Genomic DNA, 53,286 nt, shown 5'->3' with positions numbered 1-53,286 from the left:
AAAGACGATAACAGCCTTTCCCAGTGGAGAGGGCTACTAAGGGCCCCTATAGTATCCAAAAAAGAGAGAGACAGAAGTATTTGATAAATTAAATTACATGGGAAGCACTGCCAAATAAGAAATGATGTTTAACCTTATTTGAGATATTGTTTGTGAATACGTCATTAATATATGCTCCAAAATTGTATGGGGTTCCTAAAATTCTGATACATCTGGGTATATGCTGTCACTCATAATTACAGTTATGTTAAGCTATTGTAGGCCACAGAAATAACCAAAATTCCTTGTCAATTCTTCTTTAACCATGACCATTTTATGTCATTTCCATAGTTAATTGCTTTTTTCTGACGTTTCTGAAAACTCTTCACAAGCACACACAATCCTACAATATTGATTCTTCCAGGAGGTTCGTGAAAGGAGAGAAAGGACCCAGATAGGCACTCTTGAATAGGCTTCTGATAATTTTAGTGTAATGTCATTTGGACTGGGTAAAAATTCCTGGAACTCTAATGAAAAGATTGACTGGTTTATCAAATTGCTAACCTGGGCAGGACAAAAATTAACTGAATACCAAGAAAACACTTTACCAGCTTTTCGTGCTAAATCAGCCAGTACTGATATTGTTTAGATACCCAATTTGAATAAAATCCATAGTCCAAGTCAAATTACCTATGATAACCCTTCTAATAAACAGTGCTATGCACCTGAACTGGAGAAACAAAATTGATATTTAAGAAGATAAGTCCAGCATCAAGCATGGACACATGGACAGCCTAGATGGTCACCTGATCCTTCCTGTGTCCTTAAAGCTTCCACTATTAAATGCTCTGCATTCCGTGATTCATCATGGAAGAGACAAAATAATCCAAATTTTACATATATATATATATAATATACATATATATATTTGACATGGTGACTATTGTAAGTTGTTAAAATGGTTTACGACCAATGTTTGGTCTGCCAAACCCATAATCCTGGGAGGACAATCAAAACTTCCATTACACTTCTGCTACTTGATGGGCCATTTAAACATTGCTGGAGGGATTTCCTTCAATTGTCATTTTCAATGCGTGTTTTCTGGTTATATAGAAGCTTTCCCAGGCAAGAGCACTGATGTTATAGCAATAGCTAAAAGATTATTAGAAAATTGTTTTTCTCATAGGACGTTCCTTGAGAAATCTCCAGTGATAGACGTACTTGTTTCACTGCTCAAGGGGTAAAACTGTTAATAAGTTGTTACAGATACAGTAATATTAAGCAAGGGAACTGAATGAACTGGGCTGCCTTGGTCAAGGGTGTTGCAGGTGGATGGCCATCAGGTCCATTTCCAGTGGAAAACATAAGTTGGCGCCTTACGAAATAGTCCCTGAAAGGCCTAAATAGAACCTCATGTATCTCCCACTCCTCAACTTCGATATGACTAAAGCCTCCTAGGCCTTAATGCATTATGCCTAAGTATATTTTCACCAGGTACAGAAAGCTTTTCATGGTCCACTGAGGAACCTATCAAACGCTTCACAATCTAGAACCCAGACATTTGGTTTTCTGAGAATATCACAGAAAGACTGCCCTTGCCACCCACACTGCAGTGAAATTTTAGGACTTTGAACCCCGGGTTCATTATCTCACAGCTCAAGAGGGCACTGCCAGACTCTAGGAACTGCAGCCCCATTGGAGATTTTAAGGTAAAGCTAATCAGGGAAGTTTCTCCCCAGAAGCATCCCAGATACGGACAACTTTTTCCCAAGAACTTATCTTGAGACTCTTACGCCTCTGAACAATAGAACTAAAAAGGGATCTCTTATGTGCACTCGTGGGGTATACTTTTATTTGTGGAGGATTTTGCAGCCAATCCTATACGTGGACAACCTTTTGCCTTGACAGTTGGAAGATGAAGGGCCAATGTAGGTGAAAAAAAAAAAATCAGCTCACTCCAAGTCTCACTCCGTTGCCCAAGCTGGAATGCACTGGTGTGATCTCAGCTCACGGCAACCTTTGCCTCCCGGGTTCAAGTGATTCTCCTGCCTCAGCCTCCCAAGTAGCTGGGATTACAGGCACCTACCACCACACCCAGCTAATTTTTGTATTTTTAGTAGAGACAGGGTTTCACCATGTTGACCAGGCTGGTCTCGAACTCCTGACCTCAAGTGTCCACCTTGGCCTCCCAAAGTGTTGAGATTACAGGCGTGAGCCCCTGTGCCCGGTCTGGGTGAAAAATGTTGAGGGTGCCTTTGTTCCTAATCAATCACAAACATTGGTCCACTCCTCTACATCACAGCTTAAAGAGAACTCTGGCAGGAGCTTCACTCTTCTAGATGGGCATTGTTTGTGAGGCCTCTTTTTCCATGGTTTGGAGTAAATGAGGCAAAGATTTAAAATGTATCCCTCTGCTGGGCGTGGTGGCTCATGCCTGTAATCCCAGCACTTTGGGAGGCCGAGGCGGGCGGATCACAATGTCAAGAGATCAAGACCATCCTGGCCAACATGGCAAAATCCTATCTCTACTAAAAATATTAAAAATAAGCTGGGTGTGATGGCAGGTGCCTGTAATCTCAACTAATCGGGAGGCTGAAGCAGGAGAATCACTTGAACCCAGGTGGTGGAGGTTGCAGTGAGCCAAGGTGGCTGGTGCCACTGCATTCCAGCCGATGGAGAGAGACTCCATCTCAAAAAAAAAAAAAAAAAAAAACAAGTATCCCTCGTAATTGGCTCTAGAACAGATTCTACTCCAAAGGCTATGGTTACACAACAGTCTTTAAATTCTCTTGCTAAAGGTGTGTGAGATGATGGACTTGCTCTGGATTCCTTGCTAGCTAAACAGAGGAGTGTCTGTGCCATTGCCGACACTTCTTGTGGCACATGGAGGAATGTATCAGGTATTAGAAAGGTTCGGTTGTAGGGGATTAACAAACAGGCTGCTTGTTTGAAATGAGTAGACTCTTTATCTAGCTCGCTCTCTGATCTATTTGATTTTCGTTGGTTTGGTTCATGGGACCCTGCCTAAGGAGCATGCTTCAAATTCTTGGTATTAAATATGATCTTCCTGATGGTCATAATACTCGTCTCCCTGTTGCTCTGCATTCTCTCAGAAGTTTTAAATGTTTGCATGCAGCCATCTGTAGGATGTTAAATGGTGTCTCTTTGACTGCAGCAACAAGAACTCAAAGAAACACAAGGCCATGAGGACGTCATAACCTAGGTACGAATGACATTCTGTGACCGGAAACCCAAAGTGGTGGTGACTGAGGGTGGTGCCAAGGCCCTAAGGCTTGGCTACACTTTCCACTAAATGAGAACCTGACCAAAGCCAGGGAATTTTTAAACAAAATTATAAGAGGCCATTGTTTTGGACTGGGCTCCTGCAAGAGGCCCCAACAGACCAGACCAAACCCAGATGGAGTCACGCAAGCTAAACGCAACACCGTCAAACTGAAGCTTTACGGAAGCAGATAGATCCTAAGGCAGACCAGGGTTTGTTTTTCTGAGCACACGAAATTCCAGCACAAGGAGGTTCCTCTCTATGCCTTACAAAAAAATATAACCCGAGGTCCTCGTTCCCACTTACGAAACCCATTGTTCTGCTATTTCCCAGTGGGGCTTGGGACCAAATAAGTACATTTACAGTGGCGACAGGGACATCAACGTCTAAAGGGGGAAATCGTTAAATTAAGCTTGGCGTAAAGCTGCCCCCTGACATATTTTATGTTCTGCCTTCTCCATCCACCGTGAACTGAAACCTAACTGGAGATGTAAACAGACTGAAACCTTCCCTTGTGCCACTCACCGGGTTTCCGCTCATCAAGGGTGCCACCATTCAAACCGTGTTCAGATAAGGCAAGCGTGGAGCTGCAGCCCCTCTGGCGGCTTCTGTGCTTTGCTTCCATTTTCTGTACCTCCTTTCCTTTTTCTGTCCACCAATCTTCAGCCACACAGCAGCACCAGAGCCTCTCTGAACCTATTTTGGTTTGGGGGCTGCCCCGTTAGCGAGTGGTTCTTTGCTTAACTAAACTCTGTTAAATTTAATTTGTCTAAGGTTTTTAACAGTACAGAAAAAGCATTTGAAAAATCCAACATAGGTTCCTGATTTGTTTAAAAAACATCACTCAGTAAATTAGGCATAGAGGGAACTTCCCTAACCTAATACAGGATATCTATGAAAACCCCACAACCAATGGCAAAAGACTGAACATTTTCTCACTAAGAACAGAAAGGAGGCTGGGATGTCTGCCCTCATCACCTCCGTCCAACATTGACCTGGAGGTTCCTGCTCGTGCAATTAGGCCCCCAAAAAGAAATAAAAGCCATACAGACGAGAAAGGAAAAAGAAAACAATCTTATCTACAGATAACGTGACCATCTAACCCGATGGAATCAACAACAAAAGAAAAAGCTACAAGAACTACTAAGTGAGATTAACAAGGTTGTGGAATAACAAGACTGATATACAAAGTCCATTGTGTTTCTGTAAAATGGTAATCAACTATCAGATATTGACATTAAAAATACCACTTCCTAACTGTATACAAATAGACAATACTTAGAGGTCAATCTGACAAAAGATGTAAAAGACCTCCAAATTGAAAGAGTAAAAAATGCTTGAAAGAAGTTGAAGAAGATCTGAATAAATAGGGACATCCAAGGTTCGTGGATTAGTAAGTTCAATACTGTTAAGACGTCAATTCTCCCTACATTTATAGAAATTAACAGGTCCATTCTAAAATGCATATGGAAAAGCAGAGGAGGTAGAAGAGCTAAAACAATCCTGAAAATGAACACAATTGAAGAGCTAACATTCTAAGAATTCATATAAGACAAGCGTAATCAAAACTTGAGTGATGCTGGTGTAAAAATATTCAAGTAGATCCAAGAGAAAATGGTCCAGAAAGAAGCTTACACACACAGACTGATGACTTTTTTTCAGGCAGGGTCTCACTCTGTTGCCTAGGCTGGAGTGCAATGGTGCAATCTCTGCTCGCTGCAGCCTCAAATTCCCAGGCTCTAGGGATCCTCCCACCTCAGCCTCCCAAGTAGCTGGGACCACAGGCACCCACCACCATGCACAGTTCAGACTTTTGACAAAGGTGCAAGGGCGACTCGGTGCCCAACTGTAGCTTCTTCAAGAAACCATGCTGCAGCAATTTCATATTCTGGAACAACTGGATCTCCATATGCAAAAAGAAAAAGAAGAATAATTTGCATTCATACCTCACACTATACACAAACATTAACTCAAAAAGGATCATAGGTCTAAATGTAAAGCTGGAGCCATAAGAACACAGGAGAAAATCTTTATGACTCTGGATAAGGCAAAGATTTCTCAGACATGATACCAGAAGCACAATTCCTAAAAGAACAAATTGACAAACTGAAATTCATCAAAAATGTTTAAAATTTGCTTTTCAGATGGTTAATGGTGAGAAGACAAGCCACCAACCAGGAGAAAAATCTTTGCAAATCTATTTCATCAAGGACCGATTCAGAATATATATAAAGAACTCTCATGGTGGCTCACGCCTGTAATCCCAGCACTTTGGGAGGCCAAGGCAGGCAGATCACTTGAGGTCAAGAATTCGAGACCAGCTTGACCAACATGGTGAAACCCTGTCTCTACTAAAAATACAAAAATTAGCCCAGCGTGGTGGCAAATGCCTGTAGTCCCAGCTACTCGGGAGGCTGAGGCAGGAGAATCGCTTGAACCCAGGAGACCGAGGTTGCAGTGAGCCAAGATGGCGCCATTGCACACCAGCCTGGGCAACAAGAGCAAAATTCTGTCTCAAAAAAAAAAAGAAAGAACTCTCAAACTCAACAATAGGAAAACAAATAACCCAATTTTACAGCAACGGGCAAAAGATCTGAACAGATGCTTCCCCCAACAAGATGTATCAGTGGTGAAGTAGCACGTGCAAAGCTGCACAGTACCATTGGTCCCGGGAGACACGCAAGCCAAAATCACAGACCGCACCCTACACGTCTAGGAAGGGCCAAAGTCAGCGAGATGAATGATTCCAACTGCAACATGAAATGAGAGCTAGGCCGTTTCTGAACAAGTTTCACACACACCTCCCACGGTATTTAGTCGTTTTATTTCTAGGTCTCTCCCCAAGAGCAAGGGAAATGTATGTCCTTCTGAAAACCTGCGTGTGAATGTAAATGGCCACATTACTTTCCATCATTCAAAACTGGAAACTGCCCTGATGTCCACCAAGAGACCAACAGATGAGCGGGTTGGGGTGTACCCGTGCTGTGGCAATAAAAATGAGTGTTTACAACAGACACAGCAGCAAGCATGGATCTCAGAATAGTTACGCTACGTGACAGAAGTCAGACAAGGAGTACGTGCGTGCTGCAGGATGTCATTTTTGTAGCACTGTAAAAAAGCACAAACCCTTGGGTGCAGGGCTCATGCCTGTAATCCCAGCACTCTGGGAGGTGGAGGCACGAGGGTCGCTTGAGCCCAAGAGTTTGAAGCCAGCCTGGGCAACATAGCAAGACCTCGTCTCTACAAAAAAAATCAAAAACTTAGCCAGGTGTGGTGGTGTGCACCTGCGGTCCCAGCTACTCGGGAGGCCGAGGCAGGAGGATCCGTTGAGCCCAGGAGGTTGAGGCTGCAAGGAGCTCTCATTGTGCCACTGCACTCCCAGCCTGGGAAACAGAGTGAGGCTCTGTCTCTCTCTCACACACACACATACACGCACACACACACTCCCACACTTCCAGCCTGGGAAACAGAGACCCTGTCTCACACACACACACTCCCACACTCCAGCCTGGGAAACAGAGTGAGGCCCTGTCTCTCTCTCTCTCACACACACACACACACACTCACACACACACACTCCCACACTCCAGCCTGGGAAACAAAGTGAGGCCCTGTCTCTCTCTCACACACACACACACACTCACACACACACATACTCCCACACTCCAGCCTGGGAAACAGAGTGAGGCCCTGTCTCTCTCTCTCACACACACACACACACACACTCACACACACACACAGACTCCCACACTCCAGCCTGGGAAACAGAGTGAGGCCCTGTCTCTCTCTCACACACACACACACTCACACACACACAGACTCCCACACTCCAGCCTGGGAAACAGAGTTAGGCCCTGTCTCACACACACACACACACACACACACAGACTCCCACACTCCAGCCTGGGAAACAGAGTGAGGCCCTGTCTCTCACACACACACACACAACACACACACACACACACTCGCACACTCCAGCCTGGGAAACAGAGTGAGGCCCTGTCTCTCACACACACACACACACACACATACATGCCCACATTCCAGCCTGGGAAACAGAGACCCTGTCTCAAACACACACACACACACACACACACACACACACACACACACAGTCTCCCACACTCCAGCCTGGGAAAAAGAGTGAGGTCCTGTCTCAAACACACACACACAGAAACTAACCAGAGTGAGACCATCTCAAACACATACACACACACACACACACACGCAGAAACTAACCAGAGAGACACGCTGTCTCAAACACACACACACACACACACGTAGAAACCAACCAGAGTGAGACCCTGTCTCTCTCTCACACACACACACACACAAAAGCAGAAACCAACCAGGACATTGGTTGCTTGGGACTGGGAGGTCCAGGGTGGGATGGGGAGCCACACAGGGCATGAGGACAATTTGGGGGCAATGAGTGTGTTTGTCTCCTGATGGGGCTGGCTTCATGGCTGTCTATGTAGATTAAGACGGATGGAAACGTACAGTTTAAACATGGCAATGGCTGCGTGTCAATGACACCCCCAACGAAGGTGTTTTTAAAAAGTAAAAGGCAAATGACAAAACTGGGAAAATATTTTGAATCAAGTATGACAGAGAAGGAGTAATGTCATTCATACATTAAAGGCACTTGGAAAAACACGTAAGGAGAACATTCCTGCCCCAAGTAATTTGTTCAGGCTGCCATAACAAAGCACCAAGTCTGGGTGGCTTGAATGACAGACATTTATTCTCTCACAGTCCTGGAGGCTGGAGTCCAAGATCAAGGTGCTGCAGAGCTGGTTCCTCTTGAGGCCTCTCTCCTGGGCTTGCAGATGCCACCATCTCCCTGTGTCCCCAACAGGGCTATCCCTCTGTGCTTTCCTGTGTCCTCATCTCCTCTTCTTATAAGGACACCAGTCCTATTGGATTAAGACCCACCCATATGACTCCATTTTAATTTAATTATGTCTTTAAAGACTCCATCTGCAAAAACAGTCACATTCTGAAGTATTAGCGACTAAGGCTTCAACATATAATTTTTTTTTTTGAGATGGATGTCACTCTGTCGCCCAGGCTGGAGTGCAGTGGCACGATTTCGGCTCCCTACAACCTCCACCTCCCAAGTTCAAGTGATTCTCCTGCCTCAGCCTCCCTCATAGCTGGGACTACAGGTACGCACCACCACACCTGGCTAATTTTTGTATTTTTAGTAGACACAGGGTTTCACCCTGTTGGCCAGGCTGATCAACTCCTAACCTCAGGTGATCCGCCCGCCTCGGCCTCTCAAAGTGCTGGGATTACAGGCGTGAGCCACCGCGCCCAGCCGCAAGGTAAGAATTTTAAGGGGGACACAATTCAGCCTGTAGAAAAAATGAGCAACAGACAGAAGCAGCCAAGCCCTGGAATCAGAAATATGAGCAACCGATACGCGCATGCCACTACACCTGGCTCACTTGTCTATTTTTTGTAGAGACAGGGTCTCACCACATTGCCCAGGCTGGACTTAAACTCCTGGGCTCAATGATCCATCTGCCTCAGCCTCCCAAAGTGTTGGGATTACAGGTGTGAGCCGCCGTGCCTGGCCGAGGCTGCAGTTTTCAATGAGGTAGGTGAATGAGGCCTCCGTGGGAAGAGGGCGTGGCAAGTGTGCGGGATCAGCACATGCCCAGGCCCTGCGGCCCGGGAAGCCCACGTGCTACAGGGGCACAAGAAGGCCCACATGGACGCTCAGAGGCCCCCGACCACGCCATGTGAGAGGCTGACTACCTCTGCCACCCCCTCTTTGTGGCACCCGAGAGCAGGATTCCTAGGAGGGCGAGAATGGTGGGGGGAACTGGGATTAAGATGGGACTCCTAGAATGGAGGCACTGTTGAGCCCTGGGCCACCAGGAGCAGGTGCTGGGAGGGGCTCTGCTGCTGCAGCAAAGGGGCTAGGTTGGCTGGGAAGGTGGGAGGGAGGGGGGGAGGAAGGTGGGAAAGAGAGGGGAGGGACCAGGAGGGGCTGACGGGAAGACAAGAAGTCTCTAATGGCAGCTGATTCTGAAGGGTTTCGTCAGAGCAGCACCAACACACCCCTGCCTGCTGTCCTGGTCCTGTCCAAACGCAGCCTCCCATGTGGGTGGGGGGCCTTCTCTTCTGGTTGGGAGAAACGCCAGGTGGCCACGTGTGTGGCTGGTGATCACAGGCTGGTGCTGCAAGGAGCTTTGAGGCTTCAAGGAGCTCTTGCTGTGCCACTGCACTTCCACACTCCAGCCTGGGAAACAGAGGGAGACCCTGTCTCAAAACACACACACACACACACACACACACACACAAAAGCAGAAACCGACCAGGACATTGCTTGCTCGGGACTGGGAGGTCCAGGTTGGGATGGGGAGCCACACAGGGCACGAGAACAATTTTGGGGCAATTGGTGTGTCTATCACAGTTCTGGGGAGGGCCGCAGGCTGTTTGGAGCGGGGGTGTCTTCTGGGTTCTATCCTGGTGTAATGCACAATGGCTTTGTGGATGTGAGCAAGTCACATTCCCAGAGCCACGGTCACCCAGCTGGTACACAGGGTCTGAGGATGCTGGACGCAGGCGAGGAGGGGTTGTGGTCCACGCTGTGGCCTGCAGGATGGGCAAGGGCTGGCAACAACCCTTCTGAGCTGCCTGTGCCTCTCCTGTGAGTCCTGCCTGCTCTGCCCCAGGGCTCCTGGTGCCTGGGTCTGGCCTCCCCGGGGCTCCCTGGTTCCTGGATGGTGAGAGCCGGTGATCTGCAGCCAGGGCCTGGCACAAGTAGGTGCTGGGTAAAACAAGGGGGTTGCCATTTCTTCCTAACCTTTGAAAACCTGCATTTGAACATGGTGGCTCATTGGTTTGCGCTTACAGTGATTTCGCTACAAGTGTTTGCACCTTTTTGTGCGTTTATTGGTGGGATGAATGAATGAGTCTATGAATGAATGAGTGAGTGTATGTGTGAATGGCCCCTCCCCTCCCATGATCTGCTTCTCATCTGCAGGCTGAAAGTGCTTTCCCAGCTGAACTCATACCTTCCTTTAAAACCCTTCAGGGACCCCACTGTAAAAATGCCCCAGCTCCCCCAGCCTGAATTGCAAAGTTCAGTCTAGGGGCTGCCCTTGCAGCGGGGCTCCTGGCTCAGGTCTAGCAGGTGGAAACAGAAGAGCATGTCCCGACACACCTATGAGAAGTTGGTGAGGACGTGGGGCAGGAGGAAGCACCAACATTGCAGTGGGAACGCCAAACACTGCGGCCACTTTGGAAGACTGCGGGGCAGTTTCTTACAAAACCAAACGTCCTCCTACCATACAACCAGCAACGGCCCTCCTGGGTGTTTCTGCAAATGAATTGAAAACTTGTGTCCACCCTAAAACCTGCACACACGTTTACAGAGGCTTTATTCATTACTGCCGAGACTTGGAAGTAAACAAGAAGTCCTTCCATAGGCAAACGGATAAACCGAGGTGCGTCCAGACAATGGAACAGTATCCGGCCTGAAAAGAATATACTATGAAACCACAAAAAACCCAGAGGAGCCCTAGCTGCATCTCACTCACAGAAAGAAGCCAATCTCGAAAGGCTACGTGCTGTATAATTCCAACGATGCCACAGCCTGGTATGGGCAAAGCCAAGGCGGCAGTGGAAAGAGCCAGAGCTGCCAGGGGCTGGGGGAGGAAGGAATGCACAGGCAGGGCAGAGGCAGTTTTTCAGGCAGTGACGCTTCTGTTTGACACCATAATGGTGGCTAAAGGACATTTTGCAAGGATGAACCCTGGGGGTAAACTCTGGACTTAATAGTAACGCATCAATATTGGTTTATCAATTGGAACAGATGGCACCACATGATGCAAGATGTTAATAATGGAGGGGGACTCAGGGAGAGGGGATCTGCGGGAACTCTGTATACTCCCTGAGCAATTTTTCTGTAAGCCCAAAGTTGCTCTAAAAGATAAGGTCTACTTAAAAAGGACCAATTATTGGGCCAGGTGCAGTGGCTCATCCCTGTAATCCCAGCACTCTGGGAGGCCGAGGCAGGCAGATCACCTGCAGTCAGGAGTTCGAGAACATCCTGGCCAACATGGTGAAACCCCATCCTTATTAAAAATACAAAATCAGTTGGGCGTGGGGGCCCGCACCTGTAATCCCAGCTACTCGGGAGGCCGAGTCAGGGGAATTGCTTGAACCTGGGAGGTGGAGGCTGCAGTGAGCCGAGACTCTGCCATTGCAGTCCAGCCTGGGCTACACAGTGACTCTGTCTGAAAAAAATAAAAAATAAAATACAATAAAATAAAATAAGGGCCAGGCACAGTGGCTCACGCCTAGAATCCCATCACTTTAGAGGGCCGAAGTGGGCGGATCACGAGGTCAGGAGATCAAGACCATCCTGGCTAACATGGTGAAACCCCGTCTCTATTAAAAATACAAAAATCAGCCGGGTGTGGTGGTGCACGCCTGTAATCCCAGCTACTCAGGAGGCTGAGGCAGGAGAATTGCTTGAACCCAAGAGGCAGAGATTGCAGTGAGCTGAGATCGCACCACTGCACTCCAGCCTGGCGACAGAGTGAGAGTGAGACTCTGTCTCAAATAAATAAACAAATAAAAATAAAATGACAATTTATTAGTTGTTTATCTGAACTTCAGATTTAACTGGGCCTGTATTTATCTGGCAGCCTCAACCCCGTGCAGACCATTGATCTCAGGAGGGGCAGGCAGAGGGGAAGCCGCACTGGCATTTGTGTTCAATGGCAGGTGGGAAGGAGGAAGAGGAGGTCCCCACTGGCTCCCCAGGCATCTCAGAGATCCCCCATACTTAGCATGCCTTCCAGAGGATCCCATTAGCAGATTATCAGAAAAGCAGGGATGGAAGGAGTGGTGAGGGGTCTGCTCCATTGACACCCCATCCCTGCCTCACCCTGAGGAAGGACCTCAGCTCCCAGCTCAACCCCCGCCCTCCAGCAGCCCCAGTGATCTGAGCAGCACCCACCCCTGACACACAGCTTGGCCTCTAATCACCCTCCTCTCCACATCAGCCACCCACAACTTTGAACCCAACTTCGAGCAGCCACATATCTCTAAGCACACTGCACAATGTGGCTGCCGAAAGAGGCAGCATTGCATGAACATAAGAGGAAGCCTGAGGACCCCCGGCCCCAGGACCCCCCTTCTCCAGCTCCATCCCTGTCCTGCGGTCTGCTCCTTGGGCCTGGCCAAGGGCACCTGCTGCTGGGCAAAGGCCTGTCTGGTCACCAGCCTCCTGGGACCCTGCCACTGGCAGCCTGGAGCTTCTCCACCCCACGCAAGCCTGGACAACAGTGGGGACAGCTGCCACCACCTTCCCTGCCCACTCTGTCCCACTTCTCACTCCATCCTGCTTCAATGCCTTCATGCTAGATAGACCCGCTGGAGTCATTTCCACTCAAACCCACTCATCAGGAGGAACTCCAGCCCTACTTGGCCCAGGCCCTTGGAGGGGCACAGTGCCCTCTCCTCCTCCTGAATTTCCATCAACCCCAGTGCCCTCCCGCAGCCCTGTTCCCACTTGCAGGCCTGGGCCCCCTGCCCCCAGCAGCAACCAGGACCCATGGCCCTGCTTCTTGCTCTGAAGCATGACACCCCTGCCTCTTGCTCTGAAGAACACTTAAGGTGCTGTTGGGTGCGGGAACAAGCCAGGCTTGGGGGTAGGGGGGCACGGGCAGTTAAAGAGATAGACTGAGAAGTGGCCTGAATCCAGCCATCAGGCAGAGGAAACCAGGGGAGGAGGGAGAGGCCTGGGGACAAGGGAGGGACGCTGCCGCCCTCTACTCCCGAAAGGTCCCAGCAGCCCTCCTGGCCAGCACTACCCAAGGAAAGGAGACAGGACTGGGCCTTGGACGGGGGTCCCTGTAGAGAGGGCCTTGCCAGAGGCTGGAGGGGGCTGGCCAGAAGGGTGGAGAGGGGGTGAGCAAACAGCAAGGCCTGGAGAAGCCAGTGGCCCTCTTGGAGGAGGCGTGGTGGGAGCACCGGGGATGGAGAGCGTGGCCGGTGTGGCCAGTGTGGGGGGCTGCCAACCGGGCTGGCCAGAAGGGCGAGGGGAGGGGCCCTGGGGTTCCGGGCTCCGGGGGGAAAACAGCCAGATGGAGAGAAGGGCTTCAGACCCCAGACCCGGGGACCCGCCCTCCCCAGCACTACAGCCCCGGGTCTCCACTTCCAGCTCCCAGCAGCTGCAAGCGTAGCGGTGCGGGGCCAGGCTGTGGCCTGGAGCTGCCAAAGGGCAAGGGCACGGGTGTAGAGGGTCGTGCAGGCCGGGGTCCTGGGAGGCAGGACAGACAGGCCCGAAAGAGTGCGACGGCGGTGGGAGGCCTCTGGGGCTGGGAGGGGTGAGGGCGTGGGCGGGGCGCGAGCAGCAGGGGCTCGGGCCCGGGCTTCAGGCTGTGGGGCCGGGAGTGCGGGGCGGGACTGCTGTGGCCCCGCGTCCTGTGGAGTCTGCGGCGCGGGGAGTGGGGGTCGGGGTGGGGAGGAACGTGGGGTGCGGGACAGGCGGGGGGCAGGGAGGGAGGAGAAGGCGGCGCGGGGCGGGCGCGGGGCTGGGGACTGCACGGGCGGGCAGCGCGGGCGCGTGCGGGGCGGGCGGCGCGGCCTCCGGAAGCGAGGGGGCGCTGTGCCAGGCGGCGGCCGTGCGGGGCGGGCGCGCTGCTCCTTCCGCCTCGCGGGCCCCGGAAGCGCGCGTGGCCGCCATGGCGCGGAATGTGGTGTGAGTAGGGGTCGTCAGCCCCCCCGCCGCGGGGCGCCCCTTAGTGTCACAAGCAGACGGACCCCACAGGGCGTGTAGACTCCGGGGAGCGGGGTGGGCGTCCCTGGGCCCCCTCCTGGCCCGGGCAAAGCAGGGTTCTCCGGGACCTCCTGTCATGGCTTGGGACACGCGAGGCGGGTGGCAGAGGAGCCCCCGCCAAGTTTAGGGCAACCCCAGGGGGCGGGCGGGGCCAGGCTAGGGACAGAGGGTCCGAGCCAAACCCATGGAGGCCACGGTGCCCCCGCGTGGGGACTAGGAGGGCGACCTGGGGTCGGTCCCGGGGCTGGTCCCGCAGTCAGGGCCGAGGGCGCCGTTTGGAGACGTTTCTGGTCGTCACGGGGCGGGGGCCACGTCGGCTGTTGGGTCCAGGCAGGGAGGCCCTGGCGGCCCCCGCCGCAGCTCGGGCGCGGCCTGAGGCAGAGAAGCTGGGAATCCAGATTGGGTTTGAGTGGGAAAGGGCAGCTGACCGTAGCCCTCAGGGCTTTGGGGCGGGCAGGGCCGGAGGCCCGGTTCTGCTCAGCTGAGACCCCCCACGCCCACTCTGCATGTTCTCTGGATTCCCAGGGGGCCATTGGGGCGCTGTCCTGCACCACTTCGCCCTCCCCAAATTGAAGCAGGAAGCCCTGCATATTTCTTGGTGAACGAATGATTCAGGCGTAATCAGTAGATGTGGGCTCCCGGGTGGGTTTTGGAGAACAGTAATCAGTGTTTCTGGAGAGGGACGGTCAAGGGGCCAGGGTGTGGCTTTGGAGGTCCCTGCACATAGCTGGGGAGAGAGGGGAGGGTGGCAGGTGGGACCCCCAGTGGAGGGGGCTTCGTTCAGCAGACATCTGGGACCGGTGCTGCACGTGGCCCTGACCTTGGGGAGCACCCAGCACCAAGGAAGAAAGGGTCTTAGTAAGGCCAACACTGCCCTGAGCCTCACGTGAATTCCACGCTGGCCCTTCGCCTGTGCTTGGAGAATGAGGAGGAAGTGAGGGTCAGAGGACCCGGGTGGGGTGTTCCTGAAGGGCCAAGGGTGGTGGGTCGCTGGAAATGGATCAGGTATGGTTGCCTTGGAGGCAGCGGGCCCGCTCACCCAGCAGTGCACACACTCCTGTTGCCAGGGAGCCTTTGCAGGGAGCGCTGACTGGACTTGCTGTGGACTGGATGCAGCTGGGGCGGGGGTGCCGAGAGGGTGGGATCCTGGGTGAGTCACTCGTGGGGCTGTGGGGAGGCAGGCTGGTGGCAGTGAGCCAGGTTTTTGTGTTTTGAGGAAGAAGTTAGTGCAGAGTCTTACTTGAGATAGGTTATGGTGGAGGTGCTTGTGAAGTACCATGCGGAGTGCTTGGGGTGCTCCCAGGAGAGAGTGGGACTGAGGGAACTGAGGGCTGGTGGGCCCACAAGGGTTCAAGTCCAACAGAGAGGCCTTAGAGCCCTGTCCTGGGGCCCTGGGTGTCGACAGTGCAGATTGTTCCAGATCTGCAGGCTCCATGCACAGACAGCCTGCGCTCCAGCCTGGAGAGGCTCTGCCTGTGGGAACAAGGACAGTGAATAGTCCTGGCCCAACCCCTGCCAGCCTCTCACCTCAAGCCCACACATGGCCCTTCAAACCCTTAGCAAAGTGTGCCCTTCAGGCCCCAAGCCTGGAGACTCGAAAATTAATGGCCTGGGAGCTGTTGAACCCTCTTTTCGACTGTTTACTGGGAGTCCCCAAACTTTGTCTCTCCTCCTGCAGTCCCACAGCTGGTCACCAGAGGGAATGTGTGAGCCCCTCGGGTGGCCATGGCTAGCCTGAACCTGTGGGTAAAACAAGTCAGGCCCCTCCACCTCCAGAGCCCACCCTTTCTTCTCGGCCTCTCACTTGGGCCCATCCCTGAAGGCTGCACTCTGAGGCTTGGAAAGGCCAAGGCCGTGCCCAAGAGGAGGCTCTGCTGGGGTTGGGTGAGTGAAGACTCAGCCCCACTGGCCCTGCCACCAGGCTGCCATGTGTCAGTGTGGTCATCAGGAGGCCTGGGGTGGACATTATTAGTGATTGGGCTTTGTTACAGGCGCCTTGCCTCTGAGAGCTCCCGGCAGCTCCGGGCCCCTGCCAGGCCCTCAGGCCCAGAGGCTCAGCCCTGCCCACCACTGTTGGCCCTTCAGGAACACCCCACCCAAGGCCTCTGGCCCTCACTTCCTCCTCATCTTCCCTAGTCAGGCAGAGGCCAGCATGAAATTCATGTGAAGCTTGGGGTAGCGTTGGCCTCATGGAGCCCCTCTTAACTTGGTGCTGGGTGTTCCCCAAGGTCAGGGCCGTGTGCAGTACCTCAGATAGGACACCAGAGACCTCTAAAGAGCCCCTGTGCTCCCCCTCCACCAAGACCTGCACCTGGGCTCTCAGATCCCACATCCCCCGAGACCCAGCAGACCTGTTTCTCCTGTGCTCCTCCTCCCCCCATCTGAGGCCCAGATAGAGCCAGGGTGTGCCAGCAGTGGCAGGGGACAGGAACGGGGGTGGGGGCGGGTAGGACAGTGCTGCCTGTCCACCCAGCTGAACATGGGAGAATGCACGAAACCAACTGGCTAGAGATTCTGCACAATTGTCACCTGGCCCACCAGCCCAGGCAGAGTGCCGGTCTAGTTTGCGGTGGCCACTTGGCACCTCTCCAACTGCCTCTGCTGGCTTTTAGCGGGGTGCTGGGGTGTGGTGCAGTCAACTCATATTTAGTGTACTGAATCAGAGTCTGTTGGCAGCACCATCTTCTAGGAGCCTAAGCCTGGTTAGCCTGCGTTCTCCATACCGAGGAGCTAGGCCCTGCAGCCACCGGGAGAGTGTGGAGCTGGCCTTTCTGTCCCATGGTGTGTGGTCCTCTGCAGCTCCACTTCACCTGAGCAGCAGGAGAGTGGGCCAGCCGCGTGGGGTCTGCTCTCCCAGGGGTATCAGTGCCCCAACACACGTCTTTGAGCCTTGCCATCAGCTTATTGGGGGAATGCTGTTTGCGGGGTTCTGATTTTTGTCTATTGGCCCTTTCTAAAGTCTGACCTTGGGGGTCAACAGCCCATGCTCCTTAAGTCGATGCTAGGGACTGGCTGTCCACCTTGGCAGGCCCATGTGAGAACGGGGCTGTGGGGACCTCTGTGTCCTTGGGTGGTGACCTGCTGATAGCTACCCTCTTTCCTGCCCACCCGTGTTGTGAGTGGACACTCAGGGGTCCGCAGTGTTAGCTACCCCCTTTTCTACCCACCCTGTTGTGAGTGGACACTTGGAGGTCTGCAGGGTTGGCGTGTCGGGCTGCCTTGGCCTAAGTGTGTGGCGTGGACCCAATCTCTTCTGTACAGGTACCCCCTGTACCAGTTGGGTGGCCCACAACTTCGGGTGTTCCGAACCAACTTCTTCATTCAGCTGGTGCGGCCTGGTGTGACCCAGCCCGAGGACACTGTGCAGTTCCGGATCCCCATGGAGTGAGTCTGGGAGGATTCCGGCTGGGGTGGGGTAGCACCCTCGGGAGGATCCCCATGGAGTGAGCCCGGAAGTTTTCCCGCTGGGTTGGGAGAGTGCCCTCGGGGGGCCTGGGTCCTGAGTTAAACAACTCAGCTCATGTGCTAGCCTCTTCCTGCTGGGAAGGCACCTCAGGTGGCCCTGCCTGTCAAGTATTGATGGAGTGCCCGTAGGTGTGGAGCCCGGCAGGCATGCTGCACGCCGCCCTCCACCTGGGGAGGGCTTCACTGGAAGCCTTAAAATTTGGACCTCTGTGCTCGTGTCTTCTGTTGAGTTCTTGCAACTTCTTTTTAGGAGCGGCGCCCTGGGAGGCTGGGTTGGGAGCAGGCGGTGAAGTGCAGAACCGCTCAGAAGAGCCTCCTTGACCTTCAGAGAAATGCATAATCCCTGCGAGCAAAACTGGGTTGCTGCTCTGCAGTGTTTAAGTTTACAGTTCCCCAGCTCAGGGTTGACGCGAGCCAGGTGGGGCAGCAGCGTGAGCTCCCCTGGGGGCGGAGGTCAGGTCTGTGCAGCCTGCAGGGGCCCAGAAGCTGAGTTGACAGTGACCGTGAGGTTCTACAGTGGAGGGAACTTGCAGTTAATGCACCGAATGCCAGGCAGGCCTTTCCAGAAGGTACTTCCTAGAACCGCAGAGCACCATCAGCCGCAGAGCAGGCCTAACCCTGATGCTGCCACTGGGCCCCAGGGTAGACGAGGTGGGGCACCTGCCAGCCAGGAGTGTGCAGAGACTGTAACCTCCTCTCACAGGCACTTGCCTGGAGCAGGGAGCCATGTGGGGCTGTGGAGCAGGCCAGGGTTTGGTTGGGCAGTGCTCTCACTCCCTGGGGTCTATGCCACTGCCACCCCATGCTGGTGTGCCCAGAGTAGGGAGCCTTGCAGCCAGCAGCACTGGTGTTGCTGGGGCTGCCTGGCCCCACTAGTGCCGCTGATGTACCCAGCCCTCCTCCCTGCCGCCTGTGAGTCTTGGTCTGTTGGCCTCTCAGTCTTGGGTGCTTGTGTGTCTGGGACAGTGTTTTTGGCTTTTAGCCTGGTTAAGATGCCGTTTTCTTTCTCCTTCGCCTCCAGAATGACAAGGGTGGACCTCAGGAATTACCTCGAGAGCATCTATAATGTCCCTGTGGCTGCCGTGCGGACACGGGTGCAGCATGGTGAGTGCCCACGGGAGGTTCTCCTGTTGATGTCGTGCCCATCTGTGCCACATGCCCACCTCACCGAGCCACAGCCTCAGCTACTGCATGGGGGTCTTGGTCTGACTTGGCTCATGGGAAACTGAGGCACAGGGTGACTTGTCAGGGTCACACGGTGCTTACGTGCCAGAGCAGGGATGGAATTCAACTGGGCTGGCCTGAGGTCCATTCTGAGCCCTGACTCCTGCCGTCAGCCCCTGAGGTGGGACTGCAGTGGCTGAGGCTGGGCAGCAAAGTGCTCTCTATTCCGTAAGCCCCTGTCATGTGCCCTGGCTGGTGCCGTGTCTGCTCCTTTGTTGAGAACCTGCTGGCCTCTGTTCGGAGATGGGAGGAGCCTGCGAGCCTGCTGTGCTGGCTCATTTGATTACAGTGCCCATTTCCCTGAGAAATTGCCTTTTTGAGTTTTTAAAAACATATTTGCATTTTTAAGAGAGCAGAGATCGGTTTTAGTGGCATTGACCTCTGAGGATGTAATTTTTTAAAGTTCTGAGTTTTTAAAGTTCTGATTTTTTTTTTCACTCCTTTCCGGCAGGCTCTAACAAGAAAAGAGATCACAGAAACGTGAGGATCAAGAAGCCGGACTACAAGGTCGCCTACGTGCAGCTGGTGCGTGTGAGCTGGCTAGCCCCAGCGGGGCCTCCGAGGGGCTCCTCGCAACTGTGTCCTTGGGGATGTTTGTGCCGGAGACGTTGCGCTGGGGCCCAGGGAGCCCCCGTGAGGCCGGATCTCAGGGCCTCAGTGCAGAGGCAGGTTCCACATAAGGTCACGCTCCGTCACGGCCTTGGGGGTGTCAGTGGTGGCACTGGGAGCACGTGAGCACTGGGGCACATGGGGCATGTCTCAGTGTCCAGCCATTTTGTGATTTTGAAGTTTGAATTCTCTGTGGGCAAAGGCAGCCATCACAGGCCTAGTGGGTTTCAGCTCCAACACACACCAGGGTGTCTGAGCATGGGAGGCCCCGGCCTCTGGAGAGCCTTTCCTTGGCCGGGTTTCAGACTCGGAAGCAGAGTCTGAGGCCCCTGAGGGCAAAGGTCTTCGGTGCCCAGGCAGGTCTGGCTGGCCGGGGTGTTGGCTGAGGCCCATGCCCTGCATTGCAGGGTAGCAGGTCCCATGTACTTGTTAGGGCTCAGCAGGCTGGTTCTGAGCAGGTGCTTTCTTATGTATTCTGGGGGGGCTCTGGGGAAGAAGAACCCTCACCCCACATTGCCTGGGCCTTCAGTTTCTGAAACCCAGACTTGTCAGTAGTGAGACCCACAGTTTCAAAGCCTTTCTTCGGGCTCTTCATTTTGAGTCCCAGGCAAACCCAGAGGCACTTTCTCTCTGGGCCAAGATGTCTACAGCCCGCCCCGGCCGCGTCCTGGGCCTCCCCACTCTGCCCCTGGGGCTGGCCTACTGGGTGGGGATGGGGCTGTCTTCCGGTGTAAACGGTCCCTGGAGGCCGAGCCAGCGGCCCCTGCCACTAGATGGCAGTAACACTATTGTGAAAACCGCCTCCTGGGCCAGCCGGCATATTTTGGGGCTAAGGAGGCAATTTGTTAAAAAGGCCAAGTTAGCATGGCAGCTTTTCTGAAAATCAGTCACATTTGTTGTTCTAAACAGGGGCCCCCGGAATAATTTGGCCTAATATTTGCTGTGCATGAAATCAGCCAATCCAGGTGGGGAGAGCAGCCGTTGGCCTCATAAAGGCCTCTGTGTGCTCAGTGTCAGTCGGGCCCATCTGTCTTTGTCATGGCATGTGGGTGGACATCCCGTGTGCCGGCACTGCCACGGGCACTTCAGAGGCAGCTACGGTTACAAGTGGCATTCGAGTCATCCGAACCCTTGCGTTTTTCCTCTGGGCCCCACCTCCCATGAAAACTGAACCCAGCAGCTCTGGGATCCGGTGTCTGCAGCTGCTGCCCGCGTGTCGTTCTCCCTCTGTGAAGTCCAGGCAGCCAGAGACAGGGCAGGGCAACTGGGAGCCTGAAGGGTCCCTGTTGGGCATGGCTCCTCCTGTTCCAGAATTAAAATTGGTAATGGGTCCTCACCCCCCTTCCTGAACTCCAGCAGATCTTTGCACAGCCTAGAAATGGGCCGTGGCCGTTGGTCCCTGTCCCCCCGCAAAGGGGACTGTCAAGGCCCTTTCCTGTCTCGTGTCTGCTGAGACCTTGCTCAGCGTGTCCCCCTGGGCCCTGCGCCAGGGCTTAGAATCACTGCTAATTGCAAAGCCCAGGGAGGGAGCATTAGAAAGATAAAATTATCCACTTTATTTGGATTTGGCCGCTGTGGAAAGGCCCTGTCCCACATGGTGGGAGTCCCACATTTTTTTCCCCGACAACCTGATAAGCATCTCCTTGGCCCAAAGTCCTGGGAGCTGTAACCAGCGCCTCAGTGACCCACACAACAAAAAGACCATTGACCGCCCGCTGCCCCGAGGCTTGTGTGGACGCTGAGCGGCGCAGGAATGAAGGGCGCACGACATGAGAGGCAACTCCAGAACAAGCCGCTGCCGCCAGCTGGGCCGAGCTCTGTGCTCGGGGCTCCGGCCTCCAGGTCCAGGCAGGCAGCAGCCCCCAGGGCGCCCTGGGATTCCTGAAGGCAGGGCTGCCTTGTTTACTTGTCATTAGGACATTTTTCTCCATTCCTGTCCTTTACCCCGATCAGCTGTCTCTCTCCTTTTTGGAAGGATCAAGGGCTTTTTTTTTAGGTACAAGGTGAACTCTTCTAGAAAGGGGAACCCCCTGAGAAACCATGCTTGGCATCCCCAAACGGTGTTTGTCTCTCACCACCTTTCCCCATTTCTTCCCGAAGCTATGACAAATGGCCATGTTTGTGTTTTAAACTGTCATTTTGGGTTCCCCTTGCCTCAGAAAACTAGCAGAGTCACCTCCACATGGTAAAGGTAAATCTACCATTCTGGGCAGTCAGCCTCACATGTGAACGATTGCCCCTTGGTATTTTAAAAGACGCAAAGTTTAGAGCTGTATAAGCCAATCCTCCTGCAGGCTGGCTACGGCGCACGCAGTGCCACTCTCCCCACCAGCCCCTGCGCTCTGCACCAGGGATCAGGGTGCATACACCTCCCTCGCAGGGTGGAATCCGGGCCTGTTTCAGATCATACTTGGCTGCCTGCCCACATCCAAATTTATTTACACAACAAGGGTCTGCAAGAGCCAAGTGTACTTGACTGATTTTACTGACTAAAGGTTTCCAGATTCGGGTGCCATCCTCACTCCTCCTCCACCTGTCTGGAAACAGAAGGGCGGCTGCTCCCCGACATGTGCCGGCCCACTCCTCCCTCTTCCCTTCCCTTCCCTCTCCTCTGGTCTGCTCTTTCTGCCTCTCACCCCTTAGCTTTGGAGCTACTTAGTAATCATTAGCAAGTTAAAATGGCTCCTCATATTTGCTTAGGTCCCCAAGGAGCAGTATCCCCTCCTTCTCGTGAACCCGAGCCACATGCTGTGGCCTGGGCTGGGGCTTGGCTGACACGGACATATTCTGAACTCAGCAGAAGATGTAAGACCAGTTAATTGACAGAGCCGGTCCTGATCTATCAGCTGCCGCACGTGCATGTTTCTTCGTACGTGATGTTCATTTTAATTGCCAGGCTCTGGGCTGGGAGGACGAGGAGCTTTAATGTGAGTAGAGCCTGAGGCATTTTGGATGGACAGGTTCAGCGTGGTACCAGACGTGATTTGTGTCATGTTTTTCCATGCCTTGTTCCTGCCCCCCCCCCTCCGCCAACCAGGTGGCCCCGTGCTAGTAAATGGGTGCACCCAGGGCGGGGGCAGACATCAGGCCCTAAAGAGACAATGGTGGGGAAAGCGGCCTTGTCCTAGAGCTGTGACCTCTGCTGCAGCATGACAGCCAGGGGCCGATGGCTGTGGGGGTGCTTACATTCCAGGCAGGGACGCTGCCCCAGGAGGCCCAGGGAGGTACCTCTGAGCAGTTGAATCCGGCGCCCGCAGAAAGGGGCTGCCAGAAAGCATGAGGCTCCCCCATGGACCCCTCTGCCGAGGAGTCTTTGCAGCTCTGGCTGGAGCCTTTGTTCTCCGCCTTAGGCCCATGGACAGACCTTCACGTTCCCAGATTTGTTTCCCGAGAAAGACGAGAGCCCTGAAGGCAGCGCTGCCGACGACCTCTACAGCATGCTGGAGGAGGAGAGGCAGCAGAGGCAGAGCAGCGACCCGAGGCGGGGCGGCATCCCTAGCTGGTTCGGGCTGTGACGGGGCGGCCAGTAGGGGCACGCCCCAGGTGGGCAACTGTGGCAGAGCAGTCCTGACACCTAAATAAAAGTCCTGCTGCAGGAGAAAGAGCCGGAAGCTCTGTTTCCTTCTTCTCTTGGGTCTCTGGGTGCCAGACACGCAGCAGCCACCCCCCAGCTCTGAGCACCACGTGGCCTGGCTCTGCTTTCCCAGGGTCTGGGCAGTGGGTGCGGCCGGGGTCTGGTCTCTGAGTTGACGGGGAACTGAGGGTGGGCAGACTTGAGACGTGGTGGCCCCATGCTGGGGAGGCGGGTTGGCCAGAGAGAGGGCCACACACAGGCTCGGAGCTGCATGCCAGGTGGGGAATGAGATACGCAGGTGAAAAGACCCAAAAGATAATTCTGAGCGCCTGCATTCAAAGCCTGAGCCCAGAGGCGTCGGGAGGAATAGAGGGGTCAGCATGAGCACGGGGCGACGCCGGGTGAGGGAACGGCCTGGCCTGGACAGAAGTTCTGGGGAGGGGCTGCCAGGTCAGCAGCCTTCAGGGGGCCTGGTGAGGGAACTCCGGCCCGCCTGTGGGTTTTGGTTTGGCACTGTTGGCAGCAAGAACCCGAGAAGGGCCGGGAAGGGATCCGAGGGCAGCAGTGTCTCAGGAGAGCCATGGCGGAGAGGTGCTGTCGGGCACGGGCCCGGGGCTGGGCCTAGGGGACAGGGAGGACCCAGCCTGGAAGGGTGGTTAGGGCAGGGTGCAAGGTGTGGCCAGCAACCACTGCAAAATAGTTCTGTGGGCTTCTCAGCCCTGGAGGTGGACAGGTCGAGAGAGGAGAGGGTGGGCTTGAGCGTCCTGTTGGAGGTGCCCAGTGGCCTCGCAGTGTCTGGGTGGATGCCTGGGTCTAGACCCTTCTTCTGTCGGCCCAGGGCAGGTCAGCTCGCACGGCCCCTGCCTCTGATTCTTGTCTAAAGGGTTCTGCGTGGAAGCCTGTGGCCCTGCCAGAGGCTCTGTGCTGCCTTTCCTAGCCTGGCCTGGCCTGTGGGAGCAAAAGAGGGTTGCCCGGCCGCCGTTTTGGGGGCCTGAACCTGGCAGACTGGCCTGGGTTCCCGTTCCAGCAAAGCTGGACAGGCCGGCCGGGGCAGCCTCCAGGGGGCCCTGAGCTGGATACAGAATTGATTTTTGGTTTTAATGATGTCTTATTCAGAACCTTCCAAGGAGCCCGGAAGGTTTCCAGCCCCTCTTCCCAGAACCCCTGCATCTGGTGAGGCCCAGGGCCTCCAGAGCCCCTTCTGGCCCCATCTCCATGTGGCAGCTGGTGCGTCCTCAGGACGGGTTGCAGAGGCCCGGGGGCTCCTCTGTTTTTCTTAGCCTGTCCTTGGTTCCAGTGCTTCCCTAGAAAACCCAACATGGAGGCCAGAGCAAGGCCCCCTCCCTGCTGTGTGCAGGCGGCTCCGGCTTTGGGGTTGGGAATCAAAACCAGGGCCCACGTGTATGTTGGGAGCCGTCTGTGCTCCACCCTGACCAGGACGGAGCCGCACTCGGGTGTCTGGGGGAAAGCCCACGGCGTGGCCTTCTTGCCCAAAGTTGGGTTTGCTGTGTAAGCCTCCCCATCTGAATGCTCAGAAGAACACAGGTGTCACATGGCCTCGGGACCAACCCTGATCTGCAGCGTGGGCCTGTTGTGGTCTGAGTGAGGGTCCTGGCTTTTCCTTCTGCTTGGGCAGCCTCCGAGGGTCTTGCAAGAGGAGATGGCGTGGCAGCTGGCTCAGCCTCCCCTCCCCCAGCCCAGAGTGCAGGCAGGAGGGGATGCGGCGGGGGAAGCGCTCCACTAGGGGGTGAAGGCCCGGGCAAGCTCACCCTTCAGTGTTGATTTAAAGGGATGGGGAAGGTCAGGAAGTGGAGCCGGAGAAATGGAGTCAACTGTGTTTTCCTTAGAGAAATAATTCATGGGGCCTAGAGCTCTGAGGACCCTAATTCACAGCAGGGGAAGAGGAATCCCATCCTTCATCCACAGCACGTCCAGCCCCGCACACGGGGGCCGTTAGCAGCCCTGCTGGCGGCCAGCGCACCAGGCACACTCCATCACGGCTGCCACCCCCAGACGCAGCCCTGACTCCGGCTCCAGCCACCCCGGCCTCCAGATCCTCCTCCCGCCCTGTCTCACCCTGGCCTGTGCTGTCCTGTCGCAGCCTCCATGTCTCCCACAGGCCTCCCTGCCAGGGAGGAGAAAGGGGCTGGGGAGCTACTGCACCCCCATCTCCACAGCACACCGGGGGCTCCCTCACTCCCCAGTCGCCACTGGGCATCCTTCTGCGTGGCAGCCTGCTGACCCCGGAAAGGGGCTGGCTGAGGGCAGAGTCTTAGGGGAGATAATAGCCTCAGGGGCCTGCCAAGGGCATGGCCTGGGCCCAGTCCCAGGGAGTACCCAGATGGAGGCAAGACCAAAATGCGGGGATGAGCGCGGGGTGAGGCTGGGCGCATTTCCTGAAGAATGGAGGATAGGGACGGGTGTGTGGCTGTCCAGTGTGAGAAACAGGGCTGCCAGTCCTCGGCGGGGGTGGATGATTCACACAAGACCCCACTTTCTGGGTTGTTCACTTGACCGATGGTTTCTGGTCTGAGCCGGGTGTCAGAACTGAAGCCCCCAGGTATCTGTCCCAGCTGCGTGTGGCATGACCTAGCCATGTCACTGGATAGTGTCCCCAAAGCACCCACACCCACCTCACATGCCTGCTGCAGAGGAGCGCGGAACAGGCCGGGGTAGGCAGGCGGCCCCACTCAGGGTCTGGAAGGCTCGGCCTCTCTCCAAGAGCCCTGCGTGCCGCACCTGTGGAGCTGAGCTTGGGGTAGCCAACCAGGGCCGTGTGGGGAGGGCTCACAGGAAGGGCCCTGGGTGGAGTGGGATGCTTAGGGGTTCAGCCGGGGGTCTGCTCCCACCACCCCAGGCACACGCACAGCCCAGAGAAGGGGCTGGCTGGACGCGCCAGCTCCCATGACCCACTCCTGCCTGGAGGCTCAGGGAGGGAGGGACCAGCACCTGGGCAGGTCTGTCTTCTCCCCAGTACAAGGGCCCCACTGTAGTGGCTCATGTGCTAACACAGGCTCTTTCATGCATGGGGACCAGAGAGGGTCTCACAGGGCCCCTCTGGCCTGGGTGTCAACCTCACCACCCCCACACCTGGGCAAGACCCCCGTCCAACCCAAACAGGCTGTTCCTGCAGAAGGGACTCGCCCGGAAAGATTAATCTCCCGAGGCTGACAAGACCACTCCCACCTGTGTCTGGACATCCTCAGCATGGCAGAAGTGGGAGAGGGACCCTGACCCAAGAGATAGCAAGTGGGCCCGCGGCCTTGCCTCGGTCGCCCCCAACATGACAGCCCTTCCCCTCGTGGACATCGCCAGCTGGGAGCAGGGTCGGAGGCAGCCAGAGACAAAGGCAACAGGACGAGGGAGAGAGCCGACAGCACTGCTCCGTGTCCCCATTTATGTTCATTTATTGCCATGCAGGGGTGATGCAAGGCCCAGGCAGTGCCACACTGCATGCATGGGAAGGGGTGGAGGGGCCCTCGGGACTGCACGGGGCTGTGCTCAGAGCTGGATGGCCCCACTTCTCCGTGCTGATGAGTTATAGCCATGATGGGCCCAGCTCTACGGCCCACAGGAGCCCATGCCCTGGTAGCTCCAGGTAAGAGCCAAGCTGCCGGAATGGAGCAGAAACCCCTCTGGCCACCCTCCCTCCTGTGGGCATCTGGGGCATCTGGTTCTCCTCTTCGGGAGCTGCTGGTGTTCCTGGGGCAGCTTGATGGTGTCCCATCTCGAAATGGCATCACTTCCGTACCTGGCGGCAGATGAGCAGCCAGGTGCTGGGGCAGGAGATGAGCAGCCAGGTGCTGGGGCAGGAGTGGGCTCTTCTTGTCCCTGGCTCCCGGGGCTCCTCCTCTGCCCCGTCCTGCCCCCACCCACCTCCTTGGGCCCCTCTGCCTCAAGCTAGCCAACACACGCCTCTGCAGTCTGGAGCCTGAAGTCACATTCGCGGTCGCCTGTCTGCACTGGGGGTTCCCACCTTCTGGCCTCCAGCAGGGGACGAAGGCCAGGGACACAGCGGTTCCTCCTGGTCCACCCCAGGGCTTAAAGTGAGGACAGGCTGGAGAAGGCCAGCCCCTTGAAGGTAGCTGTAGTGGCTGCCATCTTGGGGCTGCCCTCCCACCTCCCACCTTTCCTGCAACCGTCAGCCGTATTAGCTGAGTGAACGAGTGAGTGAGTGACTGCCCGATTCAGGAAGTCAGCTTGGCCAGGTGGGAAAGCCGGGCTGCCATCCTGTTCCTCGGGCTTTGGTGGGTGCTCCTAGCCAGGGCCTGGCTGAGTGGGCAGGTGGCGTGAGCCGAGCACCGCCTGGCATCCCTGCCTGGGCACGGTGGGTCCCCCAGAGCAGGAGGCCTGTGGCTGCAGTGATCGGAGAGAGCACTGGCCTTGGGATGCTCTTTTCTATTTTTAAAAAACAGCTTTATTGAGATGAAGTTCACATACCCTACAATCCACCCACTCAATGGCTTCTAGTATATTCTCAGAGTTGTGTAGCCTACTAGGACATTTTCATCACCCAGAAAGCAACGTGCACCCCTTAGCTGGAGCTCCCAGCTCCCTGCTCCCTTCTGCCCCTGGCTACAACTGGTCTGCTTTGGATTGGCCTGTTCTGGATGTTTCATGAGTGAACCACTCAGGGTCTGTGTGGCTTTTCGTGTCTGGCTTATTTCACTTGGTGTGGCATCTTCAGGGCGCACCCATGTCGCAGCCTGCGCCAGGATCTCCTTCCCTCTGTGGCTGAGTCATGCTCCACTGGGTGAACGGTCCTCGTGTTCCTCCGCCGTCCCTCAACAGACACGTGGCGGCTTCCGCCTTTTGGCTCTCGTGAGCAAGGCTGTGGTGCACACGCGTGTGCACATTTTTACATGGATGTGAGCTTGCCATTCCTCTTGGAGGGATCGGGCACTTTCTGCCTGGGGTGTGCATGTGAGGCTGCTGTAGCCTCACCGAGGAAGTGACTGTCCCAGGCTGTAGAGGTGCCTGAGGGTGGCCGAGGGATGGGGCCGGCTCCACAGACGTCCCCACTGTGGAGCTCCAGATGGGGTGCTCATGAAGGCGACATCTTCCTGGGCTGCTTCTCACGGGGGCGCAGGTGGGCTCCCGAGTGGCCTGGAAGCTGGGGAGAGGCGTGGATGCGGATGGCGTCTTTGCTCTTGGGCTGGCCCCCAGGTGGTTCCTGCAGGGCCCTGGGAGCTTGGCCTGGGCTGGGGCTCGGGTTGGGGCTCAGGGGTTGGACCGAGGTGCCCAGCCCCAGGGTCTGGCCGCCTTGTACATGCTCCCTTCCCTGTCATTCTCTGCCATCTTCATGTCTCTGTCCTCCTCCTCCCCAGGTGCCACACCCTCGGTCCCCTCCTCTCTATCTCCAGCAACGCTCACAGCTCTGCACCCCTGGAATTCCCTGCATTGTCACCTCTGCGTCTTGGGGCCCTGGGAGCAAGCATGATGCCTGCAGTGCCCTGTGCGTGGTGGCCAGGGCCTGGGCTGCAGTGTACGTGAGTGCCCGTCTCATCTCCGTAGCCGGCTAAGAGTCCTTTCAGGGCCAAGAATTCTTCTCTTTGACCATATTTCCACCCCTCTGCCTGCCCTAGGACGATCTCCATAGTGGATGCTGCTCTTTGCCATGGCATGCCAGGTGGACAGGACTGCTGGGGCCCCCGTGTTCCAGCCTCTCCTGCTCCTCCAGATATAGCTGCTTCCTGGGTCTGGGTGTCTGAGGGGACGTCCCTCAAGGTTCCCACCCAGCTCAGCCTGGCAGGAGCCGCACCCTGCGAGGCCTCAGACCACACCATGCCGGGTGGGGACACGCAGGCCCTGAGTGACCTGTTGGGCGTCTGCCTTCACCACCCCACCCTGTCTGAGATCATCCCCAGCACCAGTCCCCCCAAATCGCTTCATTATTTCTTTGTAAATAGGGCTTTTTCTAGTCAAAATAGTCAGCTTTTCTTGTTTCTCCGACATCTGGCTTTGATTGGCCCTGGCCTCCGTGGACGCTGGGGCCCTGACGCTGTGTCCAATGGGGAGGGCCGGCCAGGCCTGCATTCTCCCTGCACAAGGCCAGCTCTGCAAGAGGGTGGGAGACCCCCCACTGTCCTCCCCCTTACATCTGCACTCCTTGCCTTGGCCTGGGCCCAGCTCTGCAAAGCTGAGACCCTAGGGGGCTCACCCCATGGCTAGAGTGACCCCTGCTCTGGGGCGCCCATGGCGGGAGGCTGGGGGCGCTGGCCTTCAGAGACGTCCCTCGGGCCCAGGACAGAGCCGCTACCCCATCCTTCCCTCTGACCTTCTTTTCCATCCTCCCTCACTGAGAGACATGAGACAGAAGATTCCAGAAATCCCATGGAATTCTACGTGGAATTCATAGAAGCTCAGATGTGCAGGGTCCGCAGCCTGTCCCAGGAGCGTGCAGCCCTGGGGCCTGCAGCAAACACTTCCCGCAGAGACAGGGGTCCACAGGTCCAGGCCCTGTCACCCCAGGGAAGTTGGGGGCTGGAAAGGGATGGGCCCGTCGGGTCCAACAGTAACGCCCCTTCTTGCTTCTCCACTCCTTCCTGCCTGGCATCCGCACCGCAGAGGCCCTCCACGCAGCGTCAGGGACTCAAAGCCCACCTTTGCACAGTCCTCTGAGTTCCCCTGAGGGCACCCCTGAGGCAGAGGCCTGGTTCAGGGCACTCAGTGGGTGGAGAGGCCAGGCAATGAGTGAGCAGCCTCCCCTCCAGATTGGGGAGCCCATGGCCCTGCTCTGCAGAGCCCCCTTAGCCGGGCCAGCCCCGGTCATGCGATGCTGCTCGCCTTCTTCCCACAGGTTCACTGGGAGGGCTTCGTGTCTGTGTGTCCGTATTCTCAGCCTGGTTGCTCAGCACTCTGTGTGATGACAGTGTCATGGGTTTTAGCACTGATCACAGAAGGAAGGGTGCCATTGTCTGTCAGTATGAGACGACACTGGTATTTGGATAATTATGGCAGTGCTCAAATATCCCATGGTAGAAACCTGGGCGCATCCCTGAGGTTGATGGATTGGCGTGTGCCTCCCCCTGCACCCTCCTCGCCAATGGGTACCCATGAGCAGCTTCCTGGGGTGTGCCTGGGGTGCCCTGGGCCACACACATGGCCGTCCCTCCTCCAGCAGTGGTGACATTGGGCACATCTGCGCTCCCCGCCTTGGCCTGGGCCCACTGAAGGGAAGTAGCAGGGAAGTAGCCGGTGGACAGCCTGAGCCTGTGACCTGGCCCAGTTAGCAGCAGGCTCGGCTGGCGGAACTGAGCAGTCACAGATGCCGAGTGAGGCCCATTCCAGGCTGGGACACCGCTGCGCTCCCAGCGTGTGGGCACTGGGCATGGTGCCGGCCTTCGGGAGTTTGCTGCAGACCCCAGGAGGAGTGAGCTGGGCCCAGGATGGAGCACAGGAGACCACCAGGAGCGGCTCGGGCCCCGTGTCTGGGGTTGACAGCAGGACCCTGGGCAGTGCTTCGGGGTTGGGAGAAGATGCTAGTGGGGCCAACCCTTCAACTCACTCCCTCTCAGCTTTTCAGCCTGGAGCCAGGGCCGCCCAGGCAGGCCCCAGCTTTCACAGCTGCAGGCGGCCCCCTCCTCCTGGCCTGGGGGAGGTGTTCCCGGCAGCCCTCGCGCGGCCCAGGGCAGGGGTGAAGCAGCCTGTTAAACAGAACAAGGTGCTCGCGGCTCATACCTTAGCTTTACGAAGTGTTTGGAATTCCGACGGCCCCAGCAGCTGGGTGCGCCCTGCCCCATTCTCCCTGGGACTTTACCGGCGGCCAGGGCCTTAAATAATTCTTACAAAAACCATGTCAGCCCCAAACTGTGTGATATCTGATTTGTAGCACTCATAAAACCCCATGCCTGCTGCCAGAGAGGGGGAGGGCCGAGCCCAGCCTCGCAGGTCTCATTTCCCGTCTGCGCGTGCGTGGGCGCGGGTGAGGGGTGCCCTGGGGGAAGGGTGGCCCCAAAGAGCTGGACCCCTGCAGTCCCCCCTGGGGCTCCCGCCTTGCCCTGCGGCCCTCGCCTCCCCATCAGCAGGGACAGTGTGGGTCCCCCCATCGCCACATTGGAGACACAGCCTGTTGCGCCCCCCGCTTTGTTAACTACGGGAGGAGAGCTGGCGTTGGTAGTCAGGGTGTCCACAATGGCGGGAACAGCAGCAGCGGTCTCCTCAGGGCCAGCGGAGGGCACGGCTCCTGCTGCAGGACAGTACGGATGGCACACCCGCCGGACACTGCAGACCGAGTGTTGGGGCTTGGAGACCCCATGGGGAGAGGGCCCTGGCCCACCCAGGATGGAGCTCGGGAGGAGGGCCCCCAAGCAGAGTGGGGGACCGACTGTGTGAAGCGCAGGCTGCTCCCATGCCCTGAGTCAGAGTTGAGGCCATGTCTTGTCTTCTCTCCATGTTCCGAGCAGACCCCCTGGTGCCCGAAGGTGGGAGCCAGCACTGCTCGGCCACTCCCTCCCCCATCATGGGCCAGGAGGTGCCCAGATGACCCCGGGGCAGCTGGGCCTGGCCGTGGGCATTGAGGCATTGAGGAGGAGCTAGGCTCGTCCCACCTGGAATGCCACCGGGAACATCCTGGTGACCCCGGGCGGGAGCGGGAGCCCTCAGCCTCAGGGCTGCCGGTCAGGGGGCCTGGATAAGCCCGGCTTTGGTTGTGCACACACTGGGGAGGGGCGGGCCCATTGATCGGTGGCTCCTCGGTAGGGGATGGTCATTAAAGTCCCAGATCAAAGGGCTCTGGAAACACACGCTCATTAGGAAGGCCAGCGAGCCAGGAGGCCAGGGGCGTAGACAGGGGTCTGCTGTTCATTCACCACCACCGGGGTCAGAAAACCCAGCCCCCCAACCCCCCACCCCGAGCCACAGGCTGGAGCCACAGAACACCCATGGGCCTGGGCCATGGTGGGTGAGATTTTCCGGTGGCCCCCAGGGCCCCCACCATTCTGGCCTTCAGTGTCCATCCTGCGGTTAGTGAGAGGACCGATGGCCGGCCACTGGGACCTGGGACTCGAGGGCCCTGCCCACGGGTATAGGGGGGACACACGGGCTGCCCAGGGGCTGGGGCATGGCACTTCCCCCAGCTGGTTCCTAATGGCTGGCAGACAATGGCCACTGCCTGGACCAGGAGCACAGGAAGCTGGGGCCCAGGAGTGGGCCTAGTGGCGGCTTCTGGGAGGGAGGCCTGGCTGTTGGTGTGCGGCCTGGGTGAGGGGCCAGGAGTCCGGGTTTCCACTTTGAGCTGCTGCCTTGCAACCCTGAGGCCCTTGGCTGCCACCTTGTCTTGATGTGTCTAAAATGTGGAGATGAGGCCAGACGCAGTGGCTCATGCCTGTCATCCCAGCACTTTGGGAGGCTGAGGTGGGTGGATCACTTGAGTCCAAGAGTTCGAGACCAGCCTGGCCAACATGGAGAAACCCCATCTCTACTAAAAATACAAAAATTAGCCAGGTGTGGTGGCGGGCGCCTGTAATCCCAGCTACTCGGGAGGCTGAGGTAGGAGAATCACTTGAACCTGGAAGGTGGAGGTTGCACCACTGCACCACTGCACTCCACCCTGGGTGACAGAGCAAGACTCTGTCTCAATAAATAAATAAATAATAATATAATAAAATAAAATGTGGAGATGATAATGCTTGCCCAGGAGACATGGGCCTCCAGAAGAAGCCCGCCTCACATCGAGCTTCGCCCCGAGGGTCCCTGCCGCTGATACCCAGCCCCTCCTCCCCCGGTGCCTGCTGGCGCGTGGCAAACCCGCCACCTCCCTGCCAGGTGGGGCTCTGTCCTGCGCTGTCTGTCCCTCGTGCGGCCACGGTGTGGCAGAGCATGCCAGGCAAGGGCACCGGAGGCTCAGGCCTCATGGCATGGGCCGTTTTTCAGAGGTGGCATTGCCACTGCTGGCCTGGGATGGGACCTCCCTCTGTGCTGCCCCTAGACAGCCAGCCATGCACCGATTGGAGCCAGCTCAGCTCCTCCATGGCCCCCACCCTGGTCAGGACCTAGCTCTGCCCCCCAGGGGTGTCTTACTCCCTTAAGGAGCATTCCAGGTCCTAGCGTTCCTCGGGACTATGTCCCCAACCCCCAGGGCTGCCTCCTGCCGCCAGGCTGGTCCCCAGTGAGGAGGTGCTGGGGGGCTGTAGGGCCGCCGGGTCGTGTGTCCTGGTCACACTCTGTCGGGGTGCCTGACCCTGCTCCCCAGAGGGCTGGCTGGGGCTCCTCTGTGGTTTTGGGGCCCTGCCCAGGCACCCTGCCTGGCTTCAGGAGGTCAGCTGCCCCGGGGCTCTGTGCTGCTGCTGCTGTTTTTCTTTCGGTTTAACAAAACAAACCCCACCAGCCGGCAATGGACTGCTCCTAATTCGCATCCCTCCTCACCCTCCAGAGGCCCCGCTGCTGGGCACAGAGGTCTTCAGAGCCTGGGATCATGGACCCTCTCCTCCCAACAGCTCTTCAGGGCAGCCCATGGGGTGCTTGTGGCTTGAGTGAATGGTTGGTTCCCGTCCTGCTGGAGGAGGGGGCGCCCGCCAGGCCCGGGCCTCAGCTCTGAAGTCTGGGAAAAGCCCTCTGGCATCCTGCTAGGGTGCAGGTGTGGCTGAGAACACTGCGGGGCAAACATGCTCAGAGCATCAGCCCCCAAGGGTTCCTGGGAACCCAGAGTCCCGGAGCTGGACAGCTGGCTGAAGGATCCCCTAGGTCCTGGGCGACCCCATGCGTGCCCGCGGGATGAGGCAGCTTACGCTCTAGAAGGTGCCTCCCAAAATAAAACCCAGGCTCGGGGCCCTGAGGGGGCCCTGTGGGGCTTAGGACCAGCTGCTCTTCCCATCTCAGCCATGTCCTCCCTACCAGAACATCCCCTGCTCGCCTGGGCCCCTGGGCCTCACCCCAGCTAAATCCACCCGGGGCCTCTCAGCTGGTACATAACAGGGAAACTATGTGTTCCGAGCCCCCCTCGGGGCTCAGGGAGGACGTGGCCACTTGTGCAGGGTGAGGGGCCAGCAGCTGCCTGGGGAGCGTGATGAAGGCCTCCAGGAATGCCCTTTATCTGAGGGTATCTGGTTGCCCGCCGGGATGCCGGGAAGCCAGAGTTCCAGCCCTCCCCTGACTCCTGCGAAAACAGAAATAGCTCAGGGAGATGGGACACAGTTGTCCACATCAGTCAAGAGGACCCAGCCAGCACGGCTGTTTCTGAACTCTTCTGACCTCAGACTTTTCCAAGAGTCGCCGCCCAGAGGCCCCTCAGCCCCCAGCCAGGGAAGCTGCTAGGCCCTCTGGACCCCCCAGGAAGGGGCTGAGAAGGGGCTGCACTGGTCGTGCGGAGACCATTTCTGCCACCCCCAAGTTGTTGAGGTCCGAGCCTCTCCTGGCAGCATGGCGCGGGGGCACGCGGGCAGCAGCTTCTGCAGGGGCCACCTTCTCCCCAGGCTGCCTCATATTTGCCTGGGGTCCCCCGCCGCAGGCTCAGCCGCAGGCAGCAGATAGGACCCTGGTTGGCTGGGGGACCCTGGGGCATGGAGGGGCTGTGTGGGGCTGTGAGTGCAGGAAGAAAAGCGCTCCTCGTCAGGGTGCAGGGACACAGCAGAAACTCAGGGCGCTTCTCACACCCGGCAGCCTGGACCTGAGACGGCTGGGGGGCCCCCGAGGACAAACAGGGTGGCCGGGCGGGGTGCTGTGGGGATGCAGGGGCAGGCGCCGGAGCAGCGGGCTGGGCCTCACACGCTGGACCTCGTGCCTGTCCATCAGGCTCATGGAACATTCTCGACAAGGCCTGGGGGCCGGGGGCCAGGGCGTGGGCATCCTGAGGGGGTGCCGTCTGTGGTGGACACGCAGGACTCTTGGTCCACCTGAGGTATGACCCCTCCCAGCCATGACTGGTGTCATCACCACGGCAACACCGGGAGAGGCAGGCAAACACAGGACAACAGACCAGTCTGGCTCCCCATGTCCCCTGGAGGGGGCAGGACGGCTGGGGAGAAACCCTCTCGGCAGCCTCAAGCCAGCCCTGCCCTGCCCGCCGGGCTCGGACCACGCAAAGCACATGTGGGGGCCGGTAGGGGGCTTGGGCAGACATGGCCAAGTCCCCAGGCCCGGGTTCAGGGTCACCCAGGATCTTGGGTTTTGGGGAGAAAGCAGTTTGGCCTCTCCCACACCCACATTCTGGAAGCTTCCAGGCGATTAGCGCCTTGGGCAAGCGTTCGGCCCCTTTAGGAGGCCTCTGTCTCCTTCCGCTACAAAGGAGCCCCCTGCCTCTCAGGACACGGGGGTCTCAGGCTCATTCAGGAGTGCTGGGCTGGGCCACCACGTCCCGGTCTCCAGGGACACCGGCCTCGGCCTGCCTGGTGGGGGCAGCAGAGCAGTGCGGTCGGTCGGACGGACGCCTCCCTCTCCCCGCTTGGGGGGCCTCCTGCCCCCAGCCCAGCCGGTTTGCTCCACATGGCGCCTTCCCACCACCCCCTCCCCCGGAATGCAGTCCCAGAACACAGGTCTGGAGCGCACACCCAGCCCCCGGGCAGCCCCACCCTCCTTCCGGGCAGCCTGCCCTCCCGGCCCTGGGCAGGGGGGGCTCGGGGCGTTGTCTGATGTCTGAGGTGGAGGCCGTCTTCAGGGTGGGGGCTGTTGGAAACAGCTTGGAGAAGTTATGTCTGTCACCCACAGAGAAATCGAGTCAAGAGCCGGGTGTGTGGCAGCTCTGTTCCCCTCTCCCTGAGGCCAGGACCTGGCGGGCCTGGCAGCTCAGAGTCCAAGACCCCCACACCCAGGCTTGTCCTCAGGAACTCTGTGTGTGCAGGACACCCCCACCACCCAACCCAGGGCAGCGCTGCCGGTCAGAAAGGCCGTGGGCGGTGGTGGCCACGTTGTCCTTCCCCAGCTTAGCTGTCCACAACCTGAGCCCTCTGCGAGGCCTAAATTAGGGTCTGAGTGAGAGGGCCAGGGGCCTCAGGCGTCATGGAAACCCGAGCCTTGGCAGCAGCGGCGCCCACTCCAAGTTCCGGGGAGCGGGGTGCACGCGGGACAGCGGCAGGATGTGCTTCCCAAAGGCCCGAAGCCTGCAGGCTGCACTAGGACGGCCCCTCCTGCCGGACCCCTCGCCCCAGCCATGCAGCTCCATCCCTGCAGGGCCTCTCTCAGCCACCCCCTCCCAGCCCCGGGTGGGAGGGAGGGAGGGAGCGCGAGCCTGAGCCTCCCCCAGCGAGGCCGCCAGGCCCCTGCCTTCCCGGCCTGGCGTCTGCTTTCTGTGTTAGAGGGATCGAGTTCGCCCCTCCTTGAGGGGCTGGGTCTTATCTCTGGGAAAGAGATTACAGAGTTTCTGACATTAAATTTTCATGCTGAAGTTTTCAGCATGTAGTTTGAAAAGTATTTTTTTCAAATAACACCTGGAGAGGAGGGACGCGGGAGGAAGTCAAGCCTGCTTGCCATAAAACTTTGAACTTGGGGGTGGAGGGACACCCCGTCCGGCACCCCTCCCTGCTCTGCCACAAACGTCTCCCGCCCTCCCCCAGCGTGAGTTATTGATTCCGGCCGTGAGAGCCTCCTCCAGCCCCCACCCCCACCCTGGGTCTGCTCCAGCCCAGCCCCCTGCAGCTGCCCTCGACCTGACAGTGGGCGCCATGCCGCTGCGCCCCTCCGCCCACCCGCCTGGGGTCCGCTCAGCCCAGGCCCTGCTCTCCCCATTTTGTTCTTTGTTCTGTGCGGGGCTCTGGAAAACCCTGTGCGCATTTGCTGGAGCCCCACAGGCCAGCTGTGGAATCCCCGGAGAGGCCAGCCTCCTGGGCCCAGCCGCTCTGTGCCCAAGGTGGTCCTGGGGTCCCGGGCCCGTGTTGCCATCTGCGGGCCACAGACTCAGAAGGGCCTGCTCTTTGTGTCCTTTGGTACTTGAAGGGGCCCTCTTGGAAAATCCAGCCTTGAGCTTGTCTATTAGGTCATTTTGGGGATTTGCAAACATTGGGGCATGAGAAGTCACCTTGCTGACCCTGTCCCACCTCGTTATGTTGCAGCCAGGGTGCTGCAGCACCTGATGGAGCCTGGGAGTCCTGGCGGGCAGAGGGACCTGAGGGTGGCAGGGGTGGGGCAGCCAGCTGGGCTCCCCAGTGCCTTCCTCCATGTGTCCCCAGCCTCCTGAGCATCCCGATCCAGGCCAGGTCCTGGTGACTTTGCTCCTCTGCACCCTCACGTCCACCACTTGTCCCTGTCCTCCTGGGGCCCTGGCCTGGCCACAGCCCGGCTTCCTGTCCAGCCCTCCCATCTGTCTTTCCCCAATGCTGTGGCCGCTCCAGCCCATACTTCTCGCTGTGCGTGGGTTCAGGAGCCAGCCCCTGCAAGGCTGCCTTAGCCCAAGCCGCCAGCCCGATGCCAGCCCTTCCACCCAGCGCCCCTCCACCTTCCAGCCGCACAAAGGGCCCCCCAGTGCACCCCTGGAACTCCTCTTTCTTCCACACCATCCACCTCCTGACACTGCCTGGGCTCTGGTCCGGCCCAAAAGAACACAGTGCCACTTTCTGGCTGCCCCGGGCCCTGGCTCGGCTGCCTTGCGCCCTCCAGCGTCCTGCTCTGCAGCCGGGGCCTCTCAGGCCCTGCCCTCCACCACCTCACAACACACATTCCTTGGAGGATATTGCACTCCATCTGCCTGCCCCCCGTGATCTCCCTGGGGCCCGCTCCACGAGGGATGCTCACGAACTGGGTGAGGGGACAGGGGAGCCAGGACAGAATGCCCCCGGGGCCAGCCCTCTGCCTTGCACCAGCCACCCAACCTGCCTCGGGCCCAGGTCCACTCCCAATTCCTTCCGCTCACCTAGGATCCCCAACAGACCCCCACACCCAGCCTGGCCAGGCCATCCCGACTCTATGGCTCCCAGACATTGCCCAGTCCCTCCTTGGCCTGTGACCCTTAGCGGGTGACATGTCAGGACAGAGATGGCAGCTGAGGGCACAATCCCAGATCTTCCTGCTGCCCACCCGCCCTCCTCTTTCAGGGAAGACCCTCGGGGTCTGCCTCTGAGTTCCTCCCCACCTCCTCAGGGCCCCTTCTCTGCAGTCTTGGACCAAGGCTGGCAGCACGTGGGGCCACCCCAGGTGAGCCCTCTCCTCCTTCGCAGTGAGAACTGGGGGCAGAGGAAGGGGGAACAAAGCAGGGACCACACTCAGGTCAGGAGGGTCAGGTGCCTCCATCCACTTTTTTCTCCCCCTGCTCAGGGTCTTGGAGGAGGTAGGGGAGGTAACAGCCACCTGGGCAGGGCACCGGACGAGGGAGGATGCTAACCTCCAGTGGCAGGGCAGTAAGTAGCCGGGGCGTGCCCGTCCCCGGATGCCCTGGAAATGGGAGATGGGCCGGCCGTGCCCCGGGCTGGGCAGGGAGTGAAGGCCCCATGCTCCTTCCTGTCCCTCGGGCCTGGCTTGGCCTGTGGGGCTTGGCGGGCCAGCACTTTCTGCAGACTCCAAACACAGCAAGCTCAGCTGGCTAGCTAGTGCCGGACCCACGGCAGGGAGAGGCAGCCAGGGCTCCAGGGCTGCCCCGCACCCCACCTCATGCCGGGCACCGCCATGTTCCCCTCCTGCACACTGCGCCACACTGCTGGCCGGCCCTCCCTCCCCTCCTTTGAGACTCCTTCCCCCTTCTCTCGGGTCTCTCACCTCTCCCTGCCCTTCTTCCTCCCCTCGCAGCCCTCCCAGACACCCAGCAAGGAGCAAAATGACCAGGGCAGCACCCTCTGTTTCCAGAGCAGCTGCAGCAAGGGGTGGACAACCTGGGGGACCAGGGACTCCAGACCTGCTTGGAGCCCTGTGGGTGGCCGCAGCCCCAGGAAGGCTGGATCCAGAGGACCGGCCAACAGGATCGCTCAGGATGGAAGTCTTCTACTCAAGTAAGACCTTGGCAGCCTTGCTATCAGCTCCATAGTCCCCCTATGCTGCCATGTGGGAAGATTCCCATGTGCCAGCTGCAGACCCAAAGTCTAGGCAAGTTGGGGCTTTGAGGGGCACAGAGGGAGCCCCCGGTCATACAGTGAAGACAGCAGCAATGCATGGCCACGCAGTACTGCAACATGGTAAGCTCCAGGGCAGACGCCAGGAGCCCAGGACCCGGGATGGGGCCACTCACCCCGCTTGGCCACACAGCAGCCCCGCCCGGCTCTAAAAGCAAGACCTTCAGGGGCTCCAGGTGAGCTGTGGCTATCCCTGGATGCGGTGTTTCCTCCAGCCCTTCCCATGGCAAGATGCCCTGCTCCCCACCTGGCCCGCCTGCCCTCCCACCTCCCACACCTCCCCTGGCCACCATCTCCGTGGCCCAGAGCTCCTTTCAGCCTGGTCTCCCCTTCCGACCAGCTTGCTGCAGTTTGAGATGGGACCAGGAAGGAAAGAGAAGGTTCTGGGAGGAGGAGGAGGCTGCCAAGTGGCTGGTGCCAGGGCCGGCCTGGCAGGCGGGAGACTAGGAGAATGGGGACAGGTGGGGGACAAGGTAGACATGTAGAGAAATAGAATGGGTTTTGGGAGATGGCAGAGACCAGGAGACAGAGAAGAGCCTGGAGGAAAGGGCCCCACCCCGAGGGAGGAAGGGAGGGCTTGGGGGAAACAGCGCCTGCCCGGTGCACCCCGGAGGCCCAGGAAGGGTGATCCTGATGGAAAGAAGGGGCTGCCCTCGGGAAGAGGCACGAGGGAGAGGAAAGGAGAGCTGCACTGCAGAGGGGGCTGTGGGGAGAGGGGCTCTGCTATCCCCTCAGCCAGATGGGTGTCGTCTTCCTGAACATAGAAGGGAACCAGGATGCCATGTTCTAACGCCCGTGTGTCTCCATGCATGGCCAGGAGTTCGGGCAGGGCTGGGCTGTGAGCAGGCAGACTGCCCTCCTGAAGCAGGCGCAGAACAAACATTTGGGGATGGAAAAGACACGTGTAAAAGACATGCGTCTGCACTTTGCAGCTGGTGGGGTGGGAGGGTGAGCTGCCTGCAGGGTGGTGGGGGGCAGCCCGGGGGGGCTCCTGAGGATGCACAGCTCCCTCTCAAGGCCAGGGCTCTGGGCACTGGGGTCTAGGAGAGAGTTTTGCTCTGCCCATGGCCAAGAGGTAGGTGCCCAGATGCTGTTTTGTGGTGGAGTGAGGGGACCTTATCCCCTGGGGCCCAGAGGATGCCCGGCCCTGCCAAGGGGCCTTGAATAACTCCATCAGAAGAGGTCCGGAGCCCCAGGGCCATTCCCTGATTCCGGTCATTTTCCCAGGACAGCCTCCCTCACTGGGTCGGCTCCCAGCTCCCCTTGGAGTGAGGAGGGCCAGACGCCACTGAGTCCATCACAGACCCCAGCTGACTGGGCCCATGGCTCCCCGTCTCCTCTCTGGGCTTGGTCCTCTTGTGTGAGAGGTCACAGCCCAGGCACCCATCTCCTCTGGGTTGAGGCTGGAGGGTGTCCGGGGGAAGCCCCTACGACTGCAAAGCCTTGCTGTTGATCTCAAGACCCCAGGCAGAGGCAGGAGGAGGAGGGTGGAGGAACGAAGGCCAGATTCCTGGTGGGCGATTTTGTTGAACCTTCAATTCCCTGCACTGATTATTTGCTTAAGTCAGAACTCCCAGCCGGATGGGGCTGGGGCCGGGAGATCAGGGAGAGGGTTCTTTCCTGGACAGGTCTGCTTATCCCAAGGGCCAATTAGCAGCAGCAGAGCCTGGGCAGGGGCTTGCTTCTCCTGGGAGCAGGGGTGGCTTATCTGCTCGGAGGAGTGCCCTGCTGGGCCTCGGGGCCTTGGGGAGAGGCCGGCTCTGTTCTCCATCTCCTGGAAAGCCAAGGTGGGAGGCAGCATCTGGAATTAGATGGGGTTGAGGATGCTTCCTGATTGGGAGGGGGTTTGCTCCTCCCTGGGACCACAGCAGGACGTTTGGAGCACCAGGATCCCAGCGGGGGCCAGTGGGGAGGGATTGCCATTTCTAAATGAGGCTCTGGGTACCTGGTGGCCCATGGAGCGGGGCTCTGGGAATTGCCTCCTGCGAGCGGCCATTGGAGGGGGAGGTATTACCCCCACCGGTGTCCTTAGCCGGTCCCTCCTGGAGTCCTCAGAGCCCTCGACAGGCTCTCACCTGGCCCTCCGCTGCCAGGGCTGGACCAGAGGCTCCTCAGGAGCTTGTGCTCTTCCGCCCCCAGAGCTCCAGCCTGGACGCCTTGGAACTGACCTGTCCTGAGCTGGACAGCCAAGATGCGATGGTGGCTGTGCTGGGCTCCAGCCCATGGTGGCCTCCAGGCTGGTGCTGGGGCCTTAGGGGAAGGGGTTGCTTCTCATGGCGCGGCTGAGGGGATGGCAGAGCTGTCCTCCGTTCTGCCTCCTTTACCCATGGATGTGGTCGCATGCGGGTCTCCATCATTGTCCCATCCTTGACCATCTCGCTAAGACTCAGGGACCCACAGCGGCCGCTCCCCCACTGGCTGGCTGGGAAAAGGCCCACAGTGCCGGGCACACACCAGGGCGGCCAGGGATTGGTCACTGCCTGAATGTCCCCGGACGGATGCCCGTGTGCCCTTGGGCAGCCTTCCGCTCGGACAGGCTGTCCAGGCTGGGAAACCCTGAGCCAGACGGATTAAGAAGAAAGGACAGAGTCGACTGTCCCCTTGGCTAATTTGTGTCTCATTTAGTGTATATTTGCTCAGTGGTCAAAACATAGAGGTGATGACGCTGAGGGTCCAGACATGTCCCATCTCCAGGGCCAACCCCTTGCAGATCCCCAGCCCCGCCCAGCCCTGCCCACTGTGCCCTGGGCCTGCCTCTCCCCTCACAGCCATCCTGTACATTCCTGTATCTCAGCGGCGGGGGTGGGGGGGTGGGGGAAGGGTCCCCGATACACCAGGGGGTGCAGGGATCCTCAGCACGGGTGCCCAGGCAGCTCTCTATGGAAATGCAGAATTGGGTCAGGACCCCAGAGCCGTGCAGGGCCCTCTGCCCCCAGCCCAAGTCCTGAGTCCCTCTTGCCAGCCTCTGCTGCTCCGTGTGTGGTAGGAGCTACCAGCCTGGGGTCTGGGCTGGGCACACTCATGATGCCTGCCTGGGGTCTGAGCATGTCCTCCCCACGGGGTCTGAGCAAGTCCTCCCCATGGGGTCTGAGCAAATCCTTCCTATGTCTTCTGAGCACATCCTCCCCAAGCTGTGACCGAGTGTCCCTTCTGCAGGTGGAGGATGTTGCTAGGATGTACCTTGAAGGCACCCCAGCCTCCCCAGAGCTCCCCCTCCTCATAGCCTAGGGTGTGGCTGGATGGTCTGGGGTCCTGGGTGACTTGTGATGCTGGCCCCAGAGTCCACTCAGCACCGTCCTGGCGTCGTCATCAGCTGGAGGCTTCCCGGGGCCTGTGCTGGGGGTGGAGAGCAGGGAGAGGCAGCAGGGTTCTCCCCAGGGTGGGGTTGCTGGGAAGCACCGTCCCACCTGTCAGACTGGCCTTGACTGTAGACACCCCAGGTGACCTTCTGGAAGGACAGACAGACCCCAGGTGATGAGAAAGGACCAGAGTCTGACCTCTCACCCCTCCTAAGCTCTGAACTCCCATTGGCTTGCCTGACCTCCAAGTCCTTCCGGGGCTGAACCCTCTACAGATGCCCCTCCTGGGCCCTGGGGTGGGCCCGGTTCAGCTCTCCATTGTGGCTGAAGCCCCCCGGGCTTCAGTGCTGGCTTGAAGAGGGGGTGGGGCTCCCCAGGCCTGGAGATTGGCAGTGTTTTCTCCCCTCTTCCCAAACTTTCAGACTGGACCACTTAAGAATAATGAGGTCCAGGTGGTTCCACGTGAGCCTGGATCCTCACTGGCTGTGGGACTGAGCCTCTCTTGCCAGTCCTACCTCCCACCGGGAGCAGCTAATGACAGCCAGAGGCTGGAAGGTGAAGCTCCCCTCGGCTGTCAGGCAGGCCTCAGGGCAGGGGCTGGGCAGGCCAAGGGCGCCACTCTCCTGCCCAGGCCAGGGCACCCGATCACTGCACCACACGCCTTGTGGCCGTCTGTCCAGCCAGGGCCCTGTTGCAGGTGCTTCCTGTGGGACCGTAGGGAGAACAGTCAAGACTTCTGCCTCCTTGGTCGAGCAGGGCTGCCTCCCCATCTCATCTACTGGCAAAGAGGCTGGGCACCTTCAGGGAGCTTCAGTTTGGGAAGAGGGAGGAATTCTGAGGTGGATGGTGGCGATGGCTGCACAGCAGTGAGAATGCACTGAGTGCCACTGATGTGTGTGCTCAGTGGCTCAGTAGCTCAATGGCTAAAATGGCTCCATGGCTTAATGGCTCAGTGGGTCAGTGGCTCAATGACTATAATGGCTCAATGGCTAAAATGGCTAGTTTTGTTACGTATTTTCACCATAATAAAACAAAACATGTCCAAGGTGCTACAAGAGGGAGGAGCCCCTGGAGCACCCGCCTGCTGTCTCCCATCCGCCAGGCAACATCGCTCCACTGCCTCTCTGGGTGGGGTTCAAGGCCTCCAGCCTCCCTGTGGCCCCCATCTGCCTCTAGGAGATTCGTTCCCTCTCTCCTGCCCCGAAACCCTCAAGGCAGCCCTGCCCTTGGTCCCTGCAGAGGAAGTGGCCCAGGCTTGGCCCAGGCCAGCTGTGGCCTCCGGAGGCAAGATATGGGGACTCACAGTGTTTGGAGGCCACACCCCCCGAGCACATGGGCTCCAGTGCCTCTGAGGCACAGAGCAGGCAGCACCGTGCGCATAGCAGTGGGAGACACAGCGCAGCCACCAGGGCAGCCCCCAGGCAGACGGCGGGCCTAGAGAGGGCAAGATGGCATAAGAAAGGTTCTCCTTTGGAGACAGCGAGGTCAGGCAGATGGGAGAGGGTTCACAGTGCTTGAGGTGCAGGGAGAGGATGGTGGAATGGAAAACGTAGGGTGACTTGTCGGCGACAGGCTCAGGGCCACAACTCGGGCAGGCCCATTGGCTACCTGGTTTTGGGTCCCATCCTGGCAGGCAGGGAGAGAATTCTGAATTTTTTAATGAAACAGATAGTTGAGGGCGGGAAAAAAGAAAAAGAAAAGAAGTCAGGGCGCGGTGGCTCATGCCTGTAATCTCAGCATTTTGGGAGGCTGAGGCGGGTGGATCACCTGAGGTCAGGAGTTCAAGACCAGCCTGACCAACATGGTGAAACCCCATCTCTACAAAAAATACAAAATTAGCCAGGCGTGGTGGCGCATGTCTGTAATCCCAGCTACTCAGGAGGCTGAGGCAGGAGAATCGCTTGAACCCAGGAGGCGGAGGTTGCGGTGAGCCGAAACCGAGCCATTGCACTCTAGCCTGGGGGACAAGAGTGAAACTGTCTCAAAAAAAAAAAAAAAGAAAGAAAGAAAAGGGTATTGAAACTAGGTGCCAGATAGCTGCATGTCAGGGCCCTGAGGAGGAAGGGGCCAGAGTGGAGGGGGAGAAAGAGCAGGCTGTCCAGGCTGCGGGCGGACGGCAGGTGGAGGAACAAAGGCAGGGCCTGGCGATGACGGCCTGAGGGCTAATTGCACAGCTTACCGCTCACCGCTCACCCATGCGGGAAGGCTGTGGCCCCGGGGCCCCGCATGTCCTCCAGATCTTCACAGCCAGCGATAAAGTGCTGGTTGTGTAATCACTGACTGATTGAGACCTGCACAGGCGAGAAGATGATGGCTATCCTGGAGAGGAGAGGCCTGGGGCCTGCCATCCGGTCTTGCCTCATCACTCCCCACCAGGCAGAGAAGGCCCCGTTATCAGCAGCGAGCCTGTGGCTGTTCCTAGTCCTTTGGAGTCTGGAGATCATCACTCCTCCTGGACCCAGAGACAGGCGTGGGAGAGGGCGTCACAGCCACCACTGTGCGCACCTGGCCAGGGCTGCCCTCGGGCTCTGCCCATCTGTCCTCTCCTGCGTCAGAGCCACCACCTGGCAAGCAGCCCCACTGTAGCCCCTTCTGGGAGGGCACGGAGCCCGGGGCAGCACCCCTCCCTCCCGGCAGGCTGGTCTGTGGGACGTGCAGGACGTGTCTGTGCAGCCCAGGGGCTCTGTGGCACTGGCTCGGCCCTGTGCTGGTGCTCTGATGGGTAGGGATCTGGGCCGATACCTTGGTGCCCACACTCCAAGCCAGGTGGCCACAGCATGGCCCAGTGGGCATCCTCAGCACAGCCGGTGGCAGTGGGACTCAAGTGACTGCTGCTGGGGGTCCCATCTGATTCTCTCCAGGGCCAGAGATGAGGGGAGGATGTGGAGTGGGGCTGTGGTGGGGGCCTTGGGTGGACCCCCTCGCCGCTTTCCCATGACGCCCCTGTAATCGGGGCTCTTACCCCTGGGTCCCCGGTGCCTCACAGCTGCCTGGACGCAGCCCCACCCGTGCACGGGCCTATGGGGAGGCCGCAGCAGTCCTTTCCCATGGCTGGGAGGGGGCCACGGGTGGGGGGCAAGGAATTTGAGGAGGAAACAGCAGTGGCCTGAGAATTTAGAAAATGCATCCAACTGCTTGGACTCTTGGGAAGAAGCTGGCAGGAGGATTAGGAGAAGTGGAGGATGATTGCATGGTCCTGGGTGGGCCGTGACTGATGGGGCAGCCGGGGTCTCCAGCATGGGGAGGGGAGCCTTGTCTGTGCCGGGCGAGCAGCTGTCCCCATCCCTCAGCCTGTGTCCCGCTCGCCTTGGCTGCTAACCAGAGACCTCTGACCCCCGGCTGGAGGTGGGGGCCAGATTCTGGCCCTAGAGCCCCCCACCTTGCCTGGTGACAGAGACATGGGCCCCTGTGCTGAGCCTGTCATCCTCATCTGCAAAATGGGGTTTGGGAACATGTGTTGAGTGGGTGGGGGACCTTGGAGGCCACCAGTTGCTCCTAGAATCCACGGGCCACCTCTTGCATCTCAGACCAGCTCCACCTCCTCTGCCTGCCACCCACCTCTGGGGGTCCCGAGTCTCTCCATCCAGTGAAGGAGAGGGCTGAGAGTGGGGGCGTACGTGCCACGAGCGTGTCCACCTGGGAGGGACGGTGCGGCCCTGGGAGCCCTCTGGAGCACAGCTGCCCTGCCTCGGGGCTGGAGCTGGCTGTTAGGTCTGCACAGGCCTCTGGGCCAAGCCTCCCGACTGATCCTGGGGATAGTCACACAGCTCACCACGGGCATGGGCCTGGGTAAGATGAGCAGCTGTTCCCCACACAGCCCCTCAGTCATGCCCTGCCCAACGGTGGACAGCTTTGCCCCACTTGGCCGGACTGGCCCCTTCTGGCCTTAACTCCTTAACTCTCCCGTGCTTTTCTACCCCAGTCCTGGGGTCCCTGGGTCTAGAGAGATGGCTACCCCTCCCCGTGAACCTAGGAGAGCCCCCAGGGCTCCACTGGCGTTAGGTAAATGGAGTTGTGTCCTGGCAGTCCTGTCCCTACCCCAGTGCCCAGTGGAGGCATAACTGGGGATAATGTGATTACAGCTGTTCCCAACAGGATGATCTGCAGCAGAAGCAGAAAATCACTCCCGCCATGCTCCAGTGGGGACAGGAAGGCTCACCAAGCCCCGGTCTCCCTGGGAAGCTGGGCACTGTGGGTGCAGCTGCTCCATTGGGTAGGGCTGCTGGGCCCCCGGGGGCAAATTGTGAGTTGGATTTCAACCAGGAAAGCAGGTCTTGGTGGGGCAGGCAGAGGGGGTATGGAGTGGCCCCACGGATGTCGTTGCCTCGACCCTTGGCTCCTGGCGTTTGCTCAGCTAACTTTGCAGACGAGACGCTGTGTGCAGAGAGACACAGGCGATAAGGATGGGGTCGTTGGCTTCAGGGCACCCCCCCACCCGTGGCCTTCACTGGCCTCATCCCTGTGCCCCCACCGGCCCAGGCCCCGCTCCCTCCATGCCATTGTTTCACTCCTTCTGGAACCTTCTAAGCAGTGCCTGTGAAATGTGGCCATGCCCTTGTTTTTCCACCATTTAAGAGCTTTCTACACCCTCCGAGGAGAGGGGCAGGCGTGCCTGTGTGGTGGCCCTGGGGCTCCCGCAGCTGCCTCCACCCCTCAGCCTCCTCTGTGGGGTGTAGAAGAGTTCTCTGCACAGGTCCTCAGCCCTGGCAGCCCTTGAAGTGCTGGGCCTTCAGGCACAGGCGAGGGCGGCTCAGGGGCCAGCAGCAGACGTTGGTGCCTGCCCCTGCAGCGGGGTGCCCCATGCTGAGACAGCGCGCACGGGAGACACTCCGGGCCTCGGTCCACCCTCCATGTGGCAAATGAGGTGCTCTGTGGGGCTTCTTAACTCTTCACCCTGGCCTTCCCACGGGTCCCTCTGGACAAGGGATGGCAGGGGTGCAGGGGAAGCTGATTCCCAGCCCCACCCCAGCCCGTAGCGGAGTGGTCGTAAGCGTGGGAAATGCCAGCTACATGCCTCTGCTCCACTATGCTTAACTCAACACAAGGAGCTTCCCGGGCCTTTGATGTCCCAGGACCCATGGCCTTTAGTGCTTTGTGGGCTGGGAGACAGGAAGCCGGAGCTCTGGGGCCGAGCCGCAGCCCCTCTCTGCAGCGCATCCTTGCTCTGAGGGTGGCAGAGGCAGGTCTAGGCCTTGGGGACCTGGGGCCAGGGCCCCCAAGGGGAAGGGAAGGGACCCGTGGGAAGGCCAGGGTGAAGGGTTAAGAAGCCCCGCCGAGCACCTCATTTGCCACATGGAGGGTGGACCGAGGCCCAGAGTGTCCCCCGTGCACGCTGTCTCAGCATGGGGTACCCCGCTACAGGGGCAGGCACCAATGTCTGCCGCTGGCCCCTGAGCCGCCCTCACCTGTGCCTGAAGGGGCAGAGCACCTGCGCAGAGAATTCTTCCGATATGATATTCCGCCCATGGGGAGCTGGTGATGGGACCCCCAGGAGAGGGACTGGGGGGTGTCCCTGCACCTTCGGATGGTCAATGCTGGTGAAGTCCGGCACTTGATAGTGAGCAAAGGAGGGGCCCTTTCCAGGAAGCCCCAGGGGCATTCCAGGGTCAGGGGAAGGGGCCAAGGGGGTCTGGCGAAAGCGTGAGGCAAGATTTGGAAACCGGGTTCCAGGACAGGGTCAGAGCCAGGGTCAGGGGCAGCCCTAGGATGACTCTGCTGCCGCCCAATCAGAGCCTCCTGCCCAGCTCCTGGGCTGTGGGCGGGGGTCGCACAAAGGACCATGGGCAGCCAGGCAGGAACAAGGGTCACCAGGCACGTGGCAGGGGACGGGCCTCCGGGAAGTCATCCAGGCCAGGGACCATGGAGCCGGCTTTCCCCGAGCCCCAGGGACCCAGCCTCTGCCTGGAGGGTCTAGGGGATCAGGGGGCTGAGGACCCTCCACACAGGCCAGGTGGGGCAGGGGCTTGGGCTGGCCCTGCTGAACTTGGGTGGCTGGAGTCCTCGAGGAGGGCTCCCTGGAGGCAGGGGCGCAGAGAGAGCTGGGGCAGGCCAAGGCAGCCAGCAGCCCACGGCAGGCAGGGGGCCTGACAGGAGCAGCAGCATGAGGGCTGGCCTGGGGCACAGCGTGCGCACGGGAGCGCGTGTCTGCTGGACTCCAGCGAGGTGCTGTAGCCAGCTAGCCAAGACAAGCTGTCCCTGCGGGTGTCTGACCGGCGGGGCCCAGGCTGGGGGGGTGGTGGCGGCACCCCACTGGGGACACAGTGAGGCCCGGAACAGAGCCCAGAGCCTAGCTGCCGAGCTCCAACCGCAATGGCTGGTGCCTCCCCAGGCTGTACCTCTGGGCCCTGCTCCCACCAGGGCCCTGCCCCCACCAGGGGCTGTGCAGGGTCTGGGAAGGGCACAGCTGTTTGCCTCCCCACATTCCAGACACAGGGTCAAGCAGTGTGGGAGGCTGTTTTTCTTTACAAATGTCATCTGAAAACAAACACTTACTGGCTCTGCCCGGCTGCCCCGACCCCTTGGAGAGTGGGGGCAGGGACCAGGCCTGGCTACCCCTGTCCAGGTGGCTGGGGACTCTTCCAGGCCAGAGTGGCCTTTGACCCTCCTTCGCTGCCCCTGCCACACCAGCCAGGCCAGTGTCTTCTCTAGCCAGAAGGCTCTGGCCCCACCCCATTTGCCATCTAGAACTGGGGAAAGACCCACCTGGTCCGGCCAGTGGCCCATGAAGCTGTCTTTCTCCCATGGGCCATCCCTGGGTCAGGCCCAGTGGGTCTCTCTGTGGAGGGAGGGGCTGCCTGGGGTATCTGGGGGCGGTGAGGGGGTGTCTCAGCCCCAACCCTTCCCCAGGCCTCATGTGGGCACCACCCCTCCCTTATGGGCTCTGGGAGCGGGTGGGGCCCCTCCTCCTGAGCTGTAAGGTTTTTCTTCCAGTGAGGTTTGCACACAGCCCATAGCCTTGGCCTGGAACCTGAAGGCTCTGAGACTTCCTGGGGGGTTGTGCGGCCTTGCACTGTGGGTCCTCCCAGCTCGGCAGCCCTCTGCTGAGGCAATGTGGCACTTTGTCCTCTTGGAGCAAAAAACAGCCCCCGCACCGTTCCTCCCAGGGTCCATCTGAGCCCAGGCCCCAGGACACCATCCCCGGGGGTCCAAGGAGGGTGGGGTCTGCCCTCCCGATGAAGCTTCTTTTGCACCCTGCTCACTCTCCTCAGCCCCCAGGTGCACTGAGGGATCCTGCATGAAGCCTGCAGGCTGGGACTGGGGGGTGTGTTTGGGGCAGTGGCGTCTAGACCCTGGCCTGCCTGAGGGCTGGGAGCTTGGACTTCAGGCCTCAGGAATCAGGTGAGGGCCACCACTCTCCCTTCCCCTCGACACAGTGGTCCCAGGCGGGAGGGAGCGGACACGGGCTTTGCGGCACACACTGGCCCTGATTCTTTGGCTGGGCTAGGGTCACCTGGAGCTGGCGCCTGTGATACCCGCCTCCACGCGGGAGCGGGCACCGTTTTCTGGATGCTCCCTTGGTTTCTCAGCACTGTGTGGAGGGGGAATGCCCCGTGCTTCCCACCCTGTCTTCACCTGCCCCCACCCCAAGCTCCACTGGGCGAGGAGGAGAGGGGCACCTCCACAGGACTCAGCTATCCCCCCAACTCCCATGGGAACCCCAGGCCCAGAGTCCCCAGGAGGGAGCAGCCGGCAACACCATTTCCGTCGTGGAGATGGGGCGTCCTGGCTTGAGTTCACTCCTCTCCAGGTGGAGCCACCGCCGTGAGACCAAGGCCAGGCCCCCCTCGGGCCCCAGGACCCCGAGGCACTTCCTTGGGCTGGTGTGCTGGATGGAAGTAGGGCTGTGTTTCCTAAGACCTGTGGGGCAGGCCTGGCCTCTGGAGGTGAGAATTTGCTGGGGCCCATCATGGGTGAAAGAGGAAAACCAGCCTTGGGGGGAGCATCTCACAGTCCCCTCTGTCCCTCAGGTAGGATGCGTGGGGTGTGGTGGAGCCACGGGGTAGGGGAACGGGGACCCCCTCAGGTGCGTGGGGGCTGGGAGGTGGGTGCAAGGCCTCCCGTCTCACCGAGAAGGGACTTGGAGAGTTAGATGGTGTGTCTGAGTTAGGATAGCAGACTCAGCTGACCTCGTCCCCGAGGCACCAGCAAGGGCCAGGGACGGCATCCCCGCCGGGCACACGGCAGTTCATCCTCAGAGACACTGTGTGTGGGAGGGAGGAGAAGCCCGCACCTCTGTGAGGCAACCTTCAGGATGGCCAGGGGCCCCTGAGAACCCCACCCACCTTTCCGCCGGCGCCCATGTGGGGCGATGCTCTCTGCCCTCCTTTGAGCTCTGCAGTATCCTGGGACTTTGGGCCCTCTGTCCTGCTTGCTCTGTCTGTGCTGGGGAGTGGGCAGGAGTGGACAGAGATCTGCCCTTCTCCAAGAGTCCCAGCCATGGGAGGCTTCACCTTCTAGAAGGTTCCTCCTGTTTCTCTGTGCCTACCACGAGGCTCATCCTCACACCTGAGGACTGTCTCCCTGCTGGTAGGCTCATCTTGTGGAGGAAAGGGGGACTCTGGTCACCTTTCCCGCAAGCACAGACACACACAGTGTCACAGGGCAGTTGAGACTGTGTTACTGAGCCCAGCGGGCGGCCTGGGAACACATCCTGGTGTGTCACCTTACTGGCTGCAGAAGATAGCCGTAATCACCCTGTGCCTCAGTTTCCTCATGTGTAGAATGGGACCAGTTTGCATGAGGCTCCTGGGCGGAGCCTGGAACCTGTGAACCCAAGAGCAGTCGTCATCAGGCCAATGTGCACTCGAGCAGAGATGTCTCCCCAAGTCTGGCTTGCTGTCATATCCCCTGCAGTTCTGGTGGTGGGAACCCAGAAGTCAGAGCACATCTACCTCCTGGCAGCTGGAGGCCACAGCGCCCGGAGTTTGGGACATGCCCCTCTCTGCATGTCCATGCCACTTCCTCAAGGCTATTGGCCAGCCCCTCCCACCCAAGGCACCCCATGGAGCCTCCTGGGAGATCTTCAGACCCAGGGCAGGTGGGGGCTGGATCTGCCCTTCCTTCGTGCCCCAGGTCTGTTATGGGCACGGGCTGTGAGCTGGTGCCAAGAAGGACAGAGGCATCAGGCCAGGCCAAACTGCCGCACACAGCTGGCCGCAGGGCCATTGATCGCAGACGGTCAGGCTTCAGGCTGTCTGACACTGGCCGTCTGCTCCTCCTTGGACAGTTGTAGCACTCAAATGTTAAAACAATTTTTTAAAATAAATTTTTCTACTTTTTTTTTTTTGAGACAGGGTGTCACTGTCTTGCCCAGGCTGGAGTGCAGTGGTGTGATCATGGCTTGCTGCCTCAACCTCCTGGGCTCACGCGATCCTCTCACCTCAGTCTCCCACATAGCTGGGAATACAGGTGCGTGCCGCTGCACCTGGCTGATATTTGGTAGAGATGGCATCTCACTATGTTGCCCAGGCTGGTCTCCAACTCCTGGGCTCAAGCAATCTGCCCACTTTGGCCTTCTAAAATACTGAGATTACAGGTGTGAGCCACCACACCTGGCCCCAAATAAAACAATTTAAAAAGGAAAAAAGTGTGTGTGTGGCAGGAAGAGGAGGGCGAGGCCCGGAAGGAACTGAAGGAAACAAACTCCAGGAGAACAGCTGGTCCCCACGCCAGCCTCGATGCTCCAAGTCCTTCACCTCGGAGCCAAGCAGGGGCTGGGGGGCACGGGGAGCTTCTGGCCTTTCTGGTAAAGTGACTCTTTTCTGGAACTTTCCAAACACCCTCCCCGCCCCCCGCAATGCCCCCCACCGCCTTTCCTTCCTTCTTTCTCACCCCCTTCCTTATTCGTTGGTGTTCATCACAGACAAAGTTCCTGGGTAGGAGTGCGGGCAGCTACCGTTTGGGACCCATGGGGGCCTCCCGCCATTGGGCAGCCCCTCTCCCTGGCTTGTGGGGAGGCTGAGGTGAGCCCAGGTCTCCCTCTCCCACCGCATGGGAGTGCAGGATCCACAGGCCGACGGCTGTTTGCCAAAGGATGGGGACACTGGGGCACAGCACGGGGACACTTACTCAGACAGCGCCCCGACTGGCAAGATTGAAGAGCTCCCCTTCCTTGCTAAAACTCCCATGAAACACACACGGGGCTGCTCAGGGGGTGCAGGCGGCAGGAGCGGGGACAGCTCAGAGGTGGGTGTGGCACAGGGTTCATGGCATAAGAGGGGTGGCCTCGGGAGCCGAGGCAGGGGCAGCCTGGAGCCAGCAGCCCTGAGGCCACGCACATCCACAGCATGCTGGCAGTGACAGCCCCGACGGGTGGCAGGGGAGCAGGCTCTGGGCTTGTCTGACCCGTAAGCACGCAGTGGCCTGGTGGCCTCAGCCCTCCCTGCCAGCCTCTTTCTAAGGTCAAGCCTGTGCTCTCCAGCCAGAGAAGGCATGCTGGGCTGGGCTGGGCTGGGCTGGGCTGGGGTGGGCAGGGCTGAGCTGGGCAGAACAGGGCTGGGCTGGGCTGGGCAGACCTGGGCAGGGCAGGGCTGGGCTGGGTAAACCTGGGCAGGGCAGGGCTGGGCAGGGCTGGGCAGGGCAGGGCTGGGCAGGTCTGGGCTGGGCCGGGCAGGGCTGGACTGGGCAGGGCTGGGCAGGGCAGGGCTGGGCAGGTCTGGGCTGGGCCGGGCAGGGCTGGACTGGGCAGGGCAGGGCAGGGCTGGGCTAGGCAGGACTGGGCAGGACTGGGCAGGGCAGGGCAGGGCTGGGCTGGGTAGGGCAGGGATGAGCTGGGCTGGGCAGGGCTGGGAAGGGCAGGGCTGGGCTGGACTGGGCAGGGCTGGGCAGGGCCAGGTGGAGTGGGCGGTGGTGTCCATCCCGATTAGTGGCTTCCTCCCACAGGAAGTCTGGGTAGCTTTTTCTGACCACCCTTCAATGCTGGGGGTCTAGGCTGGGCAGGTGGAGGTGGGCGTCCATTTCTAGGCTCTAGACCCAAGGCCTTCCTGCTGCTCAGAGGTTCCTAGGCTCAGCAGAGAGGGCAGTGGCAGAAGGTCCAAAATTCCATGTCCTTGGGATCCCATCTGCCCATCCTTCCTGCCCAG

At 58.8% G+C, this 53,286-nt stretch overlaps 1 protein-coding gene across 6 annotated transcripts; it reads left to right on the top strand.

The window, feature by feature from the left end:
* Positions 1–13,894: 13,894 nt before the first annotated feature.
* MRPL23 (mitochondrial ribosomal protein L23) lies at positions 13,895–49,936 on the top strand. Of its 6 annotated transcripts, XM_063636099.1 has the most exons (7): positions 13,895–13,988; positions 17,328–17,450; positions 18,553–18,635; positions 19,207–19,280; positions 38,587–38,786; positions 43,010–43,018; positions 49,867–49,936. In XM_063636099.1, exons 1-7 carry the CDS (start codon positions 13,972–13,974, stop codon positions 49,934–49,936), a joined length of 576 nt encoding a protein of 191 aa, XP_063492169.1. In that variant the 5' UTR covers positions 13,895–13,971. The 6 variants fall into 6 exon arrangements, with proteins under 6 accessions (XP_063492169.1, XP_063492172.1, XP_055127975.1 ...); XM_063636102.1 differs by lacking the exons at positions 38,587–38,786; positions 43,010–43,018; positions 49,867–49,936 and adding an exon at positions 28,266–28,890; XM_055272000.2 differs by lacking the exons at positions 38,587–38,786; positions 43,010–43,018; positions 49,867–49,936 and adding an exon at positions 22,715–22,966 and having other exon boundaries at positions 13,896–13,988.
* The last annotated feature ends 3,350 nt before the right edge of the window (positions 49,937–53,286 follow it).

This window comes from Symphalangus syndactylus, chromosome 1, assembly GCF_028878055.3.
Source record: "Symphalangus syndactylus isolate Jambi chromosome 1, NHGRI_mSymSyn1-v2.1_pri, whole genome shotgun sequence".
Taxonomy (NCBI): Eukaryota; Metazoa; Chordata; class Mammalia; order Primates; family Hylobatidae; genus Symphalangus; species Symphalangus syndactylus.
The sequence above is the reverse complement of the archived record's forward strand: the minus strand, read 5'-3'. Positions and strand labels throughout refer to the sequence as shown.

Bases quoted from the DNA above. Each gene is read 5' to 3' on its own strand.
- MRPL23 (XM_063636099.1), top strand. The intron at 17,451-18,552 runs GTGAGTCTGGGA...CTTCGCCTCCAG, and splicing joins CAGTTCCGGATCCCCATGGA to AATGACAAGGGTGGACCTCA. The intron at 19,281-38,586 runs GTGCGTGTGAGC...CTCCCCTCGCAG, and splicing joins AGGTCGCCTACGTGCAGCTG to CCCTCCCAGACACCCAGCAA.